This window comes from Rattus norvegicus, chromosome 11 (genome assembly GCF_036323735.1).
Source record: "Rattus norvegicus strain BN/NHsdMcwi chromosome 11, GRCr8, whole genome shotgun sequence".
NCBI lineage: Eukaryota > Metazoa > Chordata > Mammalia > Rodentia > Muridae > Rattus > Rattus norvegicus.
This window is the reverse complement of record NC_086029.1, coordinates 1,157,691-1,229,779: the sequence shown is the minus strand read 5'-3', so window position 1 is coordinate 1,229,779 and position 72,089 is coordinate 1,157,691. Positions and strand designations below refer to the sequence as shown.

General features: G+C 41.4%; 1 protein-coding gene across 2 annotated transcripts; it reads right to left on the bottom strand.

Annotated features, from left to right (window-relative positions):
• Positions 1 to 37,142: 37,142 nt before the first annotated feature.
• On the bottom strand, positions 37,143 to 41,096 carry LOC134478852 (Y-linked testis-specific protein 1-like). 2 transcript variants are annotated; one of them, XM_063270833.1, is made up of 3 exons: positions 40,954 to 41,096; positions 39,030 to 39,863; positions 37,143 to 38,915 (listed from the first exon to the last, which is right to left on the bottom strand). In XM_063270833.1, exons 2-3 carry the CDS (start codon positions 39,606 to 39,608, stop codon positions 38,895 to 38,897), a joined length of 600 nt encoding a protein of 199 aa, XP_063126903.1. In that variant the 5' UTR covers positions 39,609 to 39,863; positions 40,954 to 41,096; the 3' UTR covers positions 37,143 to 38,894. The 2 variants fall into 2 exon arrangements, with proteins under 2 accessions (XP_063126903.1, XP_038962039.2); XM_039106111.2 differs by having other exon boundaries at positions 37,143 to 39,863.
• Between the last annotated feature and the right edge of the window lie 30,993 nt (positions 41,097 to 72,089).

Genomic DNA, 72,089 nt, shown 5'->3' with positions numbered 1-72,089 from the left:
AGCTGGTTTATTTCCCAACCAGGAGTTTGGGCTTTAGCCTGAGGTTCTAGTAAGCACTGGAGAATTTTTATCAGGGATTTCCCTTCAGGGATCCCTCAGGATGATCCCCTGGGGATGTACAGAGGAGGACCTAGAGGAGGCTGCAAGGGCTGTCAGCTCAGGCAACAGGAAAAGCTGTTGGCTTTGCAGGAGGCACATGCTGCAGAGTGCAGGCCAGCAGAGACAGTGACTGAACAGTTAGCGCAATGTCCCTCTTTGCATCAGAGCACCCCCCCACGCTATCCTTCTGCCATGACAGACTTACATGTTCAACAGACCGTCAAAACCCAGTCTGACTTAAGGGACACCATTGCACTAAGGAACAAACACTGCATAGTACAAGACACAATGTATGGTGAGATGTTTCACAAATGATGGGAAACTGAAATAATGTCAGTTAAGATGGTTTGCATTCCTCTCAGAGGACCCGGGTTCAGTTCCCAGCAACTATATCAGATGGTGCCCAACTCTAGGGAGTCTGATGCCCTCTTCTGACCTCCGTGGGTCACTGCACATGGGTGTACATACATACATACATACATACATACATACATACATACATATATACATACTACTTTTATACACATATATTACACACATACATACTATACACATACTACATACATACGACATATATTTTATGCAAGTGGGTTACTTAGTGATCTGCTATTCTTGGTCAGTGGATTACTCATGCCCTCAGGAACCCTCAGAGGAAGTGGAACTGTCCGTTTCTCCTTCTCTGTCAGTTCATTTCAGGGGTCTAGGGCCCTCTTACTGACTGAAGCCTTTATATGATCTTTGAGTTTCTGAAGCTTTTCTTTAACAAGAGCATCAGGTTTTTTGAAACTCTCGGGTCTTCATTGGGTTTTGGGCATCTGAACTTGTGCCGAGTCCGTCTAAGTAGTCCAGGATGTGGAAAGTCGCTCGGGTCTCTGCTGTTCAAGTGCTTCCCGCATTGGGGTAGGATGTTATAATCCGGTTGGGGAACCTGAAGGCAGTCTCAGGGGCGGAGGCTGGGAACCCTTCAAGTGCTTCCCCCATTGGAGTACGGTGTTATAATCCGCTTGGGGGACACTGAATGGGCTTCCAGTCTGTGGAGGCTGGGAATCCTTCCACTGATTCCCCTGTTGCACTTCGGGGTTATAATCATCTCGGGGACTCTGAAGGGGTTCCCAGGCCATGGAGGCTGGGAAATCGCTGGTGCATTGTCAGAGGGTAAAGTCCGGGATGAGGCTCTCTGTCCTCTCTAAACACTACCTCGTGAAGGGGCAGTGAAAGGACTCGGCAGTGGTGAGTCATGGTGAGCATTAGTCGAGCTGTATCCTTCGAGTATTTCTCTCTCTCCCGAGAACTGTGGACAAGTCCGGAAGGCAAAGCAGGGAAATCTCGAGTGACCATTGATCTCAGGAAACAACCAAAGCTCGAGAGGGGCTTCCTCGAGTTTGCATGAGGAAGTAGCGAGGTCTGCACGGGGCTGTCCTCGAGTTTACACGGGGCAATAGCGAGGTCTGCACGGGGCAGTTGGGAGGTCTGAATGGGGAAGTCGCCAGGTCTGCACGGGGCAATCTCGAGGTCTGCACGGGGCAGTTGCGAGGTCTGAATGGGGCAATCTCGAGGTCTGCGCGGGGCACTTGCGAGGTCTGCACGGGGCAATCTATAGGTCTGCATGGGGCAGTTGCGAGGTCTAATGGGGCAGTCGCGAAGTCTGCACGGGGCAATCTCGAGGTCTGCACGGGGCAGTCGCGAGGTCTGAATGGGGCAGTCTCGAGGTCTGCACGGGGCAGCCGCGAGGTCTGAATGGGGCAGTCTTGAGGTCTGCACGGGGCAGTCGCGAGGTCTGAATGGGGCAGTTGCGAGGTCTGCACGGGGCAGTTCCCAGGTCTGCACGGGACAGTCTTGAGGTCTGCACGGGGCAGTCTCGAGGTCTGAATGGGACAGTCTCGAGGTCTGCACGGGGCAGTCGCGAGGTCTGAATGGGGAAGTCGCCAGGTCTGCACGGGGCAATCTCGAGGTCTGCACGGGTCAGTTGAGAGGTCTGAATGGGGCAATCTCGAGGTCTGCACCGGGCAGTTCCGAGGTCTGCACGGGGCAGTCATGAGGTCTGCATGGGGCAGTCCTGAGGTCTGCATGGCCCAGCCAGGAGATGCCTCACTTGTCAGTTCTGCTTGTAGTAGCGGGCGATCATCCAAGCTTTCTGAATGAGGATGATCCCTGTCGACTCTCTTCCTTTGAGTCTGGAGTGCTACCTGTTTTGTGCACACTGTCAGGGGTCGTGACAAGTGACTCCTGAAGGAGCAACATGAATGGAAAGGGCAAAGGGTGCTTCGGAGACTGTGCTGTCAGGCGCCTCTTACACCAGCTTTAGTGCAGGGATGTGTCTTGGAACCTCATAGCCGCGTGGGAAAGGCTGATCCAGACCCTTGTACCTCAGAGACTGCAGGGACTAGAAAATCACTGGTGGACTGTGTTAGGGAATGAACATGTGATAGGATGTGAATAGAGCATAGAATGCGTGGGATTGATATTAGAATTCCATGTGAGTTCCAGGTGTTACTGTGACGCTTCTGCCTTGATGTCTCACTCCCTATTTTTTCTTGTCCTAAAGCTCTTAATATTCTTTCCGTGATGATATTATTGAAATATTGAATATGATAAACAATGGAAAGTATTTTCTCTAGTCACATATATTGAAATTCTAAATCTCTCTTGACATTGTATGCATTTTCCTGGCCAGAGGTTCTGGGATGCTTTCAATACTGGTAAGTTGATTGAACACAAACTGTTCGCGTTACAAGCTTTGCTTTTCATGACCACAAATTGGATTGTACAAATGCCTCATGCCGTTTACAGACATATCTACAATCACCTTTGCTTGGAGAAAGGAGTTAAGTGTTATGCCTTCTGTGAATGAAGAGGAAGATCTAAGTCTACACTCCTCAGAGAAACAAGAAACCAGGTACTGTAGGAAGAAATATGCATCTAGGCAACAATAAATGTTCCAAGCTAACCTGTGCTGTAAAATAATGTATGGAAATTACCACTCCTTTATTTGTAATATTATTAACCATTGTATTTGTTTATATTTCAAATATTACCCCCTTTCCATAAACCCCACCTTCACATATTCCTCCTCTTTGTCTCTAAGAGGGTGACTCCATAAGCCCCGGTCATTCTTGCCTCACCCTCTAGAAACACTCTTCTCTGGGACATCAAGCATCCAAAGGACCAAGTGCTTTCCCTTCCACTGATGTGAGATGAGGCTGTCCTCTGCTACATACGTAGCGTACCAGACCATGTATAATCTATGGTTGGTGGTTAGGTCCATGGGAGCCCTGAGGGGTCTGGTTAGTGGATATTGTTCTTAATTACAGTCTCCTTCAGCTCCATCATCCCTTCCCCTACATTGTCCATTGGGATCTATAGGCTCATTTCAATGGTAGGCTGTGAATATCTGCATCTGTATCAGTCAGGTGCTGGCAGAGCCTCTCAGAGGACACCCATACCAGACTCCTGTTTGCAAGCACATCTCAGCATCAGCAACAGTGTCCATTTTGGTGTCTGCAGATCTCCTGATGGCCTTTCTTACAGCCTCTGCTCCATATTTACCCTGAATTTCAACTAGACACGGATAACTCAGATTTAATAAGAGATGGGTGAGTGGTCCCATCATTACACCGTGGTCATACCTACCTACTGCAGGTGGTGTCTTCAGGTTCAATTTCACTGTTGGTGTTGATGTTGGCTATTGTCATCACTGTTGGTTCCAGAGAACCTGTTGGATCCTTAGTATCTGGGACATTCTAGAGGTTACCCCCATACTCCAATGTTCCTTCTTTCTACACTCATTCTTCTGGTCCTCTGTGCTTCTCTCCTGTCTTTTCCCACATCTTATCCTGCTCTCCTGTTTTTCCATTTAACTCCCCTCTCCCACACACGGTCCTTCCTCCGTCTGCCTCCCATGATAATTTTCTTCCCCCTTCTAATTGGGATTGAAGCTGTCCCTCTTTGTCCTTTCTTTTTAAGCTTCAGAGTGTATATGAGTTTATTGTGGATATTCTGAGCTCTTGGGCTAATTTCCACTTACAAGTGAGTGCATTCTATATGTGTTTATTTTTGTTTGTGTTACTTCACTCAGGATGATATTTTCTAGTTTCATCCATTTGCCTATGGTCTCCTTATAGTCTCCTGTAATTCTTTAAGGGATTTTTGTGTTTCCTCTATAAGGGCTTCTGTCTCTTTACATCTGTTTTCCTGTATTTCTTCGATGAAATTATATATGTCCTTTTTATATTCCTTTAACTTCATTATGTTAAGTGATTTGAAGTACAAACCTTTCTTTTTCTTTTCTTTTGTGTTGAGGGTATCCTAGCCTTGTGTTGGTTTGAGAACTGGGTTCTGATGATGTCATGTAACCTTGGTTTTTATTGCTTCGGATATTATACTTCCCTCTCACTATCTTGTTATATCTAGGGTGTTTTTACTGTCTCTGATAATGGATTGATCCTCCTGTAACCTATGTGTCTGGACTCCTGGGACACTAGCTCTCTCCTGAAGGATCTTGTGTAACAAGAGCTGTGGGTCAGTTTCAGTGACAAATTATAGATAGAAACCAGAAGTATCCTGTAACAGACTGCCCCTCTGTTCCTGGTTTCTGAGGGCTCTAGGCAGTTCCCCCTGAAAAGTGGTAGTCTCTCCTGTGATCTTGAGTGTGTCAGCACTCCTGGAAGTCCAGCCATTTCCTGGTGGGATATGGGGAGAGAAAGACGAGGTACAGGTTCAGCTTTGTAAACACAGCTTTGGGTCCTCTCGGTTTTTAATCTTTCACTGAAAGAGCTCACAAATGAAATTTGACTCTGTGGCCAGTAAGCCCATAGGAATGATCATCTCTTTGTATTTCAGAGATGGGACCACAAATGATTGGCACCTGGCATTTTTACATGGGTGCTATCAGTTAAAAATAGGTATCTTTTTCTTTCATGTCAAATGTATTCCTAGGTGAGATAATTGCTCAGTCAACAAAGCATTGCTGTTGAATATGAAATAGACTACCGTTGACAAATGAAAATATTAGGCAATGTCATCTAGGTCATTAAATTGTAATATATTGAAGAACTCACAAAAATATTTCATGACGGTTTAACCAATGCATGGAATGCATATTCATTAAAACGACGAAGAGTATAAAGTTTATTTTTACAACTTACTGAATCATGTAATAAATAATAAGTCTCCATTAATGTATCAGGCTCCATAATAGTGGTATAGATTAGGAATGAATAAAAAGTATTATGAGCTTTCACTAATAAAAATTGCATTACGATATAAGAAAAAAGAAAAATGAATGCATAAATCAGTGTGTTGGAATTGATTGTATGAAATAATTGAAGAAACTATCCTAGCAATAAGGTCATGGAGATTGTCCTAAGGAAGTGACAGTTAAGTTAAATTAGATGAAAAATAATTGAACTATATTTCGGGCAATATTACTATAAATATAAGGTCAATAAAACGAAAAGAGCTTGACCAAATGTAAAAGTATATATGAAAGTAGTTTGTATAGATTAAGTGATAGAAGAGAGGAACAAATAAAGCTGAAGCTTACATATCACATATGGGCTTACAGAAACAATATGAGAGATGTAAATTTTAATTTATGGAAAATGTCTAAGAAATCATTGAATAGTTTTAAATATGTTTGTTTAACTCTCTATGTACATACTAAGGGATTCTGGTTACTTATGTGTTATGAAATGATACACAGAATGATTTGCAGGATTTTTTTGAAATCAATCTGGAAGTAGTGTCAGTGATACAGAAAAAGATTCATATCAGACAGCTATGTTGGAAATTTATGTGTTTGGTAGTAGATTGATTATAGGGAGGGCCGGAAGAAAGAAAGACAATGTCTTGTTTTGAGCAAATGAAAATATGTTGGAGATATTTACTGTGATGTGGAATATTTCATGATAAGTATATTTAGGAGAATTTTAAAGGAATATATTTTAGATCGATTTACTTGAAGTTGCTTGAGAGAACCTCTAACTCACTTGAAATTCCTATTTACTGTTCAACGTTTGGTGATATAAGCCATTACTCAGACCATGAATTAATAGCTGTTATATAAAAAAATTACTTTAATAGATGTATTTTTTCATATTATATCCGGAAGTCTTATTTCATTAAGAGCAAACCTATGCTTACATTAGATGCTTGTTTAGTACATACGGACAAATAATTTGCCGATTTACCAACTCCAAACATTTTGGATTGCAAGTAGCATTTATTCCAACGTTATGGGAGCTGACAGAGCAGTTTGATTAGAATATAATAGCTCATGAATGTGAATTTCACAGAAAGAAGTGATTTGCTCATATTTTGTAAAGTTTCAAACCCTAGATGAGTAAAAATATTTAATAAATATCTAGCTCTTCTACGTTTTCTCTTTAGTATTTTAGCGTGTTATGATATTCATGCAAAAATTCCTTACTCAGATGATTTTAACTATAATATACAGTACTATTAAACATATGCATAACATTTTACAACTATGAATGATATATGCTTTCAGAAAATTTTCATCAAATGAGCCAGAAATTCTTCCTGACTTCAACACAACATGGCCATTGGGAACAGAATAAACCACAAATAAGGAAATGGAGAAAGTGATTGACACACACAAATTTCTTGGTTTTAAATTTCATAATCATGCTAGTTATGGGATAGAGCTTTGAAAATAGAGCCAATGACAGGATGAAAAACACTGACAAAGAGTATTTAAATTGAATTTTTACTAAATAAAAGAAAGCAGTGGATCTGAAGGTAAGCTGCATTTTAAAAAAATTACGCTGTTCTTCTGCCACTATTTATTCAATGCTTTGTTTTTTGTTCCTATATATGTTCCAGAAACATCTCAATGAAACTGGTTATTCTTAAATTAATGAACATGCAGTTCAGCTGATTTAATATTCCACATTATCTTAATGTTCTTCTGTATCTTTAGATATTAAAATTATAGAGAATTATTTTGACTAGAATAAAATTTTATTGTTTCTTTATCATATGAGAGAAGAAATTATTTACAGAGAATGGATACCTGATACTTTCTAAATAATCTCAATACAGTTATAAACCATATATACTAGATCAATCATTCATACCTTCTCCAAATGAAACTCATTAAATGTTAATATACATATAGTTCGTAAAGGGAGTGATATATAGAAATAAAAACATCACCTATGCAGCCACTATCATCTATTATCCCCATGATGAAAGCTATACTAAGATGTGAAGATGGTACATACGAACTACAGGAAAGATCAGCATCATTCAAAATGAAGATTGAGGTGGAAAGTGATTTGAACTAAGTATAGTTAAGAATAATGTAAATAAGTTTAATGTTATGAGAACTAGTTTACCTGTTATGGTTGCCTCATCCCTTCTTAACTTGGGCAGTCACATTTCTGCTCTGTGGAATAAGACAGTCTCCACCTTCTCAGCCCTCACATATTTCAGTTTGTACCTTGGTCCTCAGGACATCCATATACCTGGCGATGAATTTTTCTTCTTGGAAATTTGAAATGTTTATATTTCCTGAATTCAGAGAGAGGGTTAAAAGCAAATGGGACGTGAGTGACATACCATAACTCTTCTGTATTATTATCAAAATTTTTTTTTCGGGGATGGGATACTTGAGATGATAAGAAAGGAAAGGTGCTGCTTTATTTGAAATACTTTTTACCTCATTCTGTGCCCCTGTAAAGGGCCCAGCCTTATCTGTCAGGCCTGGCCATGTTCCTGTCACTACTCCACTGCCTTTCTCATGCAGTTCTTAATTCTAGATCCTGCTTGCCACTCTAGGTTTCATCTTGACCAGATTCAGCTTATTTCCCTGTGATCCTGCTCTGAAACATACGCAAGTTTTTTTTTTCTTTTTTTTTCATTTTCAAACTTTTAAAGGTTTATGTTAAATTTTGTTTAACCTGTTTTATGAAAGCCTCAGAGGAGAATTATTCATGGATGTCTGTTTTGATTGGAACGAGAAAATAATGAAAAAAAAACTCTTTTTAATTTTACAAGACATTTTCATTTCTAAGTATTTCTCTTACCTAAACCCACCATGCTAGTTTATCTTCCTGTCTTGTCCTGAGTTCTTTCTTCCCATTGCTTCTTGAATACTGCCTCTTAGGACTTACTGCAGAACCATAAATGCTGGCATACACGAGGAAGGAGTTGATTCTTCTACACTTTTGTAACCCTTTTTTAGATGTATCTTCCTACACTCTTGAGCTATTTGAATTAATTTGGATCACTGTACTCAATAGTATAGTAATATAGTGCTTGGGTCTTGAAAATATCTGTCATTATTCCCTTGTCATAGTTTTACAGCTCAGGGTTGGGCCTAGTTACAGTTTGGAACCTTAGTCCAAGAAGTTTGTGAACTTGGAAAAAAACTAGACAGCAGCTATTAGTACTTTCAAATGGTATTTTAATACATGAGGTCTATAAAAACCTTTAATAAATCATGGAAAAGTAGTCTGAGATTCCTGTTTCTGTAAAGTACTTGAAAAAAATGAAAGGGAGAAAGACCATGGCCCACTCACTTTTGTCTTCACATAGGGTGCTCAAATGTAACTTTAGTTTTGGTGCCTTTTCTGGTTAGAACGTAAAGTTGTTTGTGTTAGTTTGCGTTAATGATTTGCTTTTATTAATATACACTCTTGTTATTTTTTTTGGTCTTCAACATTCCCATTAGGGCCATGGTTCCCCACTTTGTAGAGATAAAAGTTGGGTTCAGTCCAGCTATTATTGAACTGGGGAACAAACCACAATTTTGGGAACAAATGTTCACAATTATATACTTGACCATGGTTTGAAATTCTTCCTTGCCATCACTTTCTTGTATCAACATAATTGTTTACTTCTGCTCAATTAATTTTATTGACCACTCTATAATCCCATTATGTATCTGTGTGTAGGGGGAAAGGGATTCTTTAACTTTTTCGTGGTATGTGGTTTTATTCTTCCATAAATTATTTCCCACCACCACATGAGCACAGCCCACTACCTGGCATTATTGCATGCTGGGATCATTGTGGAAAGGTAGTGTGAAATTCATCACTGTTCTTTGTTTCAGAGATTCTTATTTTTCATAAGTAATCCATCCTATTGAAATGGCTAATTAATTCTTGTATTCTCCTTCATATATGGCTGCTGCTGTGAATAAATTGCATTTTAACATTGATAAACAATAACAAAATCCCATAAAGGCAAGAACATACGTAAACAGGGAAAAGTATTCACAAAGAAAAAATGCATTTAAAATGGAGAAAAATATAAGCAAAATGAGATCAAAAGTTATAGTCAGAAATTATAAAATTAAAAATTTCATTATAAAATTATAAATTTGTAAGGTTGGATTTTTTAAGTTATTAAAATAACTTCTGTTATTTTAACCATATCTGTTTAGTTTCTGTTTCTATAAATTGTCCGTTGTTGAGAGAGCAGAACTGAAGTTTCCAACAATTTATTTTGTGTGGTGCAATATTTGCTTTGAGCTATAGTTATGTTTCTTTTATGAATTTAGGTGTCCTTGCATTTGAAACATGGTTGTTCAGAATTGAAAGTTCATCTTAGTATTATTTTTTCTTTGACAATATGGTTCCATTCCTTATCATTTTTGATAACTTTTTGTTATTTATTATTATAATTATTATTTTTATTATTATTTTTATTTTCACTTTTATCATAATATATTATTATTATTATTATTATTATTATTATTATGTGTCTACTTGATATTTTCTATTATTCTAGTACTTTAACAGGTATCTCTTTCTGATTTGAGGAATATTGTTCCCAGAAAGTCACATACAAATAGTTATTGTAGCTGATTTTATTTTCATGCTTCTCTTAATGTCCTGAACTTTTGAATCAGGGACCCTGCCTCAGTTGGTCCTGATTGGAAAATAGAGAAAATGATAGCCAGTGTCTAGGCAGGGCAGACAGAGCAGGAGTTTCAGGATGCTTGGACAAATATCCAGAGAGGAATAAGGCACGGAGATTCTCCAGGACAGACTTTCATGACAGAGAAGCAGCTGACATAGAAGAGCATGAGAATAAGCAAACCCAGGGGCGCTGCTCAATGTTGTCCAGGGCAAGAAAGATGGGATATAGATTTTAGTATAATAATAATGTGTGAATATCTGTGGTGGATAGTTTAGCCACTCGGAGGTTAAGAAGTGGCCTTCCATTGAGCTGTTAAAGGCATAGAAAAACATAAAGACTGTATGTGTGAGGCCTCCATCCATAAGCCCCCTATCCCTATCCTCTTCCACTGCCCTGACTTCTTCAAAGTTGTTTCCCCTCCGCAAAAACATCCCCTTGCTGCCTCCCCAGCATGCCATTGTATTTACTGGAAGATCTAGCCTTTGCATGACCAAGGGCTTCTCCCATTGGTATAGAACATGGTCATCCTTTGATACATATGCAGCTAGAGCCACCAGTCTGTCCATGTTCAATCTTATGGAAGTGCTTTAGTCCCGCGGAGCTCTGGTTTGTGACCACTGTTGTCCTTCTTGGGTTTCAAGGCACTTCAGCTCCTTTAATACTTTCTCTATCTTCCCCAAAGGGGACCCTGTTCTCATTTCAATGGTTGGCTGGAAGCATCAGCCTCGGTATTTGTCATGATCTGGAAGAGCCTCTCAGGAGACAGCAATATCAGGCTCCTGTAAGCATGCACTTGTTGGCATCAGATATATTGTTTAGGTTGGGGGCTGTATGCATGTGGGCTGGATCCCAGGTGGTATAGGCTTAGTACGGTTATTCCTTCAATCTCTCCTCTAAACTTAATCTCCATATCATGTCCTATGAATATTTTTGTTTCCCCTTTAAGACAGACCATCCTCACTTGGTTCATCCTTCTTCTTGAACTTAAAGCGGTATTGAATTGTATGTTGTGTAATTAAAGGTTTTGGGGTAGTGTGTATGTGTGTGTGTGTGTATTTTGTTTTTTCTTTTGTGTGTGTGTGTGTGTGTGTGTGTGTGTGTGTGTGTGATTTGGATGCCTCATTCAGGATGGTATTTTATAGTTTCATTCATATGCTTATGTATTTCATGATGTCATTGTATATGATTAGTTAGTTGCACTCAATTATGTAGATGAACCACATTTTCTGTATCCATTCATGTGGTCAAATCATCTGGGTTCTTCCTAGCTTCTGGCTATCATAACTACAGCTGCTATAAACAGAGTACAACGTGTGTCCTAGTTATATGTTGGGGCATCATTTGGGAATATGCCCAGGAGTGGGGTAGCTAAATCCTCAGCATATACTATGTCCAATGTTCTGAGGAAAGCCCAGAGTAATTTCCGGAATATTGTACCTCATTCCAGTACCTCCAATAATGGAGGAGTCTTCCTCTTTATCCACATGGTGACCAGCATCTGCTGTTAACTGAATGTTTGATCTTAGCCGTTCTGCCTGGAGTATCTTTGATTTGCATTACCCTGATGAACAATTACGTTGATCATTTCTTTATGTATTTCCCAGCCATTCAAAATTCTTCTGCTGTAAATTATTTGTTTAGATCTGTACCCCATTTATAATAGGGTTATTTGACTTTCTGGAGTATAACTTCTTGAGTTCTTTGTACATATTGAATATTAATTCCCTTTCAGATATAGGATGGCAAAGATCTTTTTTGAAGATATTAGTTGCCATTTTGTCATAATGACAATGTTCCTTGCCTTACAGACACTTTGGATTTTTACAAGGTCCAATCTGTCAGCTCTTCATCGTAAAGCATAAGCCACTCGTTTGGTGTTCTGTTCAAGAAATATTCCCATGTTATCACGTGTTCAACCTTTTCTCCACTTTTTCTTCTATTGATTTGTGTTTATCTCTTTTTTCTGGATGCCCTTAATCCACTTGGACTTCAGCTTTGTACAGCGTGATAAGAATGGATGGATTTACATTAATTTACATGCTGACATCTACGTGAACCAACACAGGTGTTTACTTGCCTGTCTCTGTACCAATATCATATAATTTTTATCACTATTGCTGGGTATTCAGCTTGAGCTTAGGGATGTTGATTTCCCCAGAATTTCTTTTATTTTGAGAATAGTTTTCAGTTCCTAGTTTTTTTCTTATTCTAAATGAACTTGCATATTTCTCCTTTTAACTGTATGAATAATTTTGTTGAGATTTTCTTGGGGATTGCATTGAATCTGTAGATTGATTTTGGCAAAGGGCCCTTTTTGCTAATTCAATACTGCCAATCCATGACCATGAAAGGTCTTACCATCTTCTCAAATTTTCTTCTATTAGAGACATTAAGTTCTCGCCATAAGGCGCTTTCACTTGCCTGGTTTGAGTTGCACGGAGGTATTTTTTGTTATTTGTGATTATTGTGAAGAGTGTCATTTCCCTAATTTCTTTCTCGGTCTGTTTATTCGTGGAAGGTTACTGATCTGTTTGAGTTAATTCTATATCCAGGATTTTGCTGAAGCTGTTTATCACCTGCCTTAGTTTTCTGGTGGAAATAATGGAGTCACTTAGGTATACTATCATATCACCTGCAAATAGTGATATATTGGCCTCTTCCTTTCATATTTGTATCCCTTTGTCCTCCTTTTGTTGTCTGATTGGTCAGACTAGCACATTGAGCACGATATTGAATAAGTAGGGAGAGAATGAATAGCCACGTCCAGTCCCTGATTTTAGAGGGAGAGCTTCAAGACTCTATTCATTTAGTATGATTTTTGGATAGTGGTTTGCTGTCCATGACTTTGCTATGGTTGAGTATGGGCCTTGAATTCCTATCATTGCAAGGCTTTGGCTATGAAGGGGCATTGTATTTTGGCAAATGCTTTCGCAGCATCTAATGAGATGGAAATTTAATTTTTTTTCTTTCAGTTTGATTATCTGGTGGATTATGTTGATGGAATTCCATATTGAACTATCCTTGCATTCCTGTTATGAAGTCTCCTTGATCGTGATGGATGACAATTTTGATGTGTTCATGGATTTTGTTTGCAATGATTTGATAGAATATTTTTGTCAATATTCATAAGGGAAATTGGTCTGAAGTTCACTTTCTTTATTGGGTCCTTGTGTGCTTTAGGTATAAACGTAACTGCGGCTTCATCGATGGAATTGGGTAGTTTCCTCTGTTTGTATTTTGTGGAATATTTTGGACAGTATTTGGTTCTAGGAAGTGCGGATAGAATTTTCCACTAAAATCATCTGGTCCTGAGATCTTTTCCCAATTGGGAGCCTTAATAATTGTTTCTAACTTTTTTTAGGATTCATGGTACAGTTTAAATATTTTTTCTGACCCTGACTTAACTTTGGTAACTGCTCCCTGTATAGAAAATTGATCATTTTGTCCAGATTTTCTACTTTTCTTGAATATAAATTGCAGTAATACGGTATGATGATGTTTTGAATTTCTGCAGATTCTGTTGTTTTGTTTCCCTCTCATTTCTGATTTTCTTATTTGGATACGTTCTCTGTGCCCTTTTGTCATTCTAGCTCAGGTTTATCTATCATGTTGATTTACCCTTGGATCCAGCTCCTGGTTTTATTGATTCTTTGTCGAGTTCTTTTTGTTTCTACTTAGTTGATTTCAGCCTTGAGTTTGATTATTTCCTGCCTTCTGCTCCTCATTGGTGAATCTGCTTCTTTTTGTTTTTGAGCTTTTATATTTGTTGTCAAGCTGCTAATGTATGCTCTCTCCAGTTTCCCTTTGGATGCTCTCAGAGCTATGATTTTTCCTCTTAGCTATACTATCATTGTGTCCCATAAGTTTGTTTGTTGTACCTTATATTTCCTAAAATTTTAATTTTTTTAAGTTTTATTTTTTTTCTTCAGTTCTTCCTCTACCAAGTTATGACTGAGTAAAATATTGTTCAATATCCATGTGTATTTGGGCTTTATGACATTTTTTTGTTATTGAAGTCCAGCCTTAGGTCATGGTAGTGTGAGAAAATGCATGGGGTTATTTCATTCTTTTGTATCTGTTGATGCCTCTTTTATGACCAACTGTATGATCAGTTTTGGAGAATGTGCAGTGAGTTCCTGAGAATAAGGTGTATTCTTTTGTTCAAGGATGAAATATTCTATAGATATTTCTTAAATCCATTTGGTTCAAAATCTGTTAATTTCTCTGTGTCTCCAGTTTCCCATTCCATGATCTGGCCATTGCTGAGTGTGGGTTGTTGAAGTCTCCCACGACGATTTCGTTAGCCTGAGCTTTTCCTTTATAAATTTAGGTGCCGTTGGATGTAGCGTATAGATATTGAGGATTGAGAATTGACCCTGGTGGAATTTTTTTCTTTGATGAAAATGAAGTGTCCTTCCTTTTCATTTTTTTGATAATTTTGGTTGAATTAGATACTGGAATGTGTGCTCCAATATGTTTCTACAGACCATTTTCTTGGAAAATTGTTTTCCCGCATTTTATTCTGAGATACTATCTGTCTTTGTCACTAAGCTGTTTGTCCTTTATGCAACAAAATTCTAGTTCTTCTCTATGTATGCAGTCTGTTAGTCTATGTCTTTTTTATTGGATAATTGAGCATTGATGCTAAGAGATATTAAGGAATAGTTATTGTGCTTTTCTGTTATTATTTTTTGTTAGAGGTGGATTTATGTTTGTGTGACTCTCTTCTTTAGGGTTTGTTGAAAGAGGATTACTTTCTTGCTTTTTATGGGGTTTAATTTCCCTCCTTGTGTTGGTATTTCCCATCTATTATCTTTCATAGTGCAGGATTTGTGAAAATATACTGTGCAAATTTAGCTTATCATAAAATATCTTGGTTTCTCCAGCTGCACTGATTGAAAGTTTTGCAGGGTATAGTAACCTGGGCTGGCATTTGTTTTCTCTTAGTGTTTTATAAAATCCACTCTGGATCTGACTTTCATAGTCTCTGGTGAGAAGTCTGGGGTAATACTTATTGGTATGCCTATATATGTTACCTGTCTTTTTCGCTTACTGACTTTAATATTCTTTCTTTGTTTTGTGCATTTGGTGTTTAGACTATTATGTGAAGGGAGAGATTTCTTCTTGGTCCAATCTATTTGGAGAAATGTATGATTCTTTTATTATTATAGGCATTTCTCTTTTTAGGTTAGGGAAGTTTTCTCCTATAATTTTTGATTATATTTACTGGCCCTTTAATATGGGAATCTTCGTTCTCTTTTATACCCATTATCCTTTGTTTTGATATTCTCATTGTGTCGGGGATTTCCTGGTTGTTTTCCATTAGGAGGTTTTTGAGCTTTACATTTTCTTTGATGGTTGTGTAAATGTTTTCTACAGTATCTTCTGCCCCTGAATTTTTTATCTTTTATCTCTTGTATTCTCTTTCTGATGCTTCTGTCTATGACTTCTGATTTCTTCCCTATGTTTTCCACCTCCAGGGTTGTCTCTCTTTGTGCTTTCTTTATTGCTTCTATTTCCACGTATTGATCCTAGATTTTTTAAAATTCTTTCATCTGTTTGACTGTGTTTTCCTGTAATTCTTGAAGGAATTTATTGTTTCCGCTTTAAGGGCTTCTACTTTTTACCTGTGTTGTCCTATATTTCTTGAAGAGTTTTATTTGTTCCCTACTCAATGTCCTCTATCATCATCATGAAAAATGATTTTGAATCCACATCTTGCTTTTTCAGTTTGTTGGGATATCCAATATTTGCTTTCTTGGGATAAGGGAGCTCTGATGATGCCAAGTCGTTTTGGTTTCTGTTGCTTAGGTTTCTATGCTTGACTCTTGTCATCAGGTTTTCTCTGGTGTTTCATGGTCTTGCTGTCTCTGATGGTGGCTTCACCATCCTGTAAAACTCTTTGTCACTGTTCCTATAGACTTCTTTTCTCCCACCAAGATGTGGGTACAGAGATATGTGGTACCAGATCAGCAATGGGTGCAGGCAGAAACAGGAAGTGTCCTGTCCCAGACTGCTCTTGTTTTCTGTATCCTGAGGCCGCCAGCCTGGTTGCTTGGAGCAGAAGGGTTGGTCTCGCCTGTGTTCTCAGTTGTGTTACTTTTCCTGGCCACTGTTTTCCATCTCTGGACACAGGTAGATACTGGAAGGATCCCCTCCCTTACTCTCCCAAGGTTCCTGTATCCATAGGGACCTAAGCAGCTTCGTCTCAGAACAGGAATGTGAGCAGAGGTAATGGTATCCCCTAAATTATCAGAATTGTCCATGATTCTGCGAGTCCACCTTTCTCCCCCTCCGAATTTGGGTACACAGAGCTATTGTAGTATGTCATCTCTGGGCTCAGCCAGAAACAGGAAGCTTGTATCTTCTTGATAGTATCACCCTAATAAATGGAAATATCAGGATAGGCATTTCCAGTATATGAAATATGTATTGAGGGGGTTGACACGGGGAGGTGGATACAAATAGATACAAAATACACTTGAATAAGTGTGGTGTATTCAGATACATCGAGATTGGAATCTGTGGAGAAGAATGACAGAGTCTGTATTATATAAAATGGATTATGAAATTGAGTGGAAAAATTCTTCTAATAAACATAATATAATTTTAAATTGAAAATTCATCATTTATTTATATAACACACCTTCACTAGGCATCTAGAATTTCATCGATTATGATACGTTAAGGATGCTAATAAGAAAAAAAAAACCTCATCTTCCATAAACAGGCATTCTATAATTTTTTGCATCTTAACCAGAACCATGGATAATTCTGAGAACTTAGGGGAATTCATTCCCTCTGCTCCCTTAATGTAAACGGAGAGAAAGAACTTACAGTATTGTCAAGCATGTGCTCACAGGTACTTACTTATATAATGTGTCCATGGTCTTTATTTTCAGTGACTTGGGTGTTTGGTGGGGGTAATCTGAGTTTGAATTTGGGGATTTATTTCTGTGTTTTATAACATATTTTACTATATCATTTATCTTTTATAAAGATTTATATTTTATTCAGTTTGTTTATTTTATTTATATTTCATTTCAGCCTTTCTGCTGAGATTAGATCTCTCCAAAGTAAATGAACTAAAGAAACCAATTTTGATATTTTACTAACATACCAGATTACCGCAGACGATGTGGCTATTTGATTATAGGAGAGCACTAACTATGCTTCCTTTGGAATAGAATAGGAAGATGAAACCAAAACACATGTTAAATAGTTCAAATAAGGTATTAGCTATAAAGGTGAATTTTGTAATTGGATGGATTCACTATCATTATAATTAGACCTGATGTGATGTAGAAAATTACAAAGAGCTAATATGTGACTATTTCAATACAAACACCTAATATACAGTGACTAATTTCAGTTTCATTGACATTTTGGTTGGGTCACAAGCCTTTAACAGCTGAGGTATTTTTGTAGCCTCTTATATGGATTTCTCATGCACACTAAATGTATTTACTCTATAGTATGCAGAAGAGTTCAGAAAGCATATATAATATAATAAACACAAGAAAAATAAAATTTCATAGCCATAATCATAGAAAGATTATTTGTCCTCAACATTTATGCTTGCATGTCAGAACAGGATTCAATGTGCAATTGTCTTATCACTCTTCCAGGCAAGCCACACATCCAGGGAGGGGCTGATGTGAGCAGATCCACACTGAGTTGTAGTGACCTAAATCTGAGCTGTTCTCGCCATACTGAACGTGTTACCTTTAATCCTCTGTGGCTGAGACCTTATATGAACGATCCTAAGAAACCTAGGCTCTCCTGTTCTCTCTTCAACTCATTAAGTCTCTTGAAACCACGTTAGGAAGCCCAGTGTGTTCCGTTACCATAACCTTTCCCTGCCTGAGGCATCTCATCTGTAAGATAAGAATAAAAAGCCTCTTTGTTTAACAAACACTTAATGTGGCTGAGACCCGGGAGCTGTCCCAGATGCTGAACACAGAGGACAGCCAGGCACAGGTTCAGAGCTCATGAGAGTTAAAATCTGAGTAGGGAGAGATGCATAATTAATACGATCATATATGTATATAATAAAAAATTGGTAGTGGAAAAAGATTGAAAGAAAGAAAAATACAACAAGTAAAGAACAGAGAATCAAAACAGAAGGTACAGGTGTGGTTAGATTCGAAATCACGCCCACTGCAAAACAGGCAGGATGGCACAAGGTCACTTCCGGAATAAATAACTCTAAAGTTCCAATTCTGTGCTCAGAAGAAAACAAGTGCCTATTAAAGATAAAACTTTTAAAAAGTTTTGTTTTTTTCCCAGACAACATCTAGTGGAATTGCTAACCAACTGGACTAATTGAAGAAATGATAAAAGGGTGCCACAGAGACAACATAGTAATTAAGAATGTAAACTGCTTTTACAGAAGATCTGAGTTTGGATTCAGGCTCCCATGCCCTGTGACACACAACCATTTGTTATTTCAGCTCCAGGGGATCTACCCCCCCCCACTCGCTTTTTTGGACATCGTGCTCTTATGTGTACACACACACACACACACACACACACACACACACATATACACACACACAGAGATAATTAAAATTAAAAAGTAGACTTTGAAAAAGAATGTTACAGAAGAATCATTTAAGGAGACGAAATAATGAGTCAGAAATGCATATCCATACACAGAAATCAGTGCATGAGGAACAGAGTAATTTAAACAGGACTAAAATTAACATTTCAGTCATGATTGCTCTGTAACATGAAATAATAGCAATATATGTTCACATCTGACGTAAATATAAAATAGACAGCAAACTAGAGCAGATGGGAAGGAGTAATTTGAAATATAGATTCCACGGGCTACGTACTAATACAACTAAAGAAGTATTTAACTAGGGGTGAGTCTGGATTCTTTGACACATATTGTAAATACCAGGTGTGGTGGGAACACATAAAACAAGTGCTTTAATTTTTTTAATACATCTCGATGCTGAGGACCAGGGATACCTTACATCTGCTTACATCCTGCTACTAGAAAAAGAGTGTCCTCATCTTTAGTGCCCATTCTTGGGAAGTTAAAAAAAAAGCAGGATATGTCTACTGCATTTGAAGAACATGAGGACTGTGACGAGTTGGTATCCAGAGGGCCTGCAACATCTACAAAACACAGTACTGGAGAGAACAGTGAAAGACTCAAAGAAGATCACACTGTGCCTGGCCCACCTTCTGCTGACTCTTCTACTGACAAACTTGGACAGGTAATTCCCCACACATTCCAGGTTCACTTAAACTTTCCTCTCTTGCCATAGAGATCTCAGATCTTCCACTTTTCCAGGAATTTATGGAACTACCCAAATGTTTCCAAGGATCTATAGGTCATTCCACATTTGCCCAGGTGTCCAAAGTCTTCCCACAGATCCTGAAAAGAAATCACACATTCTCCTCTTCCAGAAGGAGTGTCTTTTTTTATTCCATCTTCATTAAATTGGGTATTTCTTATTTACATTTCAAATGTTATTCCCTTTCCTGGATTGCAGGCTAACATCTCCCTAGCACCTCCCACTCCCCTTTTATAGGGGTGTTCCTGTCCTGATGCACCCCCACATTCTGCCCTTTCCCAACAATCCCATTCACTGGGGAGTTCAGTCTTGGCAGGACCAGAGACTTCCCCTTCCACTGGTGCAGGACTCCCAGCAGCCGAGATGGTTCTTTTCTGCTCATGTGCACACACGTGTGCTGATGAGCCCGCAAACCCTCTATTCCTCTGGGAGAACGTTGTCCTAGAGATATAACAGCCAGAATATAGGCATCGAGGCCCTGGCAGCCTGAGAGTCCTGCAGAGGCTGACAGTCTCCACTGCCCCTTCTGTGACAATCAGTGTTGAATGTCTGGGAATTCTGAAGTGGCTTTTGTTGTATCGACTGACTTGTTAGCAGAAATGTGAGAGCATCAGTAAACCACACATAGGTAGCTCATATCTCACAGGTGACAGGCGTGGCACTTGTGTTTGCACAGATGCTCTTTTATGGTGTGGATGTGTTTCTCTCCCTCTCCAAGCAGGCTTTGGTTCAGGGAAAAATTCCGTTATCTCTTTCCCCATAAAAGGATATTCAGTTCTGGTTTGAAAATCAAACCAACAACCATGTGTGCCATGAAACAAGAATGAGTACTGAATTTTTTACGTTTGCAAATGTGTTCCGTGTGATACTTTGGATTTATAATTTTAAGATTATTACCAGCACGTAATGAAATTAAAATTTAAATATCGTGCTCCATTTAAATGACTGTTAAGTTTTTGCCTGGATCAGGAATCAGCACATTGTTGGGTAAATACTAATTGGGCTGTGATGACATCCCGTAGTTAGTTAGGGCTTGGGGGGAAAATAAGATTTCCTTTGCTACCTGCCATTTTAGCTCAAGGCAACTTTGAGGCTTCAGGGAGGACGCTCTCAGTCTCAGAAGGGTTTCCATTAGAAGGAGGAGATGGTGGAAGCAGTTCTCCCAGCTCCGGGTGAGAGTCTAATTCTAGACCTGGGTAATTAGATCAACAGTTAGATCTAACTGCAGACACACAATAGGATGCAGTTCAGGCTGATTAGCCACACAAAGCCATTAGGTGGATCAATGAAAAGTCAGCATTTCTTTTCCTGAGCAGAACAATCCGCACTGGAGCTGCGCGTGCGTGGCTGCAGGCTCGTGTCTCTACAGGTGCTCTCTGTGCCAACTGCAGGTATAGGATGGTGTACAGTCTTTGTCCCAAGCCTACAGTGAAGAGGTGCTCATCCTGTCTCCGGGCTAGAAAGAACTGAAGTTCAGAGATGTCTTTGTTCAGGTCCACACAGCAAAGGGCAGGGCAGAGAGAGATTCACTTTCGGTATGTCTGACTCTTTATGACATCCTCAGAGACACTGCTGCAAATCTCCACCCCCAACCATTGATCCCAAATCAAAAGTGAATATCAAGATATCTAAGACTTGCCTTCCACTGTGCACGGAGAAAAAACTTCTGTACGAGTTGACCTCTCTTCTAGGGTGCACAAGGAATACTGTCCTCCAGTCCCTCCCACCAGCTCTGAGGTGGCAGGAGAGGGAGCAGTCAGGGTCCCTCCATCTTGACAGTTGCAAGGCTTTTTCAGTCTCAGTCCGCACCTTCTAAGTTTTGGGTGGGTTGGGGGTGGGGGTTTGGAGAGCCCTGCCTGGACTATCCGAGTTTGAAGAACGCACAGACAGGCTCCGGGACATGTGCGCCTTCTAGCGCCAGTCAGAGGGACAATATCTCCGTGAGTTCTCACCTGTGAGACCTACACCCACCTCTGACCTGGGCACAGCCGTATCCCTCCAATTAGAGAGGGCCACCGGCCATTTGATAGGTCAGTGAGCGCCTAATAGGGCTACAGGAAGAGCGTTTAGCTGCACAAGGTCTTGGATTTGGTCTTCAGCGCTACTTTTTTTTTTTTTTGAGTTGGGGACCGAACCCAGGGCTTTGCGCTTCCTAGTTAAGTGCTCTACCACTGAGCTAAATCCCCAGCCCCTCTTCAGCGCTACTTAAAGAACAAAACAGGGAATTTCGACCAACCCCTTTCTTTTTACATCAAAAACGGACGAGTGGAGCCTAATTGCAGTTTCTACTTATGTATTTTATCTATCCATTTCTTTCTTTCTTTCTTTCCTTCTTTCTTTATTTGTGTGTGTGAGAGATATGTATGTGTACTCATGTGTTTGAATGTGTATTGTACGGACGTGTGTATGAGTGATATGATATCATAGATTTTCATTGCTTTCCTATCAGATTCTCCGCAGCAAGGTCTTTCAGTCAAAATCAGACTCACTGATATGACGAGTTCTGCTTTCCAGTTTACTCTCTGGATTCCCTAACTCTGTCTTCCCAGGCTTTAATTATAGGCAACCTCCACACACACCCCCTTTGACCCCTACCCCCATTTCTTTGGGTTTCCAGGGGAGGGGAGTTGTACCTAGGTCTCTATTCTTCGATTGAAAGTGCTTTATTTGTGGAGCCATCTCCCTGGCTTCTGTAGTGTATGTCGAATGTTCATATATAACTAAGCGAGTGCTTTGAAATTGCAAAGAAATGATACCTAAGGCATCTCAGGCCAGGGGGCCATGGCTCTTGGTGCATTTGAATGTAGGTGGTGGTCCTCAGCCTCATCAGTGTCTCTGACGTTGAAATTGTAACCTTTTCTTTTTCTTTTTCCTTCTTCATTTTTTTTATATCAGTGTCTATTCATTATCCACAGTGCTGGGTTGCATCAAGACAACTTCCTTTAACCATGTCATGTGCTTTACCCTATCTGACCTTCCTGCTCACCCCCATTCCCCACCCCCTGCCTAGTCTCCTTCCTTCTCCAGGCCTTTGTCTGCCTTTGTGACATACGGACATAGATGGGTTTTTTTTTTTTTATTGTTTGTTTTTTTGTTTGTTTTTTTGTTTGTTTGTTGTTGGATCTGTTAAGAATCCATAAAGATTCTGTAAAGAATTACAGGACTCACAAAGGAGACAAAAATTACAGTATTTGCTTCTCGGTGTCTGGTTGATTTTGCTTAATGGGGTATTCTCCAGTTTTCCTACCAAAGACTTAATTCCATCCCTTTTGTGTCTGGATAATATTCCATTGTGTATGTGTACCAGGACTTATTCAATGGTCTATTGATGGATGCTCAGGCTGATTCCACATCTTGGCTACTGAGAATGGTGCCAGGGTAAGCATGGTGTGCAGGTGTCCTCTGATGTGTTGCCTCTGAGTACTATGGGCACAGTGTCCAAATGCAGAGGCTGACTGCCATTCACCAAGAGGCTCTGAGCCTAAGCTGTGTGCTCTCTCTTTGGATGGAGGCTTTGCATGAGATGACTGTGTGTGTGCTTGTGTGCTTGTGTGTGTGTGTGTGTGTGTGTGTGTGTGTGTGTGTTCCGTGAATGACTGTGCACCCTTACATTGGGAATCATCATGGAGATTATGAAAGCTATAGCTGTGTTGGTGAGCATTGGAGATAGATGTTTACAGCACTCCATCCCTCTATCCCTCCTCACCCCTCTGCTTCCTTCTGCTCATTTTCCCTTCCCCTTCTTCCTCCACTCCCCCTTTCAAGACAGTGTCTCACTGTAGAGCCTAGGCTGGCCTCATGCTTGCAATGATTCCCCTGCCTCAGCCTTCCAAATACGAAGAAGTCCTTTCCTTGGAGGAAGAGAAAGACTTTCAGAGTTGCAGTTGTGGGCATGAGTTGCCAGGAGAGGAGTAGACACCAGACTGTCTGTCTTTGTACAAGGAAACTAGGACCAAAGCAGGTAGCACTGGGAACAGTGACGTTGGCCACTGTGCCCACTCCCTGTCCCCCGCACCAGTGAGCTCTGGCAAGACACGTTTTCTAACGCATCAAGTCATGTCAGTGGTCAGATAGAACATGGCACAGGGATCCTTGGGAACATGTAAAGCAGAAATTATTACCTTCAATTTCTAGTCTAGGAGAAGAAAGGGCAGCCAGATTCTCTGTGTCTGTGTGTGTGTGTGTGTGTGTGTGTGTGTGTGTGTGTGTGTGTTCATGTGTTGGGTCATAGCAGGCAGCAGGGTGGATAGCTGGATTTCAAGATTCTCTGAAATTTGAGTATTTTCCTGAGCTTCTGGGTAGAGATATGGCTGTGTAGGTCTGTTTGGTATCTGATCTTTTAAATAGAGAAGGGCTTACATTGGGAGGGCCCATCCCAAGCAAAATGGACAAATACCACATGGTTTCCCTCATTTTGGGGGCCCTAAAATTCTTTAAAGATTCATTGTGCTCATATGAAATGGGAGAAGCAGGTCTGGGGGATTAAGGGGTTTGAGCATAGACCTTGCTGGATGCAGAGGAAGAGGTGCTGCTCCTCTGTTAGCCAGCAGACTGGCAAGGAGAGCATCAAGTGAACAGGCAAACCATGTTGTCATCACTTGGGGGAACCATGGTGAATTAGGATGAAAAGCATCTCTCCTGTCCCAAGCCAGATTCCCCAGGGCCTCTGGGCCATCTCAGACACTGACTAACAAAGACGTCAATATCAGAGCTGAGAGATCCACATCTGAAACTAGTCACATTCCTCAGTTTCCCCTCTGGAAGAAACAGATCAATTACAGTCAGGACCAGCTTAGGCACAGCCTAGGTTCCAGCTTCCTTTTCAAGCGAAACCACCAGCCTTGTTAGTGAAGGTGATCTGGCACTGATGAGTGGGCTGCATTCTTGGGTTATGGTTATTCTAATACAACCACTATAGGAGACATCTGTTGCTGGACATGGCACCGTAGGCATGGCCATGCGTGGTTGGTTTCTATTAATATCATTCATGAATCACAGCCTTAAGTGGATGGAGGGGTGAAAAGGGTTTGTGGCTGTGGGACCACTTCCCTACTGGGGACTTGGCAGGACTTGGTCTACCCTAGACTTTCTCCAGTATCCTCCCGTTATGTGCTTTCCAATTAAGGTGTTAACTCAGAGAGAGAATTGGTCCAGGTGGTATCCTAGAGACCGTGGCTCTGACATCACAGAAACATCATGTGATCAGGCTGAATTAGCATACACTCGATGTTTCATGCTCTTCTTCAAGCCAGTGGCCTCTGCACTGAACCCCATGATTATTGATTAGTGAGTGAATGTGAGCCTGAAAGTGGGTGGGGCTGCAGTATTGCCCTGTACATGGCAGCCGGATGTCTTGTGTTGGCAGAGCCCACATCGGAATGACTGTGGCTCCAGACAGAGTGCCCAGGCCTGAGAATTTAAATTATGATCCTTGAATCCCTAACGTAATGAGCCATTTCCCAGCCCCTCGTGTTTTGTATGATGAGTCTGCAAGTTGCATGTTTTATATGTAAGGAATGGGAACCATGAGGAATGGGAAACAGAGAGTGTTTGCCTCCTCTGCCCACCCTCCCTGCTCCCAGGGAGGTTGTGGCAATGGCAGGCTGCCCTCATCTTTTCAGTGAACTGGACTTCGTGGATGTTCTCAGGACCTTGGAGAGGGCCAGAAAAGCTGCTTGGTTCTGCAGGATGTTTCTGACTCTTGAAGGTTCTGGATGAATTCCAGGTGAATGGATACCTTTACCTCACAGAGAGGGAAATCAAGAGGCTCGACTATTGCACCAGCATCTGGGGTCTGTGGGACCCGTGGGGAGGACTCTGTCCTTTGTCTGCAGTGGTGGGGACACTGGATACTGCAGTCACAGCCTGAGCAGTTCCTGTCCCACTCAGAGACCTCCATTCAGGAAAAGCTGGATCCCCTACTAAACCACAGGGGGAAATCAGTGAGTTTATTACACAGAGAAGGTGACTGTCACTGTCTCTGATTTGAACATGGGCATTTAGAGAGAGCTTTATACACAATTCTGTGGCTTTTCGGGGACCATTGTTCAAAAGATATAATTTACAGCAAGGTTGAAGGATAAAGTGAAGTTTAAAAATTAGGTAAAATATAGTGATTGAATATACTTGTTTTATTTAAATTTTTTAGATTTATTTTGTTATTTTATATGTACCTGCACCTATGTGCGTGTGCTATATGCATATGGTACCCTTAGAGATCAGAAGAGGATGTCTGATCCATTAGAACTGGACTTATGGATGGTTGTGAGCTGCCACGTGGGTGTTGGGAATGGAACTCGAGTCCTCTGCAAGAGCAGCCATTGCTCTTTAGGACTGACCTATCTCTCTAGCCCATCACTTGTTTCTCTTCGGTGATTTTCTTTTTGTAAATAAAGTTCCAAGATGGTTTTATGAGTTACATCGTTTGGATCTAGGAATGAGAGTGGATTAGTAACAGCGTGAAACCAGAGGCCATACACTTCCTGACCCTCAGTTAGAACAGTTTCAATTGTGTGTGTGCACACACACGCATGCACGCGCATGCAGATTGTTTGCAGATTCCGTTGGCCGCCAGAAAAGGACCTCAAGTTCCCAGGAGCTGATTTACAGGCAGCTGTGAGCTGCTTAAGTGGATCCTAAGAACAGAATTTGGGTTCCCTGCGAGTTTGGAACATGCTCTTAACTGATGGGCTATATCTTCAGGCCCATGTGTTTCTCAGCCTCGACTGAGATATCTTTAGGAAAACGTGCACTATCTCCGCAGGCAGCCTTGGCTGGGTCGGTTGAGTTGATGTTTCTGATGCTCAGCCATCAGGAGACAAAAGCTAGACCCCAGAAGATAGCTTCTCTCCATTTTAGCGTCACCCTTAACTCTCCAGTTCCTCTATCCTGTCTTGTTCGAACCACAGGCACAATGCTGCTTCCTCCAGGACTCTGGAGGTGTGTTCTCGTCAATTGAGCAAGACGTGAGGCTATAAATAAAGGTCAGCGTGACTCAGTGCCTTTTGCTGTACTACGTATGAAATGTTTTTGTTGGAATTAGGGCCGGGGCTGGTTCAGGTGTGTAAATTAGAGACAGCCTCAAAGTCTCTTGATTTGAGCCTCTTTTATAACCTTAGAGGCTCTCTGGGGAGCACGTCACCAACCAAACCACCTTTACCCCTGAGCCGATGGCTGAACACAGGCTTTGGGGCCGAGATACTTCTGTAAGCTGTGAGACTGTGGAGTCAAACTGCTGTTGGGTCCTTAGCATCCCACCTTCTGTCACATGGAGCTCTTCAGCTTGACATCACAAAATGGAGGTGAAGAGAGCTGGGAGCTCATTACCATGGGTGTCTTGGAAAGTTTGGGGGCGAGTTCTGCATTAATTAAGCCTCATTTGAATAATGAGCACATGCTATTTATTTTCTTGGAGAATGCTCTGAGGGAAGCAGAGAGGCTTCTCCTATAGGAAGCCTGGTGGCCCGTGTGCCCGCCGCCCATCACTTGGGGGAGGGAGGGCGAGGCAAGTGTGCTATTTTAACCTCTCTGTTATTGAAGGAAACATCCATAACTGGAACATTTTGGGGCGGTTTGTCAGCTGTTTCTGTGAGAAAAGGCCTGGGGTCAGCCAACATCTTCTCCAGTCCTTTCAACGCTGCTCTCTTCCGTGCATAGGAGATGGTCTAAAATATGCCCATCTCATCTACCCAAATCATGTGTTCTACTTCATATGTTATGGGGCTGAGCAGAATGGTGGTGAACTTGGGATCATATGGCCACCTTAGTGGTCATGAGGGGGACTCCACAGGAAGAGAGGTGTTCTCACACCAAACACCCAGATCTGCCTAATCTTGGCCTGGGTGCTTGCAAAGGATGGAATCTCTGCACCAAAAAGAAATTATTCCTCTGTACATATGGAGATTTAAATCTGATCCAGGCTCATGATCTAGTGTAGCTAAAACAAGCATCCTATGTGACTTTTCTCTGTGATTTTTTTTTTTTTTTTGCAATTGGCTGGGCAGAGTGACTTCATCTCTCATACAGGGAGAAATGAGCCAGATTCCTTCAGCTCTGTAATTAAATCACATACCTTCATGCCTTTGGCTGCACCCAGCAATCTTCCTTCTCAGAACTACTTGCCCATCTTTCTAGGCCAGAGTTCCGAACCATAAACAAAAGTACAGAAGGCACAAGCCTGATTCTGTTGAGTGTGCAGCTCAAGAATGCACACATGCCGGTACTTACATTCTGCACACTGGACCTGCACACACTTAACATTATGATATTGCAGAGGATGGGAGGGGCTGTGCACACATGCCAATTTCATACTTCAGGGAGATACAGGACTTCATGTTCTTGGGGTTTTGGAGCCACCCAGACCCAACGAATGTTCTTCACGCAAACATCATGAGTCTTTAAGCAAGACTATAAACAACGGTGTAATTATCATATACGGGATAAAGACCCTGTGGTGGTTTGAATATACACTGTCCAGGAAATGGCACTATTAGGAGGTTGGCCTTCTTGGAGGAGGGGTCTCCCTGTGGGGGTGAGTTCTTGAAATCCTTCGCCCAGCCATGTGGGAGACAGTCTGCTCCTGGCTTCTTTTAGATGAAGATGTAGATCTCTCAGCTCCTTCTCCAGCACCATGTCTGTCTGCACACTGCCATGCCCTCTGCCTTGATGATAACGACTGACCCTCTAAACCTGTAAGCCAGCCCCGATTACATGTTGTCCTTGGTCATGGTGCCTCTTCTCCACAGTGGAAACCTAACTAAGACCCCAGACTGGATAGTTCATGGGATTGCTCAAATGTCCTTGGCACCATCACTCTTTTATCTTCTGCAATGGCCCAACCCAATCTCTCTCCAGTCCAGGGTGCTCCTCCAGTCTTGGTTCTCACAGGACTCCCCTATACAAGGCACTTTCCCTCAGAGTCTCCTAGTGTCTACAATACCACCATCCATGGCATCCTCTTCATTGATAGGGTGAAGTCTATTCTCTAGGATGGTCACCAAGTCTCTATGTGGTTTTGTAGAGTAGCAAAGCATCTCCAGGGACATGGCACAGATTCTGGGGCTTAGAGAGATGGCTCAGCCATGAAGAACACGTGTTACTCTTGCGGAGGACCAGGTTCTATTCCCAGCATCCATATGATGGCTCACAGTTGAACTGTTAGCCTGTTTCAGGAGATCTAATGCCCTCTCTTGGCCTCTTCAGACATCAGGCAGGCACGTGGTGCACACAGTTCCATGTAGCCAGAACATTTACACATGCGATTATATAAACACATATGATTTTTAAAAGGTATGAGCTTTGGATTATGGGCATGGGTGATGCTGAGCATGGATCCCAACAGCTCTCTTTTAAGGGGAGGAGGGACACCAGGGGTTTGGAACCCGGTGGCTGTAGGTGAGGGAGCACCGTATGGTCATGTCAGTATAATGCCTCCTGGTTTGGAAGTGCTCATCTCACTGCTCTGATGGTGCCCATGAGGCAGAGGTCTCACCACTGAGCTTGGGAACAGTCAGCACTGGGGAAGGCAGCAGGAGAATGACTATGTCTTTCTTCAAATACAATAAAAGAGGTTTTTTCCCCGTGTTTTCTGTCATCATAGAGTTCTAAAAACCCCGTGCAGATGAACTTAATTTGAAAGTCATTACATTGAAGATGGGGGGGGGTGTTAGCTGACAATTCATTAAGGAAATATTTGATGAGCCAAGAAAAAAAGTGCCAAAGTTAACATTATAACACGATTAATGAGCAGGGTGGCTGCAAAAATTCATAAAAGAAAATAACACAACACGCAGGCCCTGGTCTCTGTTGGCTCGACAGGCTGCTGACAATGTGTCCTGATTTGTCTGCTTAAATGGTTGAGGCTCTAGGCTTGCCCACATGGCCGATGTTGTCTCTCATCTGAACTTCACAGGAATAACTTTATGGTTTTTTTTGTGCACACATTCCTAATGCCATAATCACTTTAGCTGATGTGGGCTCGGGGATTTGCCAGCCAGTCAGGGATGAAGAGGCTTAATGTGTTTCTTCTTTAAAAACAACAAAAACAACAACGACAACAGCAGCAGCAGTAACAACAACACCCCAAAACAAACAAACAAAAAACCAACAAGTTTGAAATTTTTTTTTGAAAACCACAAGAAGTTTATATTCACCAGAAAAGTAAACTGGAATTTATGTTGTCTTGTGTGTACTTGTTCCTCTCTCTAGAGCGCTATTGTACTAGGGTTTCCAGAGAAACAGAAATGGCAGAATGAATACACATCATCTTAGTTAGATTTCCATTGCTGTGAACAGACACCATAGCCAAGGTATCTCTTTTTTTTATTTTAAGGCTTGTTTTATTTTAATGACTGATCATGTGAGGCCACAGTGAGGTCACTATGCACAGACGTGAAGGAAGTTTTATTTCTTCGTCTCTTCCTCCTTGGACAGAGTCTTGATGATCTCCTCCTTCTTGGCCTGGAGGTGCTCCTCTCACACGTTTTTGTGCTTCCTTGGTCTCAGACCTGCGAGGCTCAGCCTAGTCAGTCAGTAGATTCTTGTGGGTCTTGTCTGCCTTTGGTTTGTGTATCTGCTGCATAAGAATCCATTGGTTTTTGGATACATTCCTTTTGACCTTCAGGTACAGTCTATGATATGTATGGCAGTCAATCTTCTTAGATTCGCAGTATCTCCTGAGAAGCTGGTGCAGGATCCTCATCCTTCTCATCCAGGTCACCCTCTCAGGCACCCAAGTGTTGGCAGTACCCTTTTTCTTCCCTATGAACATATGCCTGCCCTTCAAGATGTTTTTTTTGTCAGTGAGCCTGAGAATGGACAGTTACAGGCTCCCAGATGACAGGATATCTTCAATCAGGTTCCTGATCAGCTGACGGGAGTTGGCATTGATGATTTTATTGGTCTCATTGGGGTCCAACTGGACCTACTTTTTAGCACAGTGGAGGACACTAGAGGCAAGACTCTTCTGTAGCCTGAGAATGCTCATGGCTGCAGACACAGCAGCCAAGGTAACTCTTATAAAGAACAAGATTCCACTGCAGCTGGCTTACAGTTTCAGAGGCTCAGTCCATTATCATCATAGGAGGAATCATAGGAGCATCCAGGCAGACTTGGTGCTGGAGGAGCCCAAAGTTCCTGATGCACAGACAGCAGAAAGGGGTTGTCTGTACCACTGAGCATAGTTTGAGTATATACAAATCTCAAAACAAAGCCACCACAATGGCACACTTCTTCCAACAAAGTCACACCTACTCCAACAAGACCACACCTACTCAAACAAGGCCACAACCACTCCAACAATGCCACACCCACTCCAACACAGCCACACCCACTCCAAAAAGGCCACACCCTCTCCAACAAGACCATATCTATTCCAACAAGGCCAAACCTACTCCAACAAAGTCACACCTACTCCAACAAGGCCACACCTCCTAATAGTATCATTCCTCATGGGTCAAGCATTCAAATGAGTCTATGGTGACCCACTCCTATTCAAACCACCAAACACATTAAAAGGTTATTTGGCCTACAGGACACTGTCTGGATAATCTAACAATGGCTGTCTCATGCAATGATACTGAGAACCCCTCTGGCTGTTCAGTCTATGATGCTTGATGCCTCAGACATCTTAACCTGGTACTGCAGGCATGTGAGTTTCCTGGAGGCATTGGTCTTCAGTCTACAATGAGATATCAGAGAAGGTGGTTCGAATATTAGCAAAGGAATGCAGCAGCCACAGGAGAGATGAACTTGCCAGTGAGAGTGAAGGCAAGCAGACAAAAATCAAAGCCTCCTTCTTTCACACTCTTCAATCTGGGTTGCCACCAGAAAGTCCCACCTACACTTAGGGCAAATCTTCCTGATTCAAATAACCTGATCAAGAAAACACCTCACAAGAGTGCCCAGATGCGTGCATTTTAATTGAATTCAGAGCCAATCAGGTCAGCAACCAAGATTAGTGATCATGTCTGCCAACTCCCTCATACAATTTATTTTTCTTGTTTGCTTTATATTTTGGGCCCAAGATTAACCAAGCTGTGCCTCTCATATTGCTTAGCCTTGAAGCATTCACCTGCATTCTGTTCTCACTAGAAATCAAGAAGCACATTGTATTTTCACCCCTCTCCTGGCTGATCCCTGCCTCACCCAGGAACCAGCAAGCTTTCTGTCACTACAGACTCAGAGACAAGATGGCTGATAATGAGGCTTCAAGTCCAAGTTCAGAGCCTTGGCAAATTTACTGAAGCCTGCTACCTGGCTTGCAGATGGTGCGTTCTGCCTATATTTTACTGGGCTGAGAAGGTCCAGAAAGCTCTCTGGGGGTTCTTTTTAAACATAGGTGCACCAAAAACACAGAGGAGGAGTCCATCTTTATGACTGAAGTCACACCCTCCAAACTGCTGCTTCCCAATGATGATTTCTTTTTTGACATCTTCCTAGGGGTGAGGTAGGGGAGACATTTAGATCGTAGGAACCTGTACCGATGGAGATGGCTCTCCTCCAGCTTGCAGGCAGGAGGCATCAGGCTTCTGTGTGGAGGCAGCACAGTCAATGTAAGTCCCAAGCATGTCCCTGTTATGTCTCCTTGGCCCTAATCTCCCCGGTACCATGACCCTCACCCTGCAACAGCTGACTTTGTTTGCACCAGAGCGCAGCTTCCCGGATGTCAGGCACCTGGGAACTACCTCTATCTCCTTTTAAACCCATTTGTTAGCTAAAGGATATGAGTCAGTAGGTAAACTGCTTGCTGTATATGCATGGAGACCTGAGCCTGGATCCCCAGAGCCAATTTACAAGTCTAATGTGGTAGCATGCACTCTGACCCCACAATCAGGGAGACAGAACCTGGGGACCTCTGAAGTTCACTGGCCACCCCATAGTCAAAGTTATACTAAGGGTTATACTGCTATGAATGGACACCATAACCAAGGTAACTCTTATAAATACAACATTTATAAGTCAGGAAGGCCCGGTCATCCTCCTGTTCCCATACAAAGCACTGGTGTTTGCAAGTGTGACCACACACTTGGTTTTACCCCTCTGCCGTCTCCCCAGACCCTCCTACATTTTAAATACTCTCTGAATAACTTTTGTACTTAGTGAAATGAAATCATGAGGAGCTGTTATTTAGGAGATGACAAGAAAAATGGTTTGTATGTGTTCAGTACAGATATGGTATTTTAAACCAATTTTATTAGTTCCTTGAGAATTTCGTACATTATATATCGATAAAATTTACTTCTCACTTCTCTTCCTAACTCCTCCCAGATCCATCTGCACCTAATCCCTTCTCCCAACTTCAAGCTCTTTTTCTGCCCTCAGTAATAACACACTCAAGTCATTTATGCTGCCCATAAATTCATGGGCATTTGGCAAGCCACTGGAGCCTGGTCAGCTTATCACCAGCTATATCTTTGTAGAAAACTGACTCTCCCTTTCCTACCAGCTAGAGCTGAGGGATAGTGGTCCTGTTGTGTACAGAAGACACTGCTTTGTTCTGGTTCTCGCTGACATCTGTATCTTATATTTCCACTCCCTCTTCCTTGAGGGTTCCTAAGACTCAACTCCTTCCCTTTTTGCCTCTCTCTGTGAGTCTGTGTATATGCGTGTTTGTCTATAGATGTCCCATTTTTCATTCAAGTAAATACATGGTGGGGGGCGTCTTTACAATTGACTTCTGATGGTATCTCACCCCAGACAAAATGCTGCAATGCAGACATGGTGAAGCTCTTTACTAGAAAGAAATAGGTGATGTTGTTAAATCTACCCAGCTCTTCCTAGTGTGAGTTGAAGTTTAGACCTCTGACACAACCTTCTGGTCCTACACTATTTTTTTAAGATACACATTGTCCCAGTAAAATGTTCAAAGGTGGGACTATGAAAATCGATTGGACCCTGTGGGCTGTAATCAATGAGTTCATCTGTTGATGGATGTGTATGAAGGTGGCGGGAAACTAGGAGATAGGAAATTAAGGGACGTGGTCATTTGGGACATGTCTTGGAGGGAGTTTTTTTGTCCTTGTTTTCTTCCTGTGTTGTTGCTTCTCGGATGACAGTGAAGTTAGCAATTGAGCTCTATCGTGCCCCTTTCATGGTTATGTGACCATGGACCAAAAGCTATGAAATCATGAACCAAAATAAGTTTGTTTACTATGTCAGTTGCTAGGCAAATTGTAAGAGTGATGAATGTGATTAACATGAAAGTGGCCAAAAGTGATGCTGACCATACCAGGTCAGGTCTGGATTTAATGTAGGTGGACCCATGACTTAATCTTTTAAACTATTTGTCTGGAGGCTGCACGCTAATAGAAGACCAAATGTTTCCCAAGTGGTTTTCTCCAGAAGATTCTGCCAATGTATCTGTTGTCTTAGGAAATCAAGAACCTTGCTGCTTCCCGTTTAGTCCTTCTCCTGACTTCACTTCTGTGTTTTTAATAGACTTCGATATCGTATGAACTAGTGGGAAATGATTATTAAAAAAGGGAAAGAAGCTATAAATTTTGCTTTAAAATCATTAAATTACACACTTAAAATATACTTTTTAAGTATGTAAATTATACTTCAATAAAGCTGCAGAAAAGGCTTGGCCAACTGTGATGCTTGTCATGTGATTTGCTATTTGTCATAGTTCCTTTGACTTTTATCGTAATAGTATTGGGTTTTATTACAGATGACTCAGACACCACTGTAACCATGCAGGGAGAACACTCCGTTCTGTCAGGGAAAATAAATCAAGTCAAATTAATTGGATTTCTTAATGAGGGTTTTCCTGGTAACAGCTGAGTTGGCTGGAAGTTGGACAACTATTGGCTGAGAGCGAAAATGGAGAGATCACAATGTTTACGGGGATAACTGAAGGTTGTGCTCGCAATAGGGTCTGAGTCTCACGGAGTGCAATTGCAGAAGCTCCAGTGGCTGGTAGAGCTGGGTGCTAGGACCTTTGCAAGATGGCCATTATATGTTTTGTGATGTCACGGCCGAGTGTGAGAAAAAGCTAGATGAAGTGGAAAAATTTTGGTTTCTTTGGAAACTCAATTGTGTCACAGGATGTTTTTCTGGAAGCTATGTTAGGAGAGGATGTTTTGCTGAAGCAGACATATGAGAAGGCATGTGATATTTCGCTGGAGCACATGCTTGAAGGGGGACAGGATGTTTACGGAGAACATAAATGTAATCCCACAGAGAGGGAGAGGACATTTTTACATTGCTACACCAAGCAATACTTTGATGATCTTTGCTGGTCTTCTATCCATAATGAGAAATGCACAAAAGAGCCTGTGCTATTCGGGCCACCTCTCGCTGCTTCTGCTGCTTCTTGTTGGTTAGAGCCTTGTGGTCTCTGCCAGGTCAAGGCACTGCTACTGATTCCTGTTTTGTGTTTGATATTGGACTGTACTCACAATGAAGATTGGAGTTGCCCCAAAGAATTACTTCTAAATAGGTCCACAACTCTCTCCCTTTTCCTGTTAACTTTCTCTCTCTGCTACCTCTGGTTCGTGGGCTAGAAGGGTGGTTGAAGTGTTTAAGAACCCTAAATAAAGTATTTTTTGAAAAAAATATAAGCCTACAGATAGATTCATGGGTTTTGAGAAACGGCTTTGTCTCCTGCTGAGAGGAGACGATATGTAGGTTGTGACTTTTTGCTTCTGTGGTCTACTGTGACCAATTAAATGGTCAGTGACTGACAGTCTCCCAGTAAGTGCAGCACACACTAAAATGTTTTTGCTTGGTGTTGGGAGCTGTAGAATTTATTCATTTCTTGTCACATATCCTCGAGTGTTCATGTTGGTGACAGTAGTTACTCTTCAGTTCTGCGATACAGGGAAGTGGGTCTATACACTGAGAGAAGGGAGTGGCTGGTGGTGAGGACGTAACATGGAATAAGAAAAACATTATGGTGCGGGGTCTCTCTCTCTCTTTTTTTTCCCCCAATTTGACAATCTGGAGCCAACTGAGAAGAGATAACAATTCAAGAACTGCCTCCATTAGATTAGTCTTTGGGCAAGTCTATGGAACATTTTCTTGATTAATGATTGTTGTGGGAGGGCCCACCATTGTGGGCAAGTTCATCAGTAGTCATGTATAAAAAGAATAGCCTTTTAGGCTGTAAGAAATAGTAATGGAGCAAGCCATGGGGAGTGTGGCGGTTTGAATAAGAAAGGCACCCACTGTCATTTATTTGAATATTTAGTTAACAGGGAGTGACAGAATTTTCAAGGATTAGAAGGATTAAGAGGTGTGCCTCATTGGAGGAAGTGGGGGTGTCGACAAGGGTGGGGTTTGAGTTTTCAAGAGCCCCATGCTTTCCCAGATTCTCTCTCTCTTCTCTCTCTCTCTGTCTCTCTCTGTCTCTGTCTCTCTCTGTCTCTGTCTCTCTCTGTCTCTGTCTTTCTCTTTCTCTCTCTGTCTCTGTCTCTCTCTCTCTGTCTCTCTCTGCCTCTCTCTCTGTCTCAATCTCTGTGTCTCTGTCTCTCTCTGTCTCTGTCTCTCTCTGTCTCTGTCTCTCTCTGTCTCTGTCTCTGTCTCTTTGTCTCTCTCTCTCTCTCTCTCTCTCTCTCTCTCTCTCTCTCTCTCTCTCTGTCTCTCTCTGCTTACAGAGCAGTAGCTCTCTATTGCTCCAGTGTTATGCTCCCTGCCATGATGATGGACCAGACGTCTGAAACTATAAGTTATCCTCCAATTACATGCTTTCATTATAGTAGTTGCCTTGACCATGGTGTCTCTTCACAGCAACAGAACAATGACTGAGACAGGGAGCAGGTCAACAAGCAGTGCTCCTTGTTACCGCTTCAAGCTCCTGCTCTGGTTTCCCTCAGTGATTGTCTGTAACCTGTAAGGCAAATAACCCTTTCCTCCCCAAGTTAGTTTTGATCGTGGCATTCATCACGGAGAGAAGGAAGCAAACTAGAACGTCACAGGTCAGTACATGAGCAAGTCTTACCTTTAAATTAAAACAAAGTGTCTATACGTCTCTATTTGAGTTTATGAGGTAAGCGTCTGTGGCTCTACTAGAATCACTGTTTCTATAGGAAATTGTCTTACTTGGGGTTCCTATTGTTGTAAGGAAACACGGTGACCAAAGAGCAATTTAGGGAGGAAAAGTTTTCTTCAGCTTACACTTCTACATTGCTGCTCATCACCAAAGGAAGTGGGACAGGAACTCAAACAGGACAGGATCCTGGAGGTAGGAACTGAAGCAGAGGCTATGGAGTGTCACTGCTTACTGTCTTGCTCCTCATGTCTTGCTTAGCTTGCTTTCTTATAGAACCCAGGACCACCAGCCTAGGAATGGTGCCCCTCACACTGGGCTGGGCCCTCCCCCACCAATCACTAAGAAAATGCCCTACTGCTGGATCTTATGGACGCATGTTCTCAACTGAGGCGCCCTCTTCTCTGATGACTCTAGCTTGTGTCCAGTTGGCATAAAATCAGGGCGGTGGTTAGAATGTGATTGTCCCATGGGAAGTGTGGCACAAGTAGGAGGCGTGGCCTTGTGGGAGTAGGAGTGGCCTTGTTGGAGGAAGCATATCACTGTGGGGGTGATATGCTTCTTCTCCAACACCATGTCTGTCTAGATGCTTCCATGATTCCTGCCTTGATGAAAATAGACTGAACTTCTGAACCTGAAAGCCTGCCCTAATTAAATGTTGTCACTTGGGGTTGGGGATTTAGCTCAGTGGTAGAGCGCTTGCCTAGGAAGCGCAAGGCCCTGGGTTCGGTCCCCAGCTCCGAAAAAAAAAAAACAAAAACAAAACAAAAAATGTTGTCCCTTATAAGTTGCCTTGGTCATGGTGTCTTTTCGCAGCAATGAAACCGTCAGACAACCAGCCAGTATAAAAACCCCCAAATAGCAGAATTAATCAACGATAGAAAGTATTTTCAAGTCCTGCAGTGAGAATCTTATTCTAGAGAAGAAACAGCAATGAATGAGTCCAAGATAAGGTTGTCTCCAAAGAAACTCTTGGAGTGTAGATGTGGCTCAGGGAGACCCCATGGAGTGCACAGTGGCTTCTCAGGAGGAGAGAGCTACATGGTCAGGAACCACAAAGCATTTTATTTTATTTTATTTTATTTTATTTTATTTTATTTTATTTTATTTTTTGGATCTTTTTTTGTGAGCTGGGGACCAAATCCAGGGCCTTGCACTTCCTAGGCAAGGGCTGTACCGCTGAGCTAAATCCCCAACCCCCGCAAACCATTTTAAAGTCACGGCAAACGGCACAGGAAAGAGCTCAGCACCTCTTCATTGGAGGCACCATCAAGAGTTTTCTGAGGATAAGCTTACATGTGAGTAAAAGACGGGAACTTCCGGGGGCTAGATATGGTAACAGGGCCCGCAGGTGTGTAGGAAGCCATCCAGTCGAAGGATATCCAGGCAGGACAAGCAAGTGCAGGAGCTCTTTGTGGTCATCTAGGGGCATTGAGAAGAGACCTCAAAAAATATTACAGGATGCAACAGAGTCTAACGTGCTCAGGGAAGCTAAACACAGGATCCAGGTAACACCTGACAGAAGCTCACAGCCTCCTCATCTTCCCTTGTAAATTACTGTTTACTGATCATACAAAATAATGGGCTTTATGATACTTTCAGGAAACGATAGATATAAACTGAGTTTGATATTCACTACTCTTGAGTTATCCTCGTTAAAATGTCCTCCGGGGAAGCCTCCCCCTCACATCCACCTTCTGTAGTGATGGTTGGCTGTTCTTTAAGGAACCAAGGAGGCCAATATGGATGCGGCCCAAGTTCAACTCATTCTAGACCTTTTCTGTTCTTCCTGGGTCTCCTGCTTCACTTTTTGAGAACTCCATTTGGAATTCCTTTGTCCCTCAGTGTCCTCTACTCCCTCTTTTGTTTTGTAGTCTTTCTTCCACATCACCGTCAATTTATTCTTTCTTACCCTCATCCTGGTCTCTTCTCTGCATGGGAAGGTTGGATTTATTTGAAAAGATGACTTTAGGGGCCTGGAGAGATGATCAATGGATCAAGAGCTCGTCTGCTTTGAAAGAGGATGTCGATTTGTTCTTTGAGCTCATGTCCAATGGCCACCAACCACCTTTAATTCCAGCTCCAGGGGACCTGACTATTCTTGTCTCTGTGGTCTTCTGTGTTCATGCCCTGCCCCCACCCACATAATTAAAAATAATACATCTACAGATGGAAACAGGTTTCATTAGGGTTCATTAGTCAATGAAAACCTGATCTTCTCTGATTCTGAGTCTGCTTGGATCAGTTTATTGGGTTTCCCCTTGAGTTCCAAGACCACCTCCCTGTTACCTGCAGCTCTTTCCCCAACAGTCTGTTTCTCCATCAAACTTCACCTCAGAGAGTCTATCTATTTCTGGCCCTCTCCACTGCTTCCTAAACATCCATCTTTTTTCCCCCGTGCCATCCCTGCTCCTCTAAGCCTCATCTCCAGTTCTTTTCTCTCCCTAAAGACCAGACCAGCTCAGTCCTGTTTGTTTTAGTCTATGTGACATGAGACTTACTGTTCACAGCCTTGACCTTTCCGGCTTCCTCTCCATGTTCCATGCACCACAGCCCGTCTCCTCCACCAAAGTGTGCACATACAACACGTCACATCGCACAATTTAATTTTAGAGCAAAACCAAATTCCACTAGAAAAGATACTGGGGTTGTCAAAGGCCCTTGTTTATCTAAAACACATAAAAACATTTTCCCCCCAATCCTATAAATTCCCCATCTATGTCCCCCCACTTTGGGAATTTCACCTTAACAGATCTTTTCCACCAGAGTATAAACGTAAATGTGGACGTTGCCATCAAACTTGATAAGTACACGGAAGGCTTGCCTGGAACTTGGTAAATGAATTTGCCGATCTTTTTGGACCCGTCGCCTCTGGTGAACTGCACACATTGACCTGTTAAGATGTCGCTGTCAACGTCTGACTTCACCTCTGCTGGAGGAATCTCTGGAATGATACGGAGGTTACCTTCTGTGTAATCATCCAGGAGCTGGTGGATGTAAAGGGCTGGATCTTTCTCGTATGTGATGTAAAACCAGTCTTTCATGATCGGCACCTGGGCTAGGACCACCCCCCTCCAGTTGTCCTTATAGCCATGTTTGCCCTCAAATTTATGCTCCACAGCTCGGCCAACCACGGCTCTTGCGAGATGGGCGTCTTTCACATGAGGAAAGACTTTGTGAGGCACTACTTTGTGAGGCAAGACCTTAAGCTTTAAAATCCTCTCATCGCTGTGAAATTCCAGTCCGTAGACACAGTCAATTCCATCATACTTGACCAGATAGAGGGATTTGTTGGCAGTTGATCTAGAACGATGGCCGTCCATTGGGTGATGGGCTCATCACCTTCCTTCCATCCGTGAGAAATTCTGCAGCCCACAATGTTCCCCAGGGCCTGGGGAGAAGGCCTCCTCCTCCTTCGCTTCTGGTTGGATTGTGTGCTCATCCTCCTCAGAGACATCCTCTTCTTCTTGGCTGTAGACCTAGTGTGGTAGGCCACGGTATCCTGGTCCACTGTCTTGTGGCTATCGTTCTGTGTTCAGGCTTCATACTTGCCCGTGGTCTGGGTTTGAAGAGCTCACCTGCTTAAACCAGACACAATGCTGGTGCCTCTGTCATGTGAGTGCCAGCAAGAACAATGGGGGTGGGGTGGGGAGGGCGCTGGACCAAGGCTCTTGTCTAAGAGAACTTTGGAGCAGGTGAGGAAGGGGATGGTAAACAGGTTTGAGCATCTGAATCTAATTCTGTCAAAATCAGAAGTTCATAGGAGGGCTGGGCAATGGTGGAGCACACCTTTAATTCCAGCACTCAAGAGGCAGAGGGAGGCAGACCTCTGTGAGATCAAGGCCAGCCTGGTCTACAGAGTTAGTTCCAGGGTAGCCAAAGCTACGCACAGTAAAACCCTGTCTCAAAAATCAAAATCTAAAGTTCAAAGGGAAATGAACAACTGGTTCTCTACAGCTCAGAATAACATATTCAGACACATTTCTTCAGCCCCAGGCACTTTGCCTCTGCTGAGGAACCTCTCCTTGAATGGCTAGGTCAGTGTGGGATTAAGTATCCCTGTCCCCACTTAAGCAAGCAGAACAGAGAAAGGATAGCAAAGGAGCCAGAAGGATGGCCACACCCATCTTCTACCCTCTAACTATGAACTATGTGGCAACATCCACATTTGTCTGCTCAGAGACACAGCACACCAGTCCACTGGCTTTCTATACGGTGCATCCTGACCCAGACCCAGGTTTATTCCGCGAAGCTGTTGCATCTTCGACCGCAACAAGAGTCTTTTGTGTAGGCAACAACAGCCATTTAGAAATAATATCTCCTGGGGTTGGGATTTAGCTCAGTGGTAGAGCAGTTGTCTAGCAAGCAGAAGGCCCTGGGTTCGGTCCTCAGCTCCGAAAAAAAAAAAACAAAACAAAACCAAACCAAACAAAAAACTAAGAAATATTTTCTCCTAAAATGCACAGGCACAGAGAGGAGCATTTTAGTAGGATTATGAATTAGATATTGTTATCAAAGGATAATAAACTCTTAGACTGACTAGCCTAGACCGTCCTCCGAGATCTCAAAAGTGGAAGACATCAGAACATACAGTTACTCGCTGTACCAGGGAGAAGTTTTAGCTTTCTGGGCTACAAGGGTCCCAGTTATCTTCATAAACGTATTTACCGAGAGAAAATGTCCTAGTCGTCCAGATTCCGTCTTCGGAAACCGGTCAGGCACCAAAAGGCTGTTGAGCAATTGTGGGGTTCAGGAGCTGAACTGGCTTCCACACCCCGCTGCGAAGATAGTGAACCCATCTTCAGCGGAGTCTAGTGCCCCCAAGTGGAAGAGAAGCGCAACCTCCGCCCAGTGCTCTGTGACATCATCCAGGCTCTACTTACGTCATAGAAGCGCTCTCAGGCCAGTTCCTAACCTAGTTACGCTTAGAAACGTCCAGCATCTAGGTTTAACTTCTCATGTAGCCTCCTGGAGACCCAAAGAAAAGTCCCCACCCAAATATTCTGATGACTCGAGTCACAGTCTGCCCAAGTAGCTCTGTTCATGCATTTATTTTTCTGAAAAAGTCTTTGGTTTCTGAGTCACCAACATCCTTGGTGGTTATTTTCCCAGCTCCTATCTTTCCTTTGGTAATCTTTAAGCCATTCTCCGTATCAGAAATTATGCTAGGCTCTCCCTCCGAGGCAGCCCACTGGATAGCACCCCAAAATTAGCTTTATCAAAACCCACAATTAGAGGAGGGTCATTTTTATTCAAACAAAGCTGGAATTTGACAGGATTAAATACCATGTATTCAAGTCAATGGCAATCATGAATTATGGATTCTTTGCAAAGAGCGAGGAAAAATTACCTCCTGGACCTGCTTCCAAAGTCGGGATAAACTGACGCCAAACTCGATATCAACCAGGCATATTTTAAATGTCTTTAAAATTTACCAGCACTTCTGGTTACAAGGAATTTATTAGATCAAATGCAGCAAAACAGGATGAAATAGATGAGGTAATTTTGTTTTTGAAATATGGGTAGACAGAATACTGGATGCAGGTAAGTGTGGAATTTACTTGTAAATTACAGGGCACTTTAATTGTTTGTGTCACATATTTCTTCAGATCTTCAAAAGGATCCTTTTCAGAACCCTCCCCTGTCCCCACTACACTCTGACCCTCCCTTCCCTCTTCCCAATAATTCCATTCCACATGAACATTATAATTTTTTTAAATGTACTTAGAGCTTAACAACTTATGGCTGCTTTTTAAATTCTGTCTACTTTTCTTAGTGCACCGTCTTCTTTTTCTCCCTTGTATCGTAGTTTTAAGCACATTTTCCTTCACACTTTGAGTTTTCCTCTCTCTCTGCTCTTATGACTCCTCTGCCATTATGTGACTTTGGTCCACTATGTGGCTGACCTCAATGTGGGGTTAACTCAAAGGACATGATTTTTCCCCCTTTTCCCCCCTTCATCTACCTTCTCTATGCACCTGCTGCGATTTACAGCCTTGGGGATTTTTTTAAGCCTGGAAAGCACACACACACACACACACACACACACACACTCACAAACGCACATACACACAGAAACACTCATACATACACAAACACACAAACACACACACACACAAACACACACACATGCGCACACATAAACACACACAAACATATACATATACACACTCAAACACACAAATACAGACAGAGACAGAGACAGAGAGAGACACAGTGAGAGACAGAGAGCCCATGAGAAAACATGTAATATCATCTTTCTAAGAACAATAAACAGAGACAACTTTCAAAAAAAAGGGAAGAACAAGTAGGCAACAAGAAGAACAATCTCATCATAGCCGTCAACTTGAGGAGGAAAGAGTTTGTCTCACTCTATCTTCTAGGTTCACGTCTGTTACTGAGCGACGTTGGGGCAGGAACTCAGGCAGGACTCTAGAGGCAGGAAAGGAAGCAGAGACAACTTAGAAATGCTGGGTACTGGATTGCTATCCATGACCTACTCAGCTTTCTCTCCTTCTCCTACAACCCAGGGCCACCTTCATAGGGGATGACACTTCCCCATAGTGGGGTACACCCTTCCACATCAACCACCAAAAATAAAATTCCTTACAGATGTGGACAAAAGCCAATCTGATGGAGGCGATTCTTCAGCTGAGGCTCCTTCTTCCCAGGTTGAGTAAAACTGATAATAAAACTAACCACAACCCTGCACATCCATTCTGATTGCCACACTGTGTGCAATAGACAAGCAATTGGAATAACCTTAGCTGTTGATCATTGGATGAATGGCTTAAAAATGTGATGTACATTGATGTGATTCTCATCTATGTGTAAGAGGAAAGAGTTTTGTTCTCAGAAAAACGGATGGAACTGTAAAATACAATATGTTAAGTGAAACAAGCCAGACTCAAACAGACGATTGTGAAATTTAGATTTTAATGAGGGATATTAAGTGAAAGGAGGCATTTAGGAAGAGGAAGGGGAGCAGCAGGGTGTGTGTGTGTGTGTGTGTGTGTGTGTGTGTGCGTGCGTGTGTGTGCAGGTGGAAATGGAGGTGAGTTGTGAGGATGAAGATGGCTAATGTACAGTATAAACCTGTACAAGGAGTCACAGCAAGCCCACTGACTTGTACATTCAAAGCACATTGATATTAGAGAACTGAGTCTAAAACAATGTTTTGATTAAATTGGGGGTTTATAGTTTAGAGATACCATAAAGTTTATTCATATTTTACTTCCCACAGGTGGCTCTTGCTGTTTCGAGCTTGATACTGGTGACAGGATATGGCAATGAGCTTTGGTGTCTATCCCTCATCAATCACCCGGAATTCACCTCATTAAGTGAGGCTACCGTGGGGAAGGAGGTAGTTAGAGATATTACGGGTACACCACGTGGGAAGAATAATGTCCACCCCCACTATAAATATCCAAATATTCACCCTCATCTCTGGTTTGAATGTGTTCGCACAAAAGTAATTTTCTGAAGATTAATTCCCAGTGGGAAAGTAGTTGTGAAGAATTGATTAGGTCAAGAGGGATGCGACCTACAAATAAAGATGAATTAATGATGCTATAGTGGAAAGAGGTTAAATTATGAAAGGGAGTTTGGCTCCCTCTCTTGTCTTCCTAGCCCATTGGATCCCTTCTGTGGTGACAACATCCCACAAGAACTCTTTCCTCTGCCGATGGTCTCTTCATCTCCGATTTACATGCTTCTGAATCAGAATCATAGAGAATCTGCGTCATTATAGACTAGCCAATCGGTGCCATTCTGTTTGTCCATACAGGCGTGAACATGCCTCAGAATTGTGAGCAGCCGGGTCATATGGGAAAGTGAAGCTGGCAGAGAGGACTAGGTTGTTAGTGCTGACTGAAGACAAGATGGGTTCAGGGTTTGCGTGTGCGCTCTTCGTGAAGGAAACAGCACAGAGGAAGAGTGTAGATTGGAAAGGTGCAGCTTGGGAGGCATCAGACATGTACTGTTGGCCTTGTGGGGACAAGGAGCCATTAGGTAAGGGAAGAGATCACCAGGGATAGTTTCAGCAACTACTTTTTGTTAGCAGAACCCTGTTTAGAATACTCATCTTCGAGGATGTAAAAGAAAACTGCCTGGAGTCAGTTGGTAAGTCAGTAACCATCAAGAGTGTGTCCACTATTCCAGAGGGACCCAGAAAAAGCCTGATCGTGGAAGATCCTTTGCCTTCCAGAGATGGAGACATCTCCCCGGCAACACTGGGCAACCCATCTATGTCGGTAAGGGCCTCCCACTAAGTCCAGAGCAGTGGTCCTTAACCCTTGGATTGAGACCCCTTTGGGAGCTCAAATGGCCCTTGCACAGGAGTCACATATCATATATCCTGTACATCAGATATTTACATCACAATTCATAATTATAGCAAAATTAAAGTTATGAAGTAGCAATGAAATAATTTTACACTTGGTGGAGCTGTATGAAAAGGTTACATTAGGAAGGTTGAGAACCTCTCTTCCTGACCCCTTCCAAAACAAAAGGATACACATCATCTTGGTGAGGTAATATAAGAAACAAGAAAAAATCGAATAGGAACTCACTGAATTAAAACAAACACTAAGAGTAGGAATTAAAGGCATGTCTGGGCAAGATGAACAATGAAGTGGAGTTTAGAGCAGGCAGAAGGGGCTGAGGAGACGGCTCACTGCTCAGGAACACTGGTTGCTCTTGCAGAGGATCAGGGTTCAGAGGATCTGATGGACTCTTTGGTCAAAACACACACACACACACATAAACACACACACACACTCACATACACACACACATACACACAAACACACACACACTCACATACACACACAAACACAAACACACACACACCCACTCACATACACACACACATACACACACAATCACACACAAACACACACACACACTCACATATACACACACATACACACAAACACAAACACACACACACACTCACATAAACACACACACACCCACTCACATAAACACACATATATACACACACAAACACACACAAACACACACACACACACACACACACCATAGAGATAAATTTAAAAAACAAATTAATAAAAGACGGAGCCAGGTAAGCCCTTTAATCCCAGCACTCAGAAGCAAGCTGATCTCTCTGAGTTCAAGGCCTACCTGGTTTATACAGTGAGTTTCAGGCCAGCCCTACCTACATAATGAAACCCAGTGTCAAAATAAAGCAGAACAGAGTGTTCTATTTATGTCTGATAATGTAGGCAACAGAGAAACTATTTCTACAGAGAAAGAACTTATTGTTGAGAGAATCAGTGGGCTGGAAGGAGACCCCAATTCTCTGTGTCACTAACTCCATCACAGCCTCAGCAGGAAGCAAGAGTGGGTACAGCTAAAAGGAAGCAGGGCGATTATGAGTAAAGCTGTGGACACGCATCATCCCATCAGCAACAGAAGCAGGCGGAAAACCAGCTTGGATGAGATGGTGTCACCAGCCAATGTCTCTGACTGACAGTCCCTAGTAGCACCAGGATGTTCTTTTCCTTCAAGTACCCTGGACTTTTCAGACACTCAGAAACCACAGAACAAAGTGTGGCAAATGCCTAAGAAAGGATGTCCTGTGGGACGTATTTATTTATACAGGTTTCATGTAGCCCAGACTGGCCTCAAACACACTATGCACCCGAGGATGATGTTGAACTCCTGGTTCTCCTCCTGGTAATGGGACTATGGGCATGGACCACCACACCAGGCTGATGAGGTACTGTAGGTGGAGCCCAGAGGGATGTGAGATCCAAGTGAGCACTCTGTCCACTGCGCTGCATCTCCATCCCCACAGGATGTGTTCTGCTAATACAACAAAACTAAAATAGAAGTCGTCAATAAGAGACAACAGGAGACTTCCAGTCGAGAAACATTTGGTTACACATTCACAAGTAATAGATATGTCAAGAACTATTGAAACTATGTAGCAGTAAGAAAAAAAGACTAAGATAGGAAACATAGCATCAAAATGTGTGAGATATAACTATGAAGGTGCTCAGACGAAATTTTATTTACAACACTAATTCTTAGATTATAAACAAAGACCAACAACCTAAATTTTTATCTACACTAGAAAATAAGAAAATGATTAATTCAATGAAAAAATAATTGTTAAAATGAACAACCAAAACACTAAAAATAAGAAATTAACAAAAAAAGCCAATGAAACACAATTAGTTTCCTTTTTTAAAGCAAAGAATGGTATTTTGTTATCTCAATTAGATCTAGATAGAAAAATATAAGGTCCATTCTGTTTGGCGATTAAAAAAAAAGAAAAAAAAAAAGAAATTGCCATGTTTTAGAGTTTATGCAGAACACTGAACCTGGTACCACAGACAAAAATTTAAAAAAAAAATTATTCATCATGTTTAATGACAGTGTTTATACTCAACTTGTCTCCCCTCTAATCTGTTTAATATCAGACAAGATTTCCAGGGTTGCCATATGTAGATTATGCAGTGTTGAATGGAAGCACAGCACTGTATTCCCAAAACAGACTCTGGTTGAGAACATCATTGTTTTTCTCACGAGGAAACTAGCACAAGATCCAAGTCCAGTCTCCCGAGGTGTTGTCCCATCTTAGAGCCATTTCCTCAGACAGCACTTCCCATGTGTCATATTTTTCTTCAAAAATCGAAACAGACTTGTTTGCTGCACTGTTTGGTTTGCCGTGCTGCATGGGAGATCCTGGACCATCAGACATGATGAAACTTCTCGCCTACACCCCCAAACCACAGCACTGGTATCAGTGTACAGAAAATCGGAGAGACAGAAATGAAAAAGGAAAAAAAAACCTGTTGTTGTTTGGAGAAGAGTCATGTAAGTAGGCCAAGCTGACCTTGGACTTTCTATGTAGCCCAGGTTGGCCTTGGAATTACTATGTAGCCCAGGCTGGCCATGGACTTACTCTGTAGCCCAGGCTGGCCTTGGATTTACGATGTAGCCCAGGTTGGCCTTGGACTTACTATGTAGCCCAGGCTGGATTTGAACGTGTGATCTTCGCGAATATTGAGAATATAGGTATGCACTACCACACTCAGCTTTGTATCTGTTAAAATAAGTGACTCAGCTGTGGCCACTCACTTGCCAGCTTCCATCAACATCAACAACAGAATCCACAATCACCCACTAGGATAATCCCATCCTTTAACTCATCTGTTAAGGTCAGACTTTACAGAACAGAGAGTCAGCAGGGTCCTCCTCCTTATTAGAACACATTTGTGTGGAGGGATTTGAGTGATTGTTTGAGTGAGCCAGTCATACCTTAACCTGGTTCTGATATTATGACCAAGACGGAAAAAAAAAAAAAGACTAAGAAAACAAAAGTAAATGAGATGGGTATAACACCGGGACTTGAACCTTAGCAGTTGAGTAGATGGCTCACAGGTCTCAGGTAAATGATGGGTAGGCTTTGTGGCCCACATAGAATCCCAGTCCAGGGAGGGAGAGATAGGGCAGATCCCCAGGGCAAGATAGCTGTCAAGACTAGTCATATTGGTGAACTCTGGGTTTGACTGAGAAATGCTGCTTCAATGAATAAGGTAGAAGAGAAAATGGATTAGTCCCTACATTATACACTGCACGTGCATGTATGTACACACACACACACACACACACACACACACACACACACACACACACAGAGGAACAAAACAAAAAACCTTGTTCTTAAGGCACTGCCTCCACTGTAGTAGCACATAGTAGGAGGTGGGGATCTAAACAAGTGTTCCTTTCCACCCCCACAAAGACCAACATAATTATGAACCCTCAGCCCTGGATCTCTACAATCTGCTGAGGACTCCCAGATGTTTAGTTTAGTCTCCTCGCTCTCTAACATATTCTGGTGTTCTGTTTCAGGAATCCTGAGCTGGGGCTTGGCTGACTTGAGCCTCACTCCCAGTCTTGCATCCAAGACAACTTTCATCTGCCAAGTACTGATCCTTGGGATTCCCTGCCAAGGTACCCTGACTTGCATTTCTCACGAGGCCATGGCATGAAGCCAGAGAAAGTGCGGCTGTCTTACTCTGCAATTTATTAGCTTAGAGTATTGGGAAATTGGCTCGACGTTTAAACCTCACTTCCCGCATGTATAAATGAGCAGGCGAACAATTCCAGTTCATCAGATCTACATTAGGAGTGAGTTAGAAAAACACATCAAAACGATTAGTGCCAATGTGTTTTATGAATGATAAGCAGTATTATTTATATGATTTGTAACATTGGAAATTATGGTACCTGGAACGTAACGGTTTTCATTATCTTTGCACAGATGATGTGAGGAAAGCATCTAGGATGCAGAAATGCTTCCTTTTTTGCTTTATTTCCAAGAAGCATTTCCTTCTGCTCCAATTATTTTTTTAAAACTTACTTTCCACTCCATCTCCCCTTAGGTGATTAGGTTAGAACAGAGTTTGGTGAGAGGGGTTATAAAACGTTGTGTTACAGGATATATCTACGAGATCAACTGTTGAGTTCAAATGGAGGCACCCTCCATGGATAAGCCATGTTCACCCTGAAGATATTGATTTCTCTTCTTTTTTTATTTTCATTGATTTCTTGTGATGGCTAGTCTTGGAGGAAAGAACCTCCCTCTGGGAGCCTCCTCCATCAGATTGGCCTTGACTATGTCCAAGTGGCATTTCCTTGACTGTTCACTGATGTTGGAGAGCCTGGTCTACTGTGGGCAGCACCACCCTATGCAGGTGGGTCTGGACTCTGTAAAGGTAGTTGAATGTGAGCTTAGAAGCAAGCCAGTGAGCAGTCTCTGTAGTTCCTGTTTCACAATCCTGTCTTGGTTTTCCTTGATGATGGGCTGGAACAGAAAAGATGAAATAAAGATTTCCTTTCCCAAGCTGGCCTTGGTGAGGGTATTCATCGGAGTCAATCTGAAGCTGAGGTGGATGCCTCCTCTATAATGGCTTGCCTTCCTGGTTCAAGAAAGTGCTATGTAGGCTTCCATGGGCGAAAATCACCAACGACCTTATTCGGGGGTGAACCATTCAAGCTAAACTGTCAGGCAAGATGTGTGTTAGTGGCATCACAGTCATGGTAGTAACCAGTGGCTTTCCAATTGGATACAAGGCATACAAACCAGGTTCTGTAAACTGTTCAAGAACCTATGGTTAGGGTGATATAAGCCCTATGAAAGAACCTAATTATAAATACATTTTCAAACTTCCTTCCAAACGTCCATATATGTATCTATAGATCAGCATTGCACTCAGCTCTCATCAGAGAAGCCTCTGACTACCATGGGCAGAGACGTACAGCTGGACAAAGTGCTGGGAATCAGTGCAGTTGGACTGTTCAGGTGGAAATAGGACAGCTAAGTCTTCTCCTCCACAGCTCAGAGAACATCATGAGAGAGTGGGTGGAAGGAATGTAAGAACCAGAAGATGGGGAAGGGGACAGCAAAAGGACATCTTTTAGATTGGACCTAGTCATTGAACTCTTAAGCAGATGGCGGCTATGGTCACGGGCACAAGACTGGGCCCCTCAACACTTCATTACAGATGGGAAAGGCCATGAAGACCCTCCCCTCCCTTGGCAATCAACATTTATTGGAGGAGGGGTTCTATCCTGCAGGCTTAGATTTTTCAAGACCTACTTTAGTAAGAGTTCTTAAACCCTTTAACCTTCCTCTAGCCCACCACCCACCAGAGGTAGTGGGAAGGAAAGGACAATAGGGCAAACAAAGGACGATGTGGACCTTCTTAGAAATAGTTCTCTGGGGCGATTTCAATCTTCATCATCAGGATATCAGTTCAGTTGACATGAATCAGCAGAGGTAGGTCGATCTACTTGCAAAAACCATTCATGAATCACCAAGGATAGTTCAACCCAGAAGAAATTGCTGAGCTCTTCCAATTGGCATGGGTTCCAGGAGGCAGCAAGAAGCCACCATAATGTCACCACAAGAAGTTCTCTGGAGCTATTTTCTCTTCAAAGTCATGACAAACAATGGTCAGTGAGGAAGGAAAGGTGAACCAATGCCACAGCATGGTCCATGAAGACCAGCGTCATCAAAGTCCATTGAGCATCAGCGAAGAGTGGCAAGGCAAGCCAATGCCGTGGTGTTGCCCACTGTTGTCCAGGGTACCCTTTTTAAATATCACATGCCCTTTTCCCAGGCATCGACCAGAAACACCATGTGTTTGTTCTCAGCAAAGCATCCTTTCCTAAGACAGTTTCCAGACCAACATCCATGACACAGTTGAGTCTCCAAAGAAACCAGAAATTTCTGCTTCACTCCCTTCTTCATTCCTGTACCCATAGATAAGTTGTTCTGTCCAATACCTCTGTACTCATGTAACTAATTAAACTTAGGGAATACACACAGAAAGGAGACATGAAATAGGAGGGGGGAGTTAGTCAGAATATCGGTGCCAATTGGAGTGGGAATGGCGTGAGTGAAGGGGTTGACCGAGGGGATGACAGAGGAGGATGAGGGAGGAAGCAAGGGAGAAGTGAAGAATGGGAATGGGAGAATGAGGGAGGGGGATGAGGGAGGGGAATTGGGAAGACAAATACAGAAAGGAATGGACTAAAACTAATTATATAAGTATATGAAATTGTTAAACAAAAACATCAAAATCATCAATTTATTTAAAAAAAAGTTTAATGTTTCTCTTTATAGAGGGTCATTCATTACAACTTAGGGCTTTTTTTGTTGGATCAATTTTGTATTTAAGGATTTTTAGTTCCTTCGAGCAATTTGTCAGATGTGAAGTTTGAGTTTGAGTCAGTGCTGTCCAGGGTTCTGTGTAACTGAAAAATCAAGTCAATAAACACTTTGTATTAATCGTCAAAATCCCAGTGAGTTCTCTTCAGTACTTTTCCTTTTATCACACTCCACCCACAGCCTTTCTCAAAATGCTGGCTGAATTAAGTACCTGCCACTGAATGGGACACAAGTTCAAACCAGTGGAAGTGGGAAAAAGCAACTAAAAGCAAACAAAGTAACAAACAGCAAAACTTCTTCCCTCTGCATCTGGGATTCCATTTTATGGTTTTGGAGAGTCTACTACACTGAACAAAATGAAAGAGTAGAGTCTGAGGTGGTGTTTCAATTAGTGAAGAAAGGTAGGCATAGCTGCAAATGGGGGGAGGCCGGGGTAGGCTGTCAGGGCGGTTCCTCTCTTGAAGATGTATGTAAACACCAAAGCTGAGAATGAAGAGAACCTCCAAGTGAAAACGGCGATGCCAAAATTCGTGAACACAAGAGCGTTTGTATCACACTGACTGAACATTCACACAAATAAATCACACCGCACGTCTAGTATTCGTGTTTACACACATTAAGTGGTGCTGTGTTTGGGGGGTTGTATAAACAATGATTGTGTGTGACTGGAGAGGTGTCTTGGTAGTTGAGAACCATTACTGCTCTTGCAGAGGACCTGAGATCAGACCCTGGCACCAACATGGTGGCTCACAAGCATTTAATATTCTTGTTCAGTTCTGTGCCCTGCTCCTGTCTCTTGTCTTGATGAATACACATGAGGTCTTGAGGGGAACCGACTTGAGCCATGTGGCCTCCCATATCTTATTGACAGCTATACCTGCTTTTCTCCCCTAAGTTTCATGTGATTTCTGTATATGTATCTTTTATACAGATACATAAAAGCAAGGGAAACACCCATATGTGGAATTTAAAACAAGGAAACAAAGAAACAAGGAAAGAAGGAAAGCTGAACACCCTCAAGGTCTGCAATGTGACCATCACACTCCACTTGCTATGCCTTCCCCATCATGATAGATGGTACCAGCTAAAACAATGGGTGAAAGTAAACACTTCCTGTCTCTTTTTTACTGGAATTTTATATATTTAAATTTCATGTTATCCCCTTTCCTGGATCCCCTCTCCCATTCTCTCTCCCCCTGCTTCAGTGATGATGCTTTTCTTCCCACCACTCCCATCTAAACACCGTGGCATACCCCCACACTGGGGAAATGAGCCTTCAGAGGACCAAGGGCTTCTCCTCCTATTGATGCAGACAATGCCATCCTCTGCTATATATGTGGCTGGAGCCGTGGGACCCTCCATGTGTCCTGTCATTATTCCTCCAATCATGGGTTATGGGCTGTCATGCACGTGCTGGTAATTTCACAGCAGGCACTTCTTCCCACAAAACTATCTCCCCAGCTTGCATTTTATCCCGTGTTACTGGCATGCTGGTGATCCTGTATTTTGTTTATTTGGCCCATAGCTAGACGCTCTTTCTTGGACTATAAGTCAGTGATCTACCTTCCTAATGCTGCCCCCTTTAACACAGTTCCTATGTTGTTACGACCCTTGATGACACAATTATTCTTCTTGCTTCTTCATAGTTGTAATTTCGCTTCTGTTATGAATCGTAGTCGGGAATCATTTTGGAGACTGAAGTTTGTCAAAGGGATCATGATCCACACACAGGTTGTGAACCGCAGCTCTAACTGGTTGGTGGCAAGATATATTTGGAGGACAACCTGGAGAAGACAACCACCAGCCCTGGGTCCTAAGGCCATCGTTTCATGGACCTAGCTCACCTCTTCACGTCCTTCAATATGGAGTCATGGGAGGAGCGTTTGTCACTTTGAATAAAACAAACCTTAACAGAGACACAGGATGGATCGTTGTTGCTACCATGTTGTAATTTCCTTCCCCCAAACACCACATTTTAAACATCATCGAAAGCCAAGAAAATAGGCATAAAGATCTGTCTGTGTGAGGCACTGCCCACAATTCATTTCGTTCACCTGGGCCTCAACGTTAGAAGACTGCAAGCATTAGAAATTTGAGAAATCCACTTCCTGCTCATGTTTTGCCCATGGGTGTACATACATACATACATACATACATACATACAACATATATACACATATATTACACACATACATACTATACACATACTAGATACATACGACATATATATTATGCAAGTGGGTTACTCAGTGATCTGCTATCCTTGGTCAGTGGATTACTCATGCCCTCAGGAACCCTCAGAGGAAGTGGAACTGTCCGTTTCTTCTTCTCTGTCAGTTCATTTCAGGGGTCTAGGGCCCTCTTACTGACTGAAGCCTTTATATGATCTTTGAGTTTCTGCAGCATTTCTGTAACACGAGCTCAGGTTTTTTGAATCTCTGGTCTTCATAGGGTTTTGGGCATCTGAACTTGTGCCGAGTCCGTCGCAGAGGTGGAAAGTCGCTCGGGTCTCTGCTGTTCAAGAGCTTCCCCCGTTGGGGTAGGATGTTATAATCCGGTTGGGGGACCCTGAAGGCGGTCTCAGGGGGCGGAGGCTGGGAACCCTTCAAGTGCTTCCCCCATTGGAGTCCGGTGTTATAATCCGCTTGGTGGACACTGAATGGGCTTCGAGGCTGTGGCGGCTGGGAATCCTTCCACTGATTCCCCTGCTGCAGTCCGGGGTTATAATCATCTCGGGGGATTCTGAAGGGGTTCCCAGGCCATGGAGGCTGGGAAATCGCTGGTGCATTGTCAGAGGGTAAAGTCCGGGATGAGGCTCTCTGTCCTCTCTAAACACTACCACGTGAAGGGGCAGTGAAAGTACTCGGCAGTGGTGAGTCATGGTGAGCATCAGTCGAGCTGTATCCTTTGAGTATTTCTCTCTCTCCCGAGAACTGTGGACAAGTCCGGAAGGCAAAGCAGGGAAATCTCGAGTGACCATTGATCTCAGGAAACAACCAAAGCTCGAGAGGGGCTGTCCTCTAGTTTGCACGGGGCAATAGCGAGGTCTGCACGCGGCAGTCGCGAGGTCTGCACGGGGCAGTTGCGAGGTCTGCACGGGACAGTCTTGAGGTCTGCACGGGGCAGTTGCGAGGTCTGCACGGGGCAGTTGCGAGGTCTGAATGGGGCAGTCGCGAGGTCTGCACGGGGCAGTCGTGAGGTCTGCATGGGGCAGTTGTGAGGTCTGCACGGGGCAGTTGCGAGGTCTGCACGGGGCATTCGCGAGGTCTGCACGGGGCAGCCCTGAGGTCTGCACGTCCCAGCCAGGAGATGCCTCACTTGTCAGTTCTGCTTGTAGTAGCGGGCGATCATCCAAGCTTTCTGAATGAGGAGGAACCTGTCGACTGTCTTCCTTTGAGTCCGGAGTGCTACCTGTTTTGTGCACACTGTCAGGGGTCGTGACAAGTGACTCCTGAAGGAGCAACATGAATGGAAAGGGCAAAGGGCGCTTCGGAGACTGTGCTGTCAAGCGCCTCTTACACCAGCTTTGGTGCAGGGACGTGTGTTGGAGCCTCATAACTGAATGGGAAAGGCTGATCCAGACCCTCGCTCCTCAGAGACTGCAGGGACTAGAAAATCACTGGTGGTCTGTGTTAGGGAATGAATATGTGATAGGATGTGAATAGAGCACAGAATGCATGGGATTGATATTAGAATTCCATGTGACTTCCAGGTGTTACTGTGATGCTTCGGCCTTGATGTATCACTCACTAATTTTTTCATAAAGCTTTTAATATTCATTCTGTGATGATATTTTTGAAATATTGAATATGATAAACAATGGAAAGTATTTTCTCTAGTCACATATATTGAAATTCTAAATGTGTCTTGACATCATATGCAGTTGCCTGGACAGAAGTCCTGGGATGCTTTCAATACTGGTAAGTTGATTGAACACAAACAGTTTGTGTTACAAGCTTTGCTTGTAAATAATTCTTTTGGTGACCTCCAATTAGATTGTACAAATGCCTCCTGCCTTTTACATACATATCTACAATCACCTTTGCTTGGAGAAAGGAGTTAAGTGTTATGCCTTCTTTGAATGAAGAGGAAGATCTAAGGCTACACCCCTCAGAGAAAGAAGATATCAGGTACTGTAGGAAGAAATACACATCTAGGCAACAATAAATGTTCCAACCTAACCTGTGCTGTAAAATAATGTATGGAAAATAACACTCTTTTATTATTAGTATTATTCATCATTGTATTTGTTTTCATTTCAAATATTAACCCCTCTCCAGTTCCTGTTAATAAACTCCACGACCGCATACTCCTCCTCTGTGTCTCTAAGGGGGGGGGCTCCCCAAATCTCCCAATAATTCTTTCCTCATCCCTCTAGAATCACTCTTCTCTGAATCGCTCTTCTCTGGGACATCAAGCATCCAAAGGACCAAGTGCTTCCCCTTCCACTGATGTGAGATGGGGCCGTCCTCTGCTACATACGTAGGGTACCAGACCATGTATATTCTATGGTTGGTGGTTAGGTCCATGGGAGCCCTGAGGGGTCTGGGTAATGGACATTGTTGTTAATTACAGTCTCCTTCAGCTCCCTCAGCCCTTCCCCTACATCGTCCATTGGGATCTCTAGGCTCAGTTCAATGCTTGGCTGTGAATATCTGCATCTGTGTCAGTCAGCTGCTGGCAGAGCCTCTCAGAGGACAGCCACACCAGACTCCTGTTTGCAAGCACATCTCAGCATCGGCAACAGTGTCCGGTTTGGTGTCTGCAGATCTCCTGATGGCCTTGCCTTCAGCCTCTGCTCCATATTTACCCTGCATTTCAATAGACACGGATAACTCTAATTTAATAAGAGATGGGTGAGTGTCCCATCCTTACACTGTGGTCATGTCTATCTACTGCAGGGGGTGTCTTCAGGTCAATCTCACTGTTGTTGTGTGTGTTGGCCAATGTCATCACTGTTGGGTCCAGGGAACCTGTCGCATCCCTAGTATCTGGGACATTCTAGAGGTTACACCATCCTCCACTGTTCCTTCTTTCTATACTCATTCTCCTGGTCCTCTGTGCTTCTCTCCTGTCTCTTCCCACATCTGATCCTGCTCTCCTGTATTTCCATTTCACTCCCCTCTCCCACACAGAGTCCTTCCTCCATGTGCCTCCCGTGATAATTTTCTTCCCCCTTCTAATTGGGATTGAAGCCGCCCTCTTTGTCCTTTCTTGTTGAGCTGCAGAGTGTATGTGAGTTTATTGTGGATATTCTGAGCTCTTGGGCTAATTTCCACTTACAATTGAAAGCATTCTATGTGTGTTTATTTGTGTTTGTGTTACTTCACTCAGGATGATATTTTCTAGTTTCATCCATTTGTCTATGGTCTCCTTAAGGTCTCCTGTAATTCTTTAAGGGATTTTTGTGTTTCCTCTATAAGGGGTTCTATCTCTTTACATTTGTTGTCCTTTAATTCTTTGATGGAATTATTTATGTTCTTCTTAAAATCCTTTAACAACATCATGTTAAGTGATTTAAACTACAAACATTTCTTTTTCTTTTCTGTTGTGTTGAGGGTATCCTACCCTTGTGTTGGTGTGAGAACTGGGTTCTGATGATGTCATGTAACCTTGGTTTATATTGCTTAGGCTATTATACTTCCTTCTTGCCATCTCGTTATCTCTGGGATTAGCTGATTTTACTGTCTCTGATAATGGATTGATCCTCCTGTACGCCTATATGGACACTATCTCTCTCCTGAAGGATCTTGTGTACCAAGAGCTGTGGATCAGGTTCAGCGACAAGGAATAGATAGAAACCATAATTATCCTGTAACAGACTGCCCCTTTGTTACTGGGTTCTGAGGGCTCCAGGCAGTTCCCCCTGAAAAGTGATAGTCTATCCTGTGATCTTGAGTGTGTCAGCACTCCTGGAAGTCCAGCCATTTCCAGGTGGGACATGGGGAGAGAGAGATGATGTCCAGGTTCAGCTCTGTAAACACTGCTTTGTGTCCTCTTGGTTTTTAATCTTTCACTGAAACAGCTCACAAATGAAATTTGACTCCGTGACCAGTAAGCTCCTAGAAAAGATCATCTCTTTTTATTTTCAGAGATTGGACCACAGATGATTGGGACCTGGCTTTTTTTTACATGGGCGCTATCAATTAAAATTAGGTATCTTTTTCTTTCATGTCAAATGTATTCTTAGCTGAGATAATTGCTCAGTCAATAAAGCTTTGCTGTTGAATGTGAAATAGATTATCCTTGACAAATAAAAATGTTTAGACAATGTCATCTAGGTCATTGAATTGTAATATATTGAAGAACTCACATAAATACTTCATGATGGTTTATCCAATGCATGGAATGCATATTCATTAAAACGAAGAATAGTATAAAGTTTATTATTACAACATACTGAATCAGGAAATAAATACTAAGTCTCCATTAATATACCAGGCTCCATAATGATGGTATAGGTTAGGACTGAATAAAAAGTATTATGAGCTTTCTCTTATAAAAAATGCATTACGATATAAGAAAAAAGAAAGAAAGAAATGCATAAATCAGTGTGTAGCATTTGATTGTATGCAAATAACTGAAGAATCTATCTTAGAAATAAGATCATGGAGATTGTCCTAAGGAAATGACAGCTAAGTTAAATTAGATGAAAAATAATTGATCTATATTTCGGGCAATATTACTATAAATATATGGTCAATAAAAGGAAAAGAGCTTGACATATACAAAAAGTAAATATGAAAGTAGTTTGTATAGATTAAGTGATGGAAGAGAGGAGCAAATAAAGCTGAAGCTTACATATCACATATGGGCTTACAGAAACAATATGAGAGATGTAAATTTTATGGAAAATGTCTAAGAAATCATTGAATAGTTTTAAATAAGTTTGTTTAACTGTCTATGTACATACTCAGGGACTCTGGTTACTTATGTATTATGAAATGATACACAGAATGATTTGAAGGATGTTTTTGAAATCAATCTGGAAGTAGTGTCTGTGATGAAGAAAAAGATTCCTATTAGACAGCTATTTTGGAAATTTTTGTGTTTGGTAGTAGACTGATTATGGGGAGGGCCAGAAGAAAGAAAGACAATGTCTTGTTTTCAGCAAATGAAAATATGTTGGAGTTATTTACTGTGATCTGGAATATTTCATGATAACTGTATTTAGGAGAATTTTAAAAGAATATATTTTAGTTCGATTTATTGAAGATGCTTGAGAGAACCCCTAACTCACTTGAAATTCCTCTTTACTGTTCAAGGTTTGGTAATTTAAGCCATTACTCAGACCATGAATTAATAGCTGTTATATAACAAAAAATTTACTTTAATAGATGTATTTTTTCACATTACATCTAGAAGTTCTTATTTCATTAAGAGCAAAACTATGCTTATATTACATACTTGTTTAGTACATGCAGACATATAATTTGCCCATTTTCTTACTGCAAACATTTTGGATTGCAATTAGCATTTAATCCAACTTTATGGGAGCAGATACAGGAGTTTGATTAGAATGTAATAACTCCTGAATGTGAATTTCACAGAAAGAAGTGATTTGCTCATATTTTGTAAATATACAAACTCTAGAAGAGTAAAAATATTTAATAAATATCTAGCTCTTCTACGGATTCTCTTTAGTATTTTAGCGTGTTATGATATTCCTGCAAAAATTCCTTACCCAGATGATTTTAACTATAATATCCAGTACTATTAAACATATGCACATCATTTTACAACTATGAATCATATATGATTTCAGAAAATTTTCATCAAATGAGCCAGAAATTCTTCCTGACTTCAACACAACATGGCCATTGGGAACAGAATAAACCACAAATAAGGAAATGGAGAAAGTGGTTGACACACGCAAAATTCTTGGTTTTAAATTTAATAATCATGCTAGTTATGGTATGGAGCTTTGAAAATAGAGCCAATGACAGGATGAAAAACACTGACGAAGAGTATTTAAATTGAATTTTTACTAAATAAAAGAAAACAGTGGATCTGAAGGTAAGCAACATTTAACAAAATGACGCTGTTCTTCTGCCACTATTTATGCAGTGCTTTGTTTTTTGTTCCTATATATGTTCCAGAAACATCTCAATGATTCTCGTTAGTCTTAAATTAATGAACATGCAGTTCAACTGATTTAATATTCCACATTATCTTAATGTTCTTCTGCATCTATGGTTATAAAAATTATAGAGAATTATTTTGACTAGAATAAAATTTTATTGTTTCTTTATTATATGAGATAAGCAATTATTTACAGAGAATGGATACCTGATATTTTCTAAATAATCTCAATAGAGTTTTAAACTATATATATTAGATCAATCATTCATACCTTCTCCAAATGAAACTCCTTAAATGTTACTACACATATAGTATGTAAAGAGAGTGATATATAGAAATAAAAACATCACCTATGCAGCCACAATCATCTATTATCCCCATAATGAAAGTCAATACTAGGAAGAGAAGATGGTACAGACACACTGCAGGAAAGATCAGCATCTTTCAAAATGAAGATTGAGCTGGAAAGTGATTTGAACTAAGTATAGTTAAGAATAATGTAAATAAGTTTAATGTTATGAGAACTAGTTTACCTGTTAGGGTTGCCTTATCTTTTCTTAACTTGGGCAGTCACAATTTCTGCTCTGTGGAATGAGACAGTCTCCACCTTCTCAGCCCTCACATATTTCAATTTGTCACTTGGTCCTCAGGACATCCATATACCTGGCGATGAATTTTTCTTCTTGGAAATTTGAAATGTTCATATTTCCTGAATTCGGAGAGAGGGTTAAAAGCAAATGGGAAGTGAGTGACATACCATAACACTTCTGTATTATTATCAAAATGGGTTTTTTTGGGGGATGGGATACTTGAGGTGAAAGAAAGGAAAGGTGCTGCTTTACTTGAAATACGTTCTTACCTCATTCTGTGCCCCTGTAAAGGGCCCAGCCTTATCTGTCAGGACTGACAATGTTCCTGTCACTACTCCACTGCCTTTCTCATGCAGTTCTTAATTCTGGATCCTGCTTGTCACTCTAGGTTTCATCTTGACAAGATTCATCTCATTTCCCTGTGATCCTGCTCTGTAACATATGAAAGTTATTTTTCTTTTGTTTCATTTTCAAACATTTAAATGATTATATTAATTTTTGTTTAACCTGTTTTATGAAAGCCTTAGAGGAGAATTATTCATGGATGTCTGTTTTGATTGAACGAGAAAATAATGAAAAAAAACTCTTTTTAATTTTACAAGACATTTTCATTTCTAAGTATTTCTCTTACATAAACCCACCATGCTAGTTTATCTTCCTGTCTTGTCCTGAGTTCTTTCTTCCCATTGCTACTTGAATACTGCCTCTTAGGACTTACTGCAGAACTGTAAATTCTGGCATATACGAGGAAGGACTTGATTCTTCTACACTTTTCTAACCCTTTTATAGATGTATCTTCCTACTGTCTTGAGCTATTTGAATTAATTTGGATCACTGAACTCAATAGTATAGTACTATAGTGCTTGGGCCTTGAAAATATCTGTTATTATTGCCTTGTCATAGTTTTTCAGCCCAGAGTTGGACCTAGTTACATTTTGGAACTTTTGTCCAAGATGTTTGTGAACTTGGAAAAAACCTAGAAAGCAGCTATCAATACTTTCAAATGGTATTTTAATACATGAGGGCTATAAAAACCTTTAATAAATCATGGAAAAGCAGTCGGAGTTTCCTTTTTCTGTAAAGTACTTGAAAAACATGAAAGGAAGAAAGACCATGTCCCACTCACTTTTGTCTTCACATAGGGTGCTCAAATATGACTTTAGTTTTGGTGCCTTTTCTGGTTAGAACGTAAAGTTGTTAACGGTAGTTTGTGTTAATGGTTTGCTTCTATTAATATACCCTTTTGTTATTGATTTTGTTTTTTGTCTTCATCATTCCCATTAGGGAAATGGTTCCACACTTTTTATAGATAAAAAAGGTGGGTTCAGCCCAGCTATTATTGTCCTTGGAAAAAACCCACAATTTTGGGTAAAAAAGTTCACAATTATATAGTTGACCATGGTTTGAAATTCTTCCTTGACATCACTTTCTTGTAGCAACATAATTGTTTACTTCTACTTCAATTCATTTTATTGTCCACCCTATAATCCCATTATGTATCTGTGTGTAGGGGGAAAGTGATTCTTTAAATTTTCTCTGGTATGTGGTTTTATTGTTCCATAAATTATTTCCCACCACCACATGACCACAGCACACTACCTGGCATTATTGCATGCTTGGATCATTGGGGAAGGGTAATGTGAAATTCATCACTGTTCTTTGTTTCAGAGATTCTTATTTTTAATAAGTAATCCATCCTATTGAAATAGCTAATTAACTCTTGTATTCTCCTTCATGTATGCCTGCTGCTGGGAATAAATTGCATTTTTCCATTGATAAACAATAACAAAATCTCATAAAGGCATGAACATACATAAAGAGGGAAAAATATTCACAATTAAAAAATGCATTAAAATAGAGAAAAAATATAAGCAAAATGAGATCAAAAGTTATAATCAGAAGTTATGAAATTAAAAATTTGATTATAAAATTACAAATTTGTAAGGTTAGATAATACAAATATATATTCAAACAAAGAGGAAAACATTAAATGCAATGTATGCACAAAGAGTTTACTCAAAATGTAGTTTATAAACCAAGATTGGAATGGAGAACACACTCTTGCTACTGTAGAGGCAAAAATGGAAAAAAAAACTACCACTAGGTTTAACCCAGTCTTTATTGCATAGTGACAAACTATCAAGAAAGATGATTTTCAAAAATACCACATAAATAAATCATCAATAATTTAAACAAATACAAAAAATAATAAAATATAGAACAGCAAGCCTAGTCCATTGTGATCTGATAGGATGCATAGGATTACTTCAATATTCTGGTATCAATTGAGGCCTGTTATGTGAATGATTGTATGGTCAAATTGGGAGAAGTTACAATTACGTGCATAGGAAAAGGTATATTCTTCTGATTTAGGAATAAATGTTACCTAAATACCTGTTAAATCCATTTGGATTTTTTAAGTTATTAAAATAACTTCTGTTACTTTAACCATATCAGTTTAGTTTCAGTTTCCATAAATTGTCCGTTGATGAGAGTGCAGAATTGAAGTCTCCAACAATTTATTGTGTGTGGTGCAATATTTGCTTTGAGCTCTAGTTATGTTTCTTTTATGAATTTATGTGTCCTTGCATTTGAAACATAGTTGTTCAGTATTGAAAGTTCATCTTAGTATTATTTTTCCTTTGAAAAGTATGGTTCCCTTCCTTGTCATTTTTGATAACTTTTTGTTGAAAGTCAATGTTGTTCAATATTAGAAAGGCTACTCCAGCTTTTTTCTTGGGAACATTTGCTTAGAATTTTGCTCCATCCTTTTACCCTGAGATACTCTGTCTTTGTCTCTAAGGTGTATGTCCTGTATGCAGCAAAAACTTGGATCCTCTTTACGTATTCAGTCTCTTAGTTTATGTCTTTTTATTGGGGAATTGTGTACATTGATGATAAGAGATATTAAATGAAATGGACTGTTGGTTCCTGTTATTTTTGTTGGTAAAAATGTAAGTACAATTGTGTGGTTATCATTTTTTGGTTTGTTCAAAGATTAATTCCCTACTTTTTGCTAAGGTGTAGTATCCCTCCTTGTGTTGGAAGATTCCATATACTATCATTTTTAGGGTTGGATTTGTGGAAAGATATTGTGTACATTTGGCTTTGTAATGGAATGTCTTGGTTTCTCCATCCATGGTAATTGAAAATTTCACCAGATGTACTTGCCTGAAGATTCAGAAATGAATGCACATGCCTATGGCCACTTTGTCTTTGATAAAGGTGCTAAAACCATGAAATGAAAAAAGACAGAATTTTCAAGAAATTATGGTTCAACTGGATGTCAGCATATAGAAGAATTAATTATGTAAATAAACTCCCGAGGGTGGGACAAATAATCATCTTTTTAGATGGTGATAAAAATTAAAAAAAAACTAATATTTCTTCATGTTAGAAGTCTTGGAAAATATTAGGAATTCAACGCCCATACTTAAACATAGTAAAAGCAATATTACAAAAACAAAAGCAAAAACAAAACAAAACAAGAAAAAAAAACAAAAAACAAAACAAAACAAAACAAAAACACAAAAAACAGTTGCCATCATCAAACTTAATGGGGAGAAACCTGACGCAATACCACAAAAATCACGAACTAGAAAGGTTGCCTAATCTCTACTTACTCCATCAATATAGTACTGGAAGTCTTATCCACAAAAAATAGACAAAAACACGAGCAAAATGGAAAAATTTAGAAAGCAAATAGTTAAAATATCACGATTTTTAGATTATGTGATAGTATATTTGGTGACTCCAAACATTCCACCAGAATACTCCTTCAGTTGACAAAAAAAATTCAGCAAAGTGGCTGGATGTAAACTTTACTCAAACAAATCAGAAGCATTCTACTTCAAGCATAAACAGTTTGAGGGGAAATTAAGGAAATGACAGACTTCAAAATAGTCACAAATAATAAAAAATCCTCAGGTTGACTCTAAACAAGCAAGTGAAAGTTCTGTATGACAAGAACTTCAAGTCTCTGATGAAAAATATTGAAGAAGATCTCAGAAGATAGAATAGTTTCCCATGCTCATGAATGTGCACGGTTAATATTGTAAAATTGGCCATCTTGCCAAAAGCAATCAACAGATTCATGGAAATCACCATCAAAATTCCAAATCAATTCTTCAGAGTTAGAAAGAGCAATTTGAAAATTCAGTTGGCATAACGTGAACCCCATCATAGAGAAAACGTTCATCAACAATATAAGAACTTCTGATGAAATCATAATCAATGACTTCAAGTTGTATTACAGAACAATAATAATAAAAATTGAATGGGAATGGTAAAGAGACAGTCAGGTAGATCAAAGTAATATAATTGAAGGAACATAAATGAAGGCACACACCTATGGCCACCTGATATTTGACAATGAACCGAAACCATGCAATGGATCGACAACATTTTCCACAAACGGCTCTCATTCGACTGGAGGTACATGTAGAAGAATGGAAATCAAACATTTCTTATCACCCTGTACAAAGCTCAAGTCGAAGTGGATCAAGTATGTCCACAAGAAACATATAATCTTAAACTAATAGAAGAAAAACTGGGGAAATTTACTGAACAGAACACCAATGGCTTTGCTCCAAGATCGAGAATTGACAAATGGGACTTCATAAAGCTTTTGTAAGTCATAGGACACTGGAATTTGGAAAAAGGTAAAATCAATAGGGTAAGAAAAGATCTTTACCAATCTTCCATCTGATAGAGGGCTAAAATCAATCTATACAAAGACTCAAGGAGTTAGACTCCAGATTATCAAATAGTCCTTTCAAAAATGGTGAATAGAACTAAACAAAGAATTCTCTACTGAGGAATATCAACATCCTTAGCCATCAGGTACATGAAAATCAACAAATTCTGAGGTTACACAGCAGACCACTCAGAATGGCTAAGATAAGAAATTCACAACAGATTCTGACAAGGATGTGGAGTAAGACGAACTCTCCTCCACTGTTGGTCAGATTGCAAGCTGGTATAACCATTCTGGAAATCAGTCTGGAATTTTCTCACAAAGTTGTACATAGTACTACCTGAGGATACCACAATCCCATTTCTTTGATATATACCCAAAAAGATGCTCCAACATATAAGAAGGACACATGATGCTACAGGTTGAGAGCAACCTTTCTTTTTTATAATAGCCAGAAGCTGAAAAGAAACCAGATGTCCCTCAACATAGTAATGGATAAATGAAATACTTACACACGTGTGTTCTTCTAACCTATCAAAAACAATGTTTGCATAAAATTCTTAGGATAGACCAAACATTATCATTCTGTGTGAGGTAACCCAGTCACAAAAGAACACAAATGGTATACATTTATTGGTAGTGTGTGTCAGCCCAAAAGTGTGGAATACATAAGAAAGAATTCACAGGTCATGTGAAGCCCACACAGGAAGAAGACCAACATGCAGATGTGGCATTCCTTCTTAGAAGGGATAAAAAATATTCATGGGAGGAAATTCAAGGATAAAGAGATAAGCAGGGACTGAAGAAAGGGTCAACCAGAGACTACCCCATGTGTGGATCTATCCCATATGCAGTCACACAAACCAGTCACTATTGCTGATGCCAACAAGTCCTTGTTGACAGGAGTCAGATATGGATGTCTCTTGAGAGACTCTTGCAGAACCCTGCTGACACTGGTGAGGATGATTGTAGCTAAACATTGGATTGAACAAGGGGGTTCAATGAAGTTGTTAGAGAGTGTACTTAATGAGCTGAAGGGGTTTGCAAAACCCCAGGAAGAACAACAATATCAACCAACCAGACCCACCAGAAATTCGAGGGATTAACCCACCCACTAGTGAGTACAGATTGAGGGACCCATGACTCCAGCCACATACGTGGCAGAGGATTGCTCTAACATCATTGGAAGGAAAAGCCCTTAAGCTTGTGAAGGCTTGTATCCCCGATGTAGGGTAATGCCAGAGCATTGAGGTTGATGTTGATTGGTGGGAATTGGAACATCCTCACAGGAGACGGTCAGGGATGTTATGGAAGAAAAGAAAAGGAAATAACATTTGAAATGTAAATACATAAGATATTCAGGAAAAATTATTAAATAAAAGTGATATCTTGTCTCATTAAATTAATAATACAGTAATTACCATTTCCCATTTCTGATATTGATCCAAATATTAGAGTTTGGTACTATTTTCCTTAGGTCTCTTTTGCTGTCTATATAATATTTCCCTTGTTGTTATGACTTATATAAATAAAATGTATTTTACAATTTAAAGGAATATAGAATGAAAAATGTATTGTCATAATTGGTGACTTCCCTTTTTTAAAAGTTGGACAACTCCTTGAAGAAACTTTCATGGATAATATCAAAATTTGTTTATAGGAGTTTTTTTATTAAATTTTTTTGTTAATAGCCACAGAGAGGAAATGATTCTTATATTTATGCATTATGGTATTTGATTTCGGAAAATCTCAATGATCTTAGACTTTATAATAATGTACAGAAGTCATTTATTCTTAAAATTTGTTCACAGAAGGAAGTCATCAATGAATACATATATAAAATGTAGCACACATTTCTAATATAAATAGGGCAATTTAAATATATATATATATATATATATATATATATGACCAAAGATGAACAATCATGTTTAAAAGGAAGACATAACATTGAGTGTACCTACATTTGAAGTTGAGATGATTCATGCTTCCATGTATTTCTTTCTAGACACCTAATAACATAAAATTAGTGTTGGAAAAAGCTAAAACTGCAAATAGAAGGCTTACTTTAGTATACATATCTAAACAGTGCTTTGAAAAAATATACATAATATATTTTCATATATACATAAAGTATACATTATATATATATAGTTTATGTATAAAGTATATACAAAAATTCTCAGTGCCCATAAATTATCATTATCACTAAAGCCTTTCCCTGGTCATATTAGAGTTGAATTATCAAACACACACACACACACACACACACACACACACACACACACACACACACACACACAGTTACCTATAATTTAAACATATTAGCAAATAATATTCTTTCAGATAAAATTAATGAAAACGGATGAATTAAATATACAAAATAATGTTCTCCCAAAATTATACTTTCTAGCATATAAAATATTGCCTTATGTTAGGTGGTAAATCTACGCAAAGGAATACTACTCAGCTATCAAAAACAATGACTGTATTTATTTCATAGGGAAATGGAGGGAACTGGAAAATATCATCCTGAGTGAGGTAACACAACCACAGAAAAACACACATGTTATGCTCTCATTGATAAGTGGCTATTAGCCCAAATGCTTGAATTACCCTAGATGCCTAAAACAAATGAAAATCAAGATGGATGATCAAAATGTGAATGCTTCACTCCTTCTCTAAAAGGGGAATAAGAATACCCTTGGCAGGGAAGAGAGAGGCAAAGATTAAAAGAGAGACTGAAGGAACACCCATTCAGAGCCTGCCCCACATGCGGCCCATACATATACAGCCACCCAATTAGACAAGGTGGATGAAGCAAAGAAGTGCAGACTGACAGGAAGCGGATGTAGATCTCTCCTGAGAGACACAACCAGAATACAGGAAATACAGAGGCGAATGCCAGCAGCAAACCACTGAACTGAGAACAGGACCCTCATTCAAGGAATCAGAGAAAGAACTGGAAGAGCTTGAAGGGGCTCGAGACCCCTTATGAACAACAATGCCAAGCAACCAGAGCTTCCAGGGACTAAGCCACTACCTAAAGACTTTACATGGACTGACCCTGGACACTGACCTCATAGGTAGCAATGAATAGCCTAGTAAGAGCACCAGTGGAAGGGTAAGCCCTCATTCCTATTAAGACTGAACCCCCAGTGAACGTGATTGTTGGGGAGGGCGGTAATGGGGGGGAATATGTGGAGGTGAACACCCCCCCAAAAAAAAGAAATAAAAAAGAAATACATTTAAATGTAAATTCTATACTTAAAATTAAACAGATAATCTTCTAGATTTCTTTAAAAAATTAATGAACAATAAATTTACTTACCAAAAAAAAAAAAAAGAGAAAAAAGAAATATGGGCAACTGCATTCTAAACACAGGTATGCAATTGTATCTAAAACTAATGTACTTTTTGGATGCAGGGAAATAAAACTCTTTTCTTATACAAACTGATAGCCTCTATATTATTGGTGTGGGACAGTTAATGCTTAGCGTTATTTCGGTGGTTTTTTTTTTTTTTTTTTTTTTTTGGTGCTGGGACTGAACCCAGGGCCTTGCACTAGCTAGACAAGCGCTCTACCACTGATCCAAATCCCAAAACCCTATGCTTAGCCTTATCAATGTGGAGTGTTTATGGGTCTTTTTTAGTTTGTTGTTGCCACATACTTTTTCCCTCTGCCGATGAATTACTACAGGGTTATTTACCATTTCTGTCCTCTTGAGAATATCCCTTATTTTCAGAATGCGGTTTCCCATTTTTAGACTAAGATTGCTGAAGAGACATGGCTTCCTGGTGATTATGCTGTGTAAAGTTTCTCCTCTTGTATTGATGTGAATGATACATTTGCTCAGTAATAAATTCTAGGCGTGTATCTGTATTCTTTGAAAACGTGTTGAAAGGTGATCCAAGCCTATTTATATTTTAGAATATCCTTTGAAGATTCAGGTGTTAGTCTCATGTGATCAGCTTTACGTGTGACTTATTCTTTTTTCTTCACAATTTTTGTATTTTTTTTCTCTGTTCAGTTAGGCTTTGATAATGATGCTTTTGCAGACAACTTCTTCCTAGAAATTCTCATTTAAAGGGCACACAAGTTTAAACAGTCGGACCTCAGTTGCTGGCACCATTTTGCGACGGGATTGAGGAACATCTTGGACACGGGGACAAGCTGGCAGCCGTACAGCCACAGAGGCAGACTGCGAGGTTCATGGCCTGCCTGTCCCTGACTCCAGCCTGCTTCTCTATATCGTGGGAGCTCGGTGGACAGTGGCAGCCTCCTTTTTATTCTGTCAGGTACTTTGTTACGACAGTAAGGGAAATGATTAGTGCAATTAAGAGCAGTTCAACTAACTAGAAGCAGTTTTGAGAGCCAAGGGTACCGTTCTGGCTTTGTGCTGGGTGAGGAGTTGGTGAAGATCCTGTTGTCTCCTTCCAGAATTATGAGTTGACATCTTTACATGCAAATGTCTGTGTGCATCATTGATTGGCAGGCAGGGCCTTACCCACTGTGGCCGAGTGAGCTGATCCCATATGGACTGGAGTTGGCTCCCGCTCCATTGCTGTTGACTTCTGAGCCCATGAGAAGAATGGGAAGCAGAGGACGACACTATGTGACAAAAGAGGCAGGGATGGACCATGTGTCCATAAGCCAAAGGATGGTTGCATCCTGCAGAAACAAGGGGAGGGGCAGGGAGCGCTCTCTCTCTCTCTCTCTCTCTCTCTCTCTCTCTCTCTCTCTCTCTCTCTCTCTGTGTGTGTGTGTGTGTGTGTGTGTGTGTGTACAATTGCATGCGCATGCAAAACCCTACTGACACTTAGGTTCTAGACACTCACCTCCAAGAATGCTGAGAGAATGAGCATCTGTTGTGATATCCCCCACGTATGGGCATGTGTTGTAGCCACTTTAGTGCATCACACTGAATCCCTTGCTGCTCTCAATGTGGCCCAAGCCCAGTGGGGATGAAATGGGCACACAGACAGGGAGATGCTTGTCCTGATATAACCTCTGTAGATCCTGTCATAGCTCTCAGCTCTCTGGGTTGAGTGGTTGTATATCCCAGGGACCATTTGTAGTCAGGACCCTTTTCCTAAGCAAGTGCTATTCTTGATAGGATGAGCAGCCAACTTTTAGAGGGATGTCCACTGCTGGAGCCACTGCTGGAGCTTCTCCTGGGACAGTGGCACTGCATGTGTGGGACTATTCCTCTCTTAGTGCTAGACGCCAGGTAAATCCGCTCAGCCCCAGGACTGGTCAGTGCCGGTCTCCTTCCTCCCCTTCTGTTTATCACCATCTGAGAATTCAGGATGGGTCTCTATGTGCAGAGCTGTGAGAGCTGTTCTCTGCCAGGCGAGCCCCTCTTCTCTCCACTTCCCCCAGCTTCATGTCTCATTCATGCCAACACAGAGGAGACACGGCTGATGGAGTAGGACGTCCTTCTTAACTCCCCTGGGAGCTTGCCAGAGCTGCTTAGAGGGGCAGAACTTGTGGATTTCTGCCTGCAAAGGTAGGTCCACTCTGTGGAGATGGGAGGGGGCGACAGCCTGAGGGGTAGAACTGAGCCCAGCCTTCTGAGGGCTCCCTTGTGTTTCCTGTGCATCCTCATTGCACAGTGTTGTTTGCTCAACTCAGTTTTTGGTAGCATCACTCTGGGCCCTTTACTTCTGGTTTGAAATTTTGAGCTAATGCTAAAGTAACCTCTGGAAAGGGGTGGAGCTGAAAGATGTAGTTTCTTCTTGTAGAGAGCTGCAATAACATTCGCCACCACAAGATGGCGCTGGCTTCCACTGCGCCCCACGTGGAAGGCCGAGATAGTTTCGCCATTACAAGATGGTTCTGGCTCCGCCGCACCACCCGACTTCCTTTAAGGAAGTTAACTGTGTGTGCATGTGCAAGAGTGCCTTAGTGCCAGGTCTTTGCCTACTCCAGGGAGTTCCTAATGAGATCATGGGTAAGTAACCAATCAGGTGTGGATGTGCCGCGCTAGGGTGTATATAAACCGTACCATGCTGGCGTCCCAGGCGCCCTCTCTATTATTAATAAAGAATAAACTCTTTGACTCCAGAAAGATTCGTGTTTTCCCGCGTATTCTTGCTGGCGAGAGGTCGCGCGGGACATCTTCTGTTCAACTAAATCACAACTTTGTAAGCGGCGGGCGAGGTTGTTGCAAGTTTAGCTATTTTCCTCTCTGGGTTTCTTGTATCTTCTTCTTTGAGGCCGGGGAGTTGGGCAGGGATCCTGGCTGTTTCACACTGCACAACTTAGGTCTTAGGATGTGCTGCTGGGGAAACAACAGCCATTCTCTACAGCACTCCCTCCCTTAGCACGGGACCTTGGGAGACATTTGGTATCCAAAGGACAGCACTAGCAAGAACGTTCTTTGCTCTGGATTTAGTTACATTGACAAATGAATGTTGTTTCTGGACCTCTGGACATTTATTTATTCCTGGGTTGTGTTGGGAATCCATTGGAATTGAAGCATTCCCTTCTGGAGGGAAGAAGGAAAGTCAGAAGATTCAAGAAGCTTAAGAAACCTTTAAGGCTTAGGATTCTAGAAGGTTATGACACTCAGGTCCTGTTCCAAAAAGCAATAAGATGAGAACAATTGCCCCGGGATTCGGGGGTAGCCATGATGTAGGGGGCTTCTTGGGTGGGAGCTGCCTGCTAGTTGGGCTGAAAGATACAGGATGTAGCTATTTTGAGTGTCACCCATGCTGGTGTGGGTTTTCCACTGATAGAGTTGTCTGAGCCACTCGTCTGCTCCTGAATAGCCATGATAAGGTAGACCTGGCTGGAATCATTTACAGATTCTTTGGTTTCTTTCATCTTGTGACTATCTTCTTTCTTTCTTGACTTAGAACCTTCTGTTGGGTTACTAGGTGGGGGAAGGGAGCACATACAGGAAATGTACTACAGAGTCCAGCTTCACCTCTGCCTCTGGTCCTCTTGTTGACCCTGTGGGAAGCGTTAAGTTCCTCCTCCCTTTCTGTTCCCACTGCTAAACGTTGTAACCGCTGGGTCATCAGCACTCTTTCTTGTCCGTGGAATAAGGACAGAAGTGACTGTGTCATCTCCTAGGTAATGCAGACTGTCCTTCCTTCTCTTGAGCCTGCCCAGGTCACTGTGGCTTACAGTGATAGAAGAGACAGAAGCTGCAAGCACAGGCTCCTGGGAATCTGTGAGGCCTCAGTCCTCCCTGCTGCCCCATGGAGTCTATTCCAGTTTCTTTTCTGTGGCTGTGATAAAACACTTGGATGGAAAGTAGTGTAGGGGAGGAAAATGTTTTAAATTCAACTTTCAGGTCATGGAGGGGAGTCAGAGTAGGAACCACAACAAGGTCTTGAGGATGATGCCACCAATGGACTCTGCTTGAGGGCTTGCTTCAGCTCAACTCGCTTTCTTATACATCTCAGAATGAACTGCCTAGGGAATGGTGCTGCCCACGGTGGGCTTGGCCCTCCTAAGTCAGTCAACAATCAAGGCAATTCGTCATAGGCCTGTCCACAGACCAACACAATAACACAATAAGACATTTGCTAAGCCCCCCTCACGTGTGTGTGTGTGTGTCTGTCTGTCTGTCTGTCTTTCTCTCTCTTCAAGTGATGCTGAGGTGATCAGAGGTTATAGTTAACCAGTTTACGCTAGCTGCAGCATGCATCTTGCTTTCTTGACTCTGTAGATTCATAAACCATGCAGAGATGTGCGCCATGGTGAATCATATCCGAG

What these genes read in the sequence shown, in the direction of transcription:
- LOC134478852 (XM_039106111.2), bottom strand. Translation starts at nt 39,608, where the DNA reads ATGGACGGCCATCGTTCTAGATCAACTGCCAACAAATCCCTCTATCTG.